Source organism: Lepidochelys kempii, chromosome 1, assembly GCF_965140265.1.
Source record: "Lepidochelys kempii isolate rLepKem1 chromosome 1, rLepKem1.hap2, whole genome shotgun sequence".
Classification (NCBI taxonomy): Eukaryota; Metazoa; Chordata; order Testudines; family Cheloniidae; genus Lepidochelys; species Lepidochelys kempii.
The window spans coordinates 281917156-281978103 of record NC_133256.1 but is presented as its reverse complement, the minus strand read 5'-3'; the positions used below and the strand labels follow the sequence as shown (position 1 = coordinate 281978103).

Here is a 60948-nt window from a genome sequence, read left to right as displayed (position 1 = left end):
GAAGGCATCTTCCACAGAGGGCAATTTGATTTTTTTTTTTTAAATTAAGCAACATTAAAGTGACAAACCAGTTTCCTTACTTTTATGTTGAAGCTGCTGAAGCAATTCATTTCCTGTTATCACACGGGCACGAATCAGCATGACTTCTTCTTAGGAAACTGACAAGAGTGGAAGATAGAACCCAGTTTGAAACCGCACCCCCAGAGTGCTATGTGGGAAGCAAACAGCACCATAGCCACCTAAGAGATTCTTCTTACAAAGTTTTGAGAGAAATCAAAAACAGCTGAGAATCATGAAAGTCAGATTATTCCTTGGTGTTCTGCTATTACTAAACCTTTTAAGTTCCTGTTATTCTTATGAGCCAAATACTTTGCCTGATATAGAAGATACACAGTTTATTAAGGAGTGCGTGAATGCTCATAACAACTTTCGGTCCAAGGTGAATCCACCAGCCAGTAACATGCTTCACATGGTAAGGAGACCTTCACCATCTATTTGTAATGGAAATTGGATTGTGCTGTTGAATTAACACATTTGCCTTGTACTTTTCTCACCAGTTCTGTGAATATTTGAGCTACTCCAGTTGTTAGTAGTTTATAGTAAAAACAAAAAAGGCAATTAATGATTACAGCTGGGTACAGACTTCTTCAGTCTTCCTCATTTGGAAGGAGAGTCCTTCATTTAAGACTGGATTGCCAATTTGTAGTCCTGCCTGAGTCAGGAGGGCAGTGCATTGCTGTGCTGCTTCAGGAGAAAGACAGAGACCAGATAGACTTTGAGTGCCCTTGTAATACTGGCACAGTTTACTTGCCCTGCTGTCCTGGCTCAGGTGTCAAAATTAAGGCTCTTTCCACTTCTTGCCCCTGCCCAGCCACTCCTCCCCCTGGTGACAGCAGCTACTGTCCTGTCAGAGCCACACACACAGTCTGATGAGTGGGTAGCTTAGAAAAGTAAAGGGGCTTCTTATGCCCCCTACTCCCTGTGCAGGTGCACAGCTGAGCTCATGACTGAGCTCTCACTGTTTAAAAGCTTCCTTAAATGAGTTCAGTTATAGAGGGCAGATTTTACAGCGTGTTTCAATAAGACACTTAGAATTTCTCCCATTCAGATTGTCATAGCTTGACAGCACATCAGAGGTGAGTGCACATTAAATGTCTTTCAAGATATGAGGGACAGACAGGAAAGAGTGGATTTTGTAGTGAAAGGGAACAAGTGACAGGATTTTAGGAAAGACTGGATGTGGGGCAGGGAGACAAGCAGAGAAGAGTCCAAGTTTGGAGGCCTGGGAGGCAGGAAGGATTAAGAGAAAAGTTTCATCTAAAGAGGTTTGAGTTTGTGCAAGTCGTTGCATTTTAAGTAATTTTCATGTCTTTTTCATTCTGCAGTCCTGGGACTCTGCTTTAGCTAAGAGTGCCAAAGCATGGGCAAAGCGATGCCACTTTGATCATAATGTCTACCTTAAAGTACATGGAAAAGTGCACCCTAACTTTACTCCAGTTGGCGAAAACATCTGGACTGGCTCTCTCTCTCTTTTCTCTGTGAATGCAGCTATCAGCACCTGGTATAATGAAGTCACAGCCTACACTTTTGAGACCCGCCATTGTACAAGAATATGTGGCCATTACACCCAGGTGATTCTTTTGTTTCTCCATCTTAATTTCAAATGAGCTGTGGTCTTTGAAGAGAAAAAGACACATACACATTTTGCCTTCTACATGTTATAAATTGTAGCCTAAATCACTTACAAAATTGTGATTTACAAAGTGTGGGTTAGGAGAACTTTGTGCTAAAAAAGAAAAAGGGACAGAGGCAGGAGGGTGCTGTGCAGCAAGAGACCCACTGACCTTGGTTTTGGTGTGGAGACACAGCACCTCCATGCAGATATTCCTGTGCCTCTCTTGGAGAGATCCGTGAGATGACTGGTTCTGGCATTGAATCTGACATAGAGCGGGAAGGAGGCATGCTCTGGTCTAGGGAGAACTCAATGAGAGGATATTTAGATTTTTCTCCCCTATCCTCACAAGCCCTGGGGGATTTCTCTGCAGGAGGGGGATGATTTGAGTCTAAGAAATATTCCAATATTACACACTCACAAACCAAATAGTAAATACAAGAACTGTTCATCTAAACGGCTCCCTAGGCTGGAACTAACGCTTCTGTAGTTGCTGTTACAAAACATGCCCCCTCATCTGGTTGTTTCTTGTTTGATATCATAACTGCAGCAGTCTCTGGGTAGTCCTGGAAAAGTTTAATATATTTTGGTTTTCCTTTTAGGTTGTTTGGGCTACAAGTTACAAAGTTGGCTGTGCAGTTCAGTTCTGTCCTAGCGTTACAGGTTTCAAAGGACTCACCAATGGAGCACATTTTGTTTGCAACTATGGACCAGCGTAAGTCAGTTGATGTTATTTTAAAAGATCCCAGAGCAGGTGATCAATTCCACTCTGGCTGATGTTTGGAGTGGTCCAGCCAGAGAGCTGCACCCAGGTTTCTTTGACCTGAGGAACAGTTGCCTTGGACCTTTGCTATGGAGGCATGAAAGGATATGCCCATCATCTCCTTCCCTGCTCGCAGTCTGCAGAATAGCCCTTCCAAAAAAACTGATTAGAGGTTATGCAGATGCAGAAGGCATAAAAACTGCACCTTCCCAGGGGGAGGGGGAGGAAATAAACCAAATTGCCAACTAAAGCTTCACTGTGTCCCTCTCCGTGAGGAAGCCTAGGGTCAAACAGTGCATTCATTTTAGTACAACTTGGCAAATTGCAAACCAGCCAGTGTTATAGCTTTTCTGACAAGGGGTAAGCATGACTATTTTCTAATAAAAACATACCACCCAATCACACCTATGCAGGGCGTGAAATGAATCTACGCAGGAGGGATATCTTTTATTTAACTAGGTCCTCAAGCAAAACAGAGGCACAGTAAGTTCTGTGGCTATTCTGTATTTCCAGTTTGATTATTTATTGGGTCTTTATTACAGGAAAGCAAGAGTTAGATACTGCCCCTCACTTTAGTACGTGTTGGCTAGCAACCCAGTAATAATGTTTTTTTGTCGTTGCTTCACTCTGACTATTCTATTGTACTTCTGGTTAAAACCACTAAAGAACCAATAAAAAAAAAAGTTACTTCCCCACAAAACCATTTTAGGTTCACCCATTACTAGTACACCAAAACAGATACAGTGCTTAAAGCTCCTTAAAAATCTGCAAAAAGAAAAGGAGGACTTTTGGCACCTTAGAGACTAACCAATTGATTTGAGCATAAGCTTTCGTGAGCTACAGCTCACTTAATCGGATGCATACTGTGGAAAGTGTAGAAGATCTTTTTATATACACACAAAGCATGAAAAAATACCTCCCCATGCCCCACTCTCCTGCTGGTAATAGTTTCTCTAAAGTGATCACTCTCCTTACAATGTGTATGATAATCAAGGTGGGCTATTTCCAGCACAAATCCAGAGTTTAACAAGAACGTCTGTGGGGGGGGGGGGGTAGGAAAAAACAAGGGGAAATAGGTTACCCTGCATAATGACTTAGCCACTCCCAGTCTCTATTCAAGCCTAAGTTAATTGTATCCAATTTGCAAATGAATTCCAATTCAACAGTTTCTCGCTGGAGTCTGGATTTGAAGTTTTTTGTTGTAATATAGCAACTTTCATGTCTGTAATCGCGTGACCAGAGAGATTAAAGTGTTCTCTGACTGGTTTATGAATGTTATAATTCTTGACAGCTGATTTGTGTCCATTTATTCTTTTACGAAATTGGTTAGTCTCTAAGGTGCCACAAGTACTCCTTTTCTTTTTGCGAATACAGACTAACACGGCTGTTACTCTGAAACCTTAAAAATCTACTAACAGCCAACAAAAGCTCCCTTCCTGGGAGACTTCTTATTTCCTCCATACTAGCTCTCTATTTCTGTAACACATGCCTAATGTAGTTCCAGTTTACCAAGTTCTGCACAACTATGTAAGTCTCATTGGTGTCAACATGCTAAAATGTGTACAAAAGGGGGCCCTTCACAAATCGCATTTTTAATGCAAAAAAGTTAGTAGCTTAAAGGTAACCTGCAAGGGATTTTTTTAAAACGGGGTTTGTGCCTCTTTTAGCGTCTTGATAATGTAAGAAAGTTACAGAGTTTTGTATGTTTAATTGAAAAGGTGTGGGAAGAGCAGCTTCTGCTTCAACTCAAATCTCAGGAATGTCACATTTGTGCTTCTTTGATTTTGCTGGAATATTTGTTGGCGATCTCAGCTGTGTATTGGAAGCTCTCTCATACCTATGAATGAGCGGGAGCATTGAGTTTTCAACACAGTTCTCCTTTCTCTCAGCTATTTTAGACATTGATATTAATTAGGTGTTGATAAAAACAGACAAGCAAAAAACCAGAGTTTTAAACGGACTAAATATTCTTACCACCTTAAAATCACTCAGTTTTTAATCTCATCCCATTCATAGGCAGGGGTCCTTAAAGGACCCAGAATTCAGAGGTGCTTTCACGTGGGTTCACATATCCCACCCCTGAAAAGGGAGCCTGCTGCTACCACCTCTGCCAATGCGGTCATCTCTGCTGGTGCACTCTGTGGCTGCCACCACTGTTCTCTCCACCACTACTCACCTCTGCCGCCGCTTGCTGCTCGTTTGCGTCTCAGAGCCACTTCTGTGATGCTGCATTCTGAGGGCCAACCCCACCCTTAGTGATTTCACTAGGTAGCAGGGAACCTCTCAGCTGCTGTTGTTGGATCATATTAAAGAAGTTCTGTATTAAAATCACAAATGAGTTTGATTCCCCATAGTTTAAATTCCAGGGTATTACTAATTAAGAGGTCTCTTGGTTTTTGGTACTGTTTCTCTCCCTCTATGTGTGAAACTTGCAAGCTGCTAATTGCGTTAGTACATTCTAAGACAGAGTCTGTTCTCAAAGCAATTCACAGAGAGAGAGACTCAAAGCAATACTCTAACAACAGAAACAGCACCCAGACACTCCCCGCCCTTTTGTTGTATTAACAATTGTAATTAAAATAGAGATAGAGGATGCATGTGGATGGATGCTTGGTGTGGATAATAACTGAATGATCAGGGAGGTACCAGCCTAAGAATCCAGTGTCCATCGGCTGAAGAAGGCGTCAAGTGGAAATAACCAGAGGACCCCCCGGAGGGCAGACTGGAATCCACCCAACAGCCTCAAGAATGGGAGAACCAAAGAACAAGATAACATCTTAGAGCCGTCAGGAATGTGCTATCTGCTGATTGATTCAGCAACAGCATGATGAAGCAATTCCCATAGACTGGCATAGGAAGAAATTCCTATAAAAATAGACTCTAAAAAGTGAGAACTTTGGGGTCTGATTCTGCAAACCAACTTCCAGGAGCATCAGATGAGCATCTGACAAGGCCCTGCTCCCTCCTCATGTCCAGGCCACCTGGCCAGTGGCTTGGCATGAGCAACTCTAAGGCTGGTAACTATGATAACAACCTTGCAGAACCTCTGTGAGAGTGTGTGTATGTATGTATGAATGTGTGACTAAATATGAGATTGAATGGAATGTTATAACTATAACTAACTGCTTACTATGATTCTTTCTGTATTCACAATAAATGTGGTATTTTGCCTTTTTCCCTTTAATAAGATCCTGCTGGTTTTTATTTTATTGGTATAACACTGCCTCAGTTGCCTTTCACCTGAACACTGTTCCCACACCAGATACAAGACTAAGCTACTAGACCAGCTCATCAATGATGTCAGCCATTGTAACCCCAATAACAAGGACTTTCAATTGAGTCTGGTCATTTTTGTCTTTAAACACTGGAGAGGGGAGAGGAGGGCCAAATAGTGTATAAGACCCTTTGGGTAGAGTGCACATCATCAGCTGAGAACACCTGTCATTGTGCCTCTCATTTTCACTGGGATTTGACATCCTTACCCATTTCTTAGCAAGTGAGGTTCAGTGTAAGGTGACCCAGTCAATCAGGCATGTGAAGTACAATGCTGATGCCCTTTACTCATACAATAAGGATAACATGTTTCATTGCCCCTGCATTCAATACAAAAGTGAATCGTAACCCAAAACCAGTCAAAATTGGGGGAAAGGAAGCAGTTCTCCACCAGGCTAGCACTGCAATCCTGCTACAGCCCACTCAAACTTTGCAGCTACTGTAAATTCAAACTAAAAAAAAAAAAGATAATTTCCATTAAAGAAATACCCTCAAGTTACTGTCTTCCACAACTGTGGTATAAATTCTTTAAATAAAACAGGTTTCAGTAATGCTGAGCCAGATTCCCAGACCCTGAATAGCACATTGCTCTCCAGGAAGTCCCATTCATTTAAATAGGATGAGTCATGTGAGTAGCTGCTCCCCAATGTGAGTGGGAGATTCATAGTCTGGACCAAAAGAAATTTCTAAAACAATTGATTTTTATTTTTAAAAGCTACATATTTCTGGGTCAAAGGTTTTTTTGTTTGTTTGTTTTGTTTTTAATAATCTTATGTGATTGTAACAGTTCAAATCACATGATGTATTTAAATTCTTCCCCCAAAGGATTAAACAAAACATTCTTCTGCTTTGCAGTGGGAATTATCCAATACAGCCTTATAAAACAGGAGCAGCATGTAGTGACTGCAATGGTGAAAAGTGTGTGGACAAGCTCTGTGGTAAGTGCAAGGGAATCTGCTAGGGGCGTTCTATGGAAAGCAAAGTCGCATAATTGGCAGGGGAAATGTGGCAGGTATTCAAGCTGTACCAGGTTAAATGAGTTATTGACATTATTCCATCAGCTGGAGTATTTTCCTAGAATTTTTATATCTGAATTCAGAATTGACATGGAACAGAAAACCAACAATGAAGAACCTCTGTGATTTCTGAAAAATAGCAATAAAGCCTAATCCGGCAAAAGGGTCTGCAACACAGACCCTTACTGCTATGTAACATCCCAGTGAAGTCAGGAACCATCTTTAACATCAGGGATATTTTCAGTAGGTGCAGAAGCGCTTAAAGGACAAACTCCAATACATAAAATGAAAATATCTATTTTTAGACTGAATATCCCCACTAACCAGGCTCAGGGGTGCTCCAACCGCACAAATACCCAAACCTTTAGACTTTTTGTTTCCTGGCTGTGAAATCCTGCTGGCATGTTTTGCAGTCCATGGCATCTGATATCACAGACTGATACATCAAGGGATTACCAGAAACATTTCACAGAGGGAGTTAAAAAGAATTTTCAAACGTTTAAGGCTAGATCCTGCAAATATATCCACCTGCGCTGTTCTGATATGGAGTATGACTGACTTCCATGGGGTACGCCCAGGCAGATTCACTTGCAGGATTCAGCCGTTAATGAAAATTGTGTTTCAGCACAAATGACTGTGCTTATTGCACTTTTTAAAGTTATGTAAATCTATCACATTTTAAAAACAATAAATCCCACCTTTTATATTTGCTGTTTCCCTCATCTCAGTGTTACCAATTTTATTTACTGCATCTTCCACCATTTTTTATTATCAGTTCACAGTCAGAGCCAAACTTTTAGATACCCCTCAGCTAGGGATACAGTTTTGTTGACATGGGTCAAATTCTTGACACGGGTCATTCTTGTAGGACATTTGGAAATCTACCTGGGGTGTGAGTGCAGTCAGTGAGTTAGTCATCTAAATGGTGTTTGCCACTTCCTGCTCTTCTCTTGTGCCTTTCACATCATGGGTTGCTTTATATGATTTGCTGAGTGATCTGGCTCAAGTCTCTGCCACTTTGGCGAAAGTGGGTGATGACCAAATTCCAACTCAAAAGCCTCTGTAAAAATCTGCAGTTGTTGATCTTAGTACTTTAACACTCTTATAAAATTAAGGGGGATCCTTAAGTATTAGCTGCTGTCCAGGCAGGGAGAAAACAAATCCTAGACCGACCATTATTCGGAATTCATCAGCACCAATGGGCTATCCAGTTTTCATTAATAAATACAGCTGAACGATAGCCATAATTACATTTCTCTCTCATCTCTCACCAGAAAATCCAGAACGTGAGAAATTGAAAAGTATGTATCACAATCATATATTGTTACCTGAATTACTTACATGTCTTCTACATGTCACATGGCTTGATAAATACATTATCTCCTTTTTGTTTTCTAGGTTACTCCAGTTGGTATCCAGACTGGGACACCCCTCCACACCCCAACCCCTCTGGTGCCCCACGCCCCAACCCCTCTGGTGCTCCACGCCCCAACCCTCCACGCTCCTCATGTGACCAATACTGTATTACTGTTTTAATAGTAAGGCTACTGTTTGTGTTACTGACTTTTGGTGCTGTCTTAGTAGTACAATGGCAGTATCCCCAGATATTTATATATGAGTAATCTCCATTTGCCTCCTATTATCAATGTACATAAGCATTAGTACCAGACAGGTTTCAGAGTAGCAGCCATGTTAGTCTGTATTCGCAAAAAGAAAAGGAGTACTTGTGGCACCTTAGAGACTAACAAATTTATTTGAGCATAAGCTTTCGTGAGCTATAGCTCACTTCATCGGATGCCAGTTTTCCTGGCTGCTCATGATTGTTTGGGACAAGGAGAAGGAGGAGGAAAGTATGTTAACTATTCAATCAAAACCAGACATTTTGTACCTCTCTGCACCCCAGGTATACCTCTTTGTTGTCCATTCTTTTCCCTACGAAGCACCTTAGAACATAAGGCCAGAAGGTGACAGCTTTAGATATTTCATTATAACTGCCTTCTCCTAACCATCACCATTGTCAAGTAATGATCTCCCATAAACACATCATGAGAATCACCCCAGATACCTTCCCTAAAGGGTTCCGCAGTTAAAGGAGGGTCATTGCCAGTGGTGAGCTGCAGCCGGTTCGCACCAGTTCCTGGGAACCGCTTGCCAAATTTTGAAGCAGTTTTAGAACCGGATGTTAAAAATTGTTAGGAAATTAAATGTTATAAAATGATCTTAAAATGTATAATCTTAATCTTATAAAATGGTGTAGAAAATAATAGGGCAGGGGTTGGTAACCTGTGGCACACCTGCCAAAGGCGGCAGGCGAGCTGATTTTTACTGGCACGCTGCTGCCAGCTGGGTTCCACTGGCCCCACTCAGCCCGCTGCCTGCCTGGGTGAACGGAACTGAGCAGGGCCTGCGGTTGGGACCCCGGCTGGCAGGAGCCCGCAGACGGAACCCCAGAGCGGCCGCGGGTGAGCCGCTGCCGGTCTAGGGTTCTGTCCGCCACCCCGCTCAGCCCGCTGACGGTCTGGGGTTCCAGCTGCTGGCACCTTGCCAGCTGGGGTCCCAGCCATTGGCCCACTCAACCCGCTGCTTGCCTGGGTGAACAGAACTGAGCGGGGCCGGCGGCCGGGACCCCGGCTGGCAGGAGCCGGCGGCCGGAACCCCAGACTGGCAGCGGGTGAGCCGCTGCTGGTCTGGGATTCTGTCCGCCACCCTGCTCAGCCTGCCACCGGACTGGAGTTCTGACCCCTGGCCCCTTGCCAGCTGGGGTCCCAGCCATTGGCCCACTCAACCCGCTGCTTGCCTGGGTGAACAGAACTGAGCGGGGCCGGCGGCCGGGACCCCAGCTGGCAGGAGCCGGCGGCCGGAACCCCAGACTGGCAGCGGGTGAGCCGCTGCTGGTCTGGGATTCTGTCCGCCACCCTGCTCAGCCTGCCACCGGACTGGAGTTCTGACCCCTGGCCCCTTGCCAGCTGGGGTCCCAGCCATTGGCCCCTCTCAGCCCGCTGCCTGGCTGGGACCCCAGCTGGCAAGGGGCCAGGGGCCAGAACTCTAGTCTGGCGGCGGGCTGAGCTGGGTGGCGAACAGAGTCTGGGGTTCCGGCCGCCGGCTGCTGCCAGCCAGGTCCCGGCCGCCGGCCCCTTGTCAGACGGGGTAATGGCCGCCGGCCCTGCTTAGCCCGCTGTCATTCTGGGGTTCCGTGGGGGGCTCAGGTAAATGTAAAATTTATAACTGGCACAGGAAACCTTAAATTAATGAAGACTTGTAATACGGTATACAAAATAAACTTCAAATGCAAAGGGACGCGGAATTCTAGCAGTTAAAGAGCCGTTTCTACAACAGATAGTTCAAGATTTATGTTGCTATGCGCGTGTGCATGTAATGTCGCAGTCTGCGACTCGGTCGCATCTAAGTTCATCCTGATGCAAGACAAATGTCTCGTTTATTATTTTATTAACAGGGTTTGCACTTGCCTTGTTCGTACACTTGCTCAACTGTTTTCTATACAATTCAACACGACCAGTGAGTCGTAGTCAGTCTGTTTGTTTCTAGTAAGTTGTGTGTGATATTTCGGTGTGTAATACTAACTGGACTGTTATTTGAAGATTAAAGTTTTCTATTCAATATTATTTATCCTTCATAAGGAATCGCCAGAAAAGCATTAGTGACTGGTTTTCCACTAAAATGACAAAATCATTTGTCAGTAGTTCTATTAGTGAAAATAATGATTTAAATACTGAAAATGCCAATGACAATAATTTTGGTGATGAAAATATCTTAAATGTTGAATCATCTGAAAATGTGTCCGCAATGGAAGAGGATTTACATGATTGTGAAAATGTAGTACCTGATTGTTGGACTTCCAAGCAGGCACAATATTTTTTAAAGAAATATAATGGCTTGATAATTGAAAGCAAAAAACTTGGCTGTTCCCACTGTGCAAGTATGTCACATTTGGGGGTCCTTGGAGGAAAATCTTGACACATTTCTTTGGAATGGCAAAAGTGTACTATTAAAGTCTCTGGAACTGATAAAAAAGTTCAGCAAGCTTCATTAAGGAAAAAAATGAAGGAACATTTCAAATCAAGCTCTCATTTGAGAGTTATAAATATTTTAAATGAATCTAAAAATAGAACCTCTCACTAGAGTGATTGATAAAGTTACTGAAAAAAATATTGCAATAACCAGCAAAATTTTCAACATAGTTTGCAGCTTAGTAAAAAGAAACCGACCAATGTCAGATATGGAGGATGAAGTAGAGCTACAAATTAAGAATGAAACCGATTTAGGGAACGGGCTACATTCTCGATTTTCGGCCATCAGAATCGTAGAGCATATTGCTGAATTAATAAGAAAACAAATTTTTAGTAAAATCATTTGAAAACAATTCAAAGATTTGCATTATTATTGATGAAGCTTCTACAATTTCAAGTAAAACTGTGCTTGTAATTCTTATAAAATGTGAAATACAAGATTCTTCACCAACAATTTTTCTCAATTTAGTGGAATTAGAATCAACAAAAGCAGAAAATATTTACAATGCTTTGAGAAATACGTTAACCAATACAGGATTTGACACAGAATATTTAAAGAAAAATTTAATTGGATTTTGTTCTGATGGCGCGAGCACCATGTTTGGACATAAATCTGGAATTGCTACAAGACTCATTCAAGATTTTCCAAACATTATAATTTGGCATTGTTTGAATCATCGGCTACAACTGGCTTTAGATGATGCTATAAATGATATCAATGAATTAAGCCATTTCAAGGTTTTTTTGGACAAGATTTATGCAATTTTTCATCAGTCAAATAAAAGTCAGTTTGAACTTAAACAAGTTTCTGAAGAACTATATATTGAAATAATCAAAATAGACCGTGTTTTTGGTCCACGATGGGCTTCTTGTAGCCTTAGAGCTGTCAAAGCTGTCTGGAGAGCTTATCTAGCTCTTTATATCTATTTTTCCAAAAATAAGAAATTTTCTGGCATGGAAAAAAGATTGAAAAACAAAGAATTTTTAAAAGACTTGGCATTAATGATTGACATTTTGGATTAACTTGATTATCAAATGCACTGCAAGCAAGACAATTGAGTTTAACAAAGGCAGATAAGCTAATCGAATGAACAATTGATTTTTTTCATACAATTAAAAGATAGTTTTGGTATACATGAAAATAAAATTAATGAAATGATAGAAAGTGATGCTTTTAAATGCATAGAGTTTGAAGATAATGTAAGGTTTAAATCACTGCCACGAGACAAAGTAATAGAGTGTATTATTGAAAAAATGAAGGCAAGATTATTAAACGAAAATCACATTAAATATAAAGAAGATAATTTAGGTCATTCTAGTAATACACCTAAAATAGTTGAATTATTCAATGTTATGGATCCCACTTCATGGAATACTGAAGAAGTCAGGTTACCTTGGAAATCAGGAGAAGAAAAAGTGCATGAATTAAACAAATTCATAAAATTTGTAGTCGATTTAAATGATTTTCGTGACTATGTAGAGAATAACATTCAATCAAAACATCTTCCTGATCCGGAAATAAGGAAAGCAAAGCAAATTATGAACACAATTGCAATTAGTTCTGCAGAAGCAGAAAGAGCTTTTTCGTTTTTCCCCCTCAACCCCTGATTAGACACAGGAGGAGTTGACCTGGTCTGTGAGAAACACCAGAAGGGAAGGTCTAAATTGGAAAGGTATCTGCCCTGTCCCTGACCCACTAGGTAGGACACAGACCATGGGGATTGACCTCTGTTTCCCCCATGCTGGCCAGTGGTGAGGTTAGCTGAGTGGATGGCAGGTTTGAGCCACTAGCAAGAGTGGCTAAACTGAGAGCTGCTGTGAATCTCTGAGGCAAACAAATCTGCCAGTAAGCACAGGACCCACTGAGGCAGGGGAGGAACTTTGTCACACGTATATATATATAAAAGTTGGTGTATTGAAGCATTGGCAGAGCAATGATGGAGTCAGCTGCCTGTGTACTTGATAGCAGCAAGGAGCCCCATTCCAACAACAGCAGGCTGTGTGTCATGTCCTACATGATCATCTGTTCTCCTATTGTATCCTCATCACTAGACATTACACGCACACTTTCTAAGGGCTGAGTGACTTTAGGGAAATAGAATACAGAGCATTTCTGCTTCACATCCAGAGCAAGTGACTGAGATTGGAAGTTTTTACCAACCAAATGACTAAGGAGGAATTAATTTGTTAGGTCTCAGTCCAATTCCAGGAGGACAAGTAGTTTGAGGACCTACAAATATAATTACAGAATACTCCGTATGACCCATATTCCCTTAACTGTAGCTCCAAGGACTCCACTCAATGTTTCCTTGGCTTCAACCTGGGATAGGTTATAGAATCATGGGAACTCCCTCCTACCTTCTGTCATAAATATAAAGGGAATGGTAAACACCTTTAAAATCCCTCCTGGCCAGAGGAAAAACCCTTTCACCTGTAAAGGGTTAAGAAGCTAGGATAACCTCGCTGGCACCTGACCAAAATGACCAATGAGGAGATAAGATACTTTCAAAGCTGGGGGGGGGCAGGGAGAAATAAAGCTTCTCTGTCTGTGTGAGGCTTTTGCCAGGAACAGAACAGGAATGGAGTCTTAGAACTTAATAAGTAATCTAGCTAGATATGCATTAGATTCTGTTTTGTTTAAATGGCTGATAAAATAAGCTGTGCTGAATGGAATGTATATTCCTGTTTTTCTGTCTTTTTGTAATGTAAGGTTTTGCCTAGAGGGATTCTCTACGTTTTGAATCGGATTACCCTGTAAGGTATTTACCATCCTGATTTTACAGAGGTGATTCTTTTACTTTTTCTTCAATTAAAATTCTTCTTTTAAGAACCTGATTGCTTTTTTAATTGTTCTTAAGATCCAAGGGTTTGGGTCTGTGTTCACCTATGCAAATTGGTGAGGATTTTTATCAAGCCTTCCCCAGGAAAGGGGGTGTAGGGTTTGGGGGGGGGGGGGAGACATTTCCAAGCGGGCTCTTTCCTGGTTATATATTGGTTAGACGCTTGGTGGTGACAGCAATAAAGTCCAAGGGCAAAAGGTAAAATAGTTTGTAGCTTGGGGAAGTTTTAACCTAAGCTGGTAAAAATAAGCTTAGGGGGTTTTCATGCAGGTCCCCACACCTGTACCCTAGAGTTCAGAGTGGGGAAGGAACCTTGACATCTGTTTCCCCTTCCTCTGCCCCCAAGCTGGTTTTCCATACATAAGGTTTTAATAAGTGTTTGTCCTACCTCTGTCAGCACTGCCATGAGGCTCTTGTCTTGCTCACTTGGCAGGTTCTACTCAGTCACTCTGGACCCAGTGCTGCTTCCAGACATGTTGATTCAGCACAAGGGGCACAAGTGGGACTGCAGCAGAGGTAGGACAGAGAGAGGCCTTAAAAGACTTATTACCAGTGGGTTGGATTTGACATTAAACTAACAACTAGCTTGGATTAAAATAACCCCCCAAAATCCCTGCAGTTCTAGTTGAGGGGGTGGGGGCAGCAAAAGAGCTGGAGAGGTATCTATTTAATACACAATAAACACTGAATTACATACCCGAATACGCTATACGTGACTTTACTCACCTAAAATGTAAGCCACCACATTGCAAGCCCAGTGTTCTTGTGTGATACCAGACTAGACTTAATGGTTTCATGTTATGACTCTGGCAATGGCCATACCCAATTATTTACAAAAAAATAACCCATATGTACCTGGCTGATTGCGCAATGCTTTGTCCCAGGAGAAAAATTCCTCCCTGACCCCCAAGGCAATCAGACTGTGCTCTGTGGTATGACATTTGGCTGCACTTCTCATGCTGAGCTATAGTACAAGTATTCTCAAGGATCATAAAATTAACGATAGTCAATATTGCCCTTTAAAAATATGGATATAGCTAAAGCATTGTTCAGTTAACTGTCTGCAGCACGGCAATGCAGAGTTTGATATTACCCTGAATAAAGGAATATTTCTTTTTTATCGGCTGTAAATTGACACTTCACCAGTCAGAGTAAACCAAGGGTCATGGTAGATTCTCCTTCACTGACTATTTTTAAATCAAGATTGGGTGTTATTCTAAAAGCTGTGCTCTGGGAATTATTTTGGGGAGTTCTATGGCTGACTGTTATACAGGAGGTCACAATGATCTCTTCTGACCTTGGACTCTGAATCCATTGAAGATACTCATGAATTGTTACTGCTACATCTCTGAAATAAGAATGACCATCACACCGCTACAAGAACAGCTTAGTTGTGTTTGTCATATATTGCTTTTGTATATAATAAAATCTGCCATTTATTATTTTTAGTCTTTGAATCTTAGTCTTTACACTAAAGTTTTTTGCATTTTAATTCTTATTTTAATTTCTGTGCCAGATATTTTGCCTCCTATAGCACTATCTCCCTTGAGAGGTGGGATCATTATCCTCAGAACAGCTTCAGGGAAAGAGAGATTTGTGTTATTGAGGAGTGTGAGAGCACATAACAATGGGGAAGTGGCCTTCATTGGATTGTAGGTTGGACAGATGCAGATGTGAAAACACCTGCATATGCCATTAGTAAATAGCAAAACTGTAAGTTTAACTTTAGGTTGTGTGATATACTATGGAAAGCCTGGACATTGGAAATTTAAAGATGACAATGCATTCTAACTTTCAAAGTTGGGGGAAAAGAGGAATAGAATGGGGTGGAGAAAGTGAGCTAAGAGGAAGAGTCTGTCCTGGAGAGCAGAGCCTAACATTTTTGGGGACGACTCAAAGTTGTGATGGATTCAACTCTCTTCTCCCGCCATTTACCCTTAATTCACCCTGTCCACACATCTGTATACAGAACAATGAAGAGATTTAAAAGTTATATTTGCACACACAAGCTAATTTTCAATGGTTAATTTGCCAGTTTCAGAAAATGATATACAAAAAGACTTTTACATTAGAAACCTAAATAAAACCCCATTCATTTTTAAAATAGTTTGTTTTAGCACCTGAAATTCTTCAAGCACTCTGTGTGTTCCACTTCTGGTGCCCATGCACCAAGTGTGCTGGAGATTGGAACGCTTTAGCCAGCCATATCCACTGGGCCATGACTACACCCTTCCTGCCCTGGAGTCCCCAATCCCAGGGCATAACGGGGGCAAAGCAACTAACCAACCCTCAGTTTCATCTTACCACCTGGCTATGAGATGGAGCCAGTTAGTAGCATCCAGTCTCTTGCTCTTGCAGTTCTCCTCATTTAGTTTTTTGTAATAGTTGATAGTGTTGTGTACATTTGGTTTTAATTAAGGTGAGCATTTTTCCTCTTAGTTTTCCTCATCCAGTACCAGGAGCTAGCTCCATGTAGTGCCAGAAGTCTCCTGGGCTTAAATATTGTTTCGAGGTGGTTAAACACCTCAGCAATGAACATTCAACATGTTTATTTTGCCTCAGACAGGGGCATGTTAAGGACAAATGCAGTTCTTGTAGAGATTTTACTGAAAGAACTAGCATCCATGGATTTAGCAAATTAAAACGGTCTCCTGGAAAATAAGTGAGGCCTGCCTCAGAACCTGGAAGAAGGCAGGATCCATCTAGTCCTCAGCACTTTTCAAATAAGAGCACTCCAGCAGCTGCTTATTCAGCCTCCAAGGCTGTTGCTGCCTTTCTGAAGAACTCCCCTACTACCTTGATGGTTGTTCCTTCATCTCATTCTGAGAGAGGGGTAAATCCCTGCACAGGTGTCGGAATGGATCTCTATGTAAGGATGATCCTAAAAAGCAAAAAGGGATAAATCTCTACTTCTGCTAAGAAGGCAGCACAAAGCCAATCTTTCACCCTTCTGGTGTCTGTAAGGACTTAGCACCTAGGCCCTTGGTGCTGGTGGCATCCAGCCCCTTGGGGATCGCTCAGGGGATTCCCAGAACTGATAGGTAGCACATCTATCTCATCACTAATGCTTTTGGCACATATCACTTGGGTACAACCAACCCAAGTACCAATGGGGTCATGGTTTGTCTCAGCACCACAACAGTTGTTGTCGAGCTTTACGGCATCAGAGAATTTGGCCATCTCTACATTTCCTGAATCTTTTATGCTGGCTTCATTGGAGTCACAGATGTTTGTATCAAAGGCATTCTCAGCACCAGTCTGGAAGCCTTCTCCAGTGCACTACCTCCAAACTCCAATAAGGACTGCTCCACCACTTCAGGAACAAGAGTGATTTTCCTCCTCAGCCCCGTGTAAAAAGAATTTGAAGAGCAGTTAGCAAAAGATGACAACTGTCAAGGTTCATTCCCCACTCTGAACTCTAGGTCAGTGGTTCTCAAAGCCGGTCCGACGCTTGTTCAGAGAAAGCCCCTGGCGCACCAGACCGGTTTGTTTACCTGCCGTGTACACAGCTTCGTGGCTCCTACTGACCGTGGTTTGCCACTTCAGGCCAATGGGGGCTGCGGGAAGCAGCGTGGGCCAAAGGACTGTTTTTGTCAGTAAATTCAGAAACTGACAGTATATACCTGAAAGAAAAGGAGGACTTGTGGCACCTTAGAGACTAACCAGTTTATTTGAGCATAAGCTTTCGTGAGCTACAGCTCACTTCATCGGATGCATAAAATGGAAAATACGGTGAGGAGATTTATATACACACAGACCATGCAAAAATGGATGTTTACCATACACATTGTAAGGAGAGTGATCACTTAAGATGTGCTATTACCAGCAGGAGAGTGGGGTCGGGGGAGAGAAAACCTTTTGAAGTGATAATCAAGGTGGGCCATTTCCAGCACATTTCCAGGAGTTAACAAGAACGTCTGAGGAACAGTGGGGGGGAGGGGGGAAAGAGAAGAGGAGGAATAAACAAAGGGAAACAGCTTTACTTTGTATAATGTCTCAACCACTCCCAGTCTCTATTCAAGCCTAAAAGAAAAGGAGTACTTGTGGCACCTTAGAGACTAACCAATTTATTTGAGCATAAGCTTTTGTGAGCTACAGCTCACTTCATTGCATGCATACTGTGGAAAGTGTAGAAGATCTTTTTATATACACACAAAGCATGAAAAAATACCTCCTCCCACCCCACTCTCCTGCTGGTAATAGCTTATCTAAAGTGATCACTCTCCTTACAATGTGTATGATAATCAAGGTGGGCCATTTCCAGCACAAATCCAGGGTTTAACACGAACGTCTGGGGCGGGGGGAGGAAAAAACAAGGGGAAATAGGCTTGAATAGAGTCTGGGAGTGGCTAAGTCATTATGCAAGGTAACCTAAGTTAATTGTATCCAATTTGCAAAATGAATTCCAATTCAACAGTTTCTCGCTGGAGTCTGGATTTGAAGTTTTTTTGTTGAAGAATAGTCACTTTTAGATCAGAAATCGAGTGACCAGAGAGATGGAAGTGTTCTCCGACTGGTTTATGAATGTTATAATTCTTGACATCTGATTTGTGTCCATTTATTCTTTTACGTAGAGACTGTCCAGTTTGACCAAATGTACATGGCAGAGGGGCATTGCTGGCATATGATGGCATATATCACACTGGTAGATGTGCAGGTGAACGAGCCTCTGATAGTGTGGCTGATGTGATTAGGCCCTAGGATGGTGTCCCCTGAATAGATATGTGGACACAGTTAGCAACGGGCTTTGTTGCAAGGATAGGTTCCTGGGTTAGTGGTTCTGTTGTGTGGTGTGTGGTTGCTGGTGAGTATTTGCTTCAGGTTGGGGGGCTGTCTGTAGGCAAGGACTGGCCTGTCTCCCAAGATTTGTGAGAGCGATGGGTCGTCCTTCAGGATAGGTTGTAGATCCTTGATGATGTGTTGGAGAGGTTTTAGTTGGGGGCTGAAGGTGACGGCTAGTGGCGTTCTGTTATTTTCTTTGTTGGGCCTGTCCTGTAGTAGGTGACTTCTGGGAACTCTTCTGGCTCTATCAATCTGTTTCTTCACTTCAGCAGGTGGGTATTTTAGTTGTAAGAATGCTTGATAGAGATCTTGTAGGTGTTTGTCTCTGTCTGAGGGGTTGGAGCAAATGCGGTTGTATCGCAGAGCTTGGCTGTAGATGATGGATCGTGTGGTGTGGTCTGGGTGAAAGCTGGAGGCATGTAGGTAGGAATAGCGGTCGGTAGGTTTCCGGTATAGGGTGGTGTTTATGTGACCATCGCTTATTAGCACTGTAGTGTCCAGGAAGTGGATCTCTTGTGTGGACTGGTCCAGGCTGAGGTTGATGGTGGGATGGAAATTGTTGAAATCATGGTGGAATTCCTCAAGGGCTTCTTTTCCATGGGTCCAGATGATGAAGGTGTCATCAATATAGTGCAAGTAGAGTAGGGGCATTAGGGGATGAGAGCTGAGGAAGCATTGTTCTAAGTCAGCCATAAAAATGTTGGCATACTGTGGGGGTATATACATGTGGGTACCCATAGCAGTGCCGCTGATTTGAAGGTATACATTGTCCCCAAATGTGAAATAGTTATGGGTGAGGACAAAGTCACAAAGTTCAGCCACCAGGTTTGCCGTGACACTATCGGGGATAGTGTTCTTGACGGCTTGTAGTCCATCTTTGTGTGGAACGTTGGTGTAGAGGGCTTCTACATCCATAGTGGCCAGGATGGTGTTTTCAGGAAGATCACCGATGGATTGTAGTTTCCTCAGGAAGTCAGTGGTGTCTCGAAGATAGCTGGGAGTGCTGGTAGCGTAGGGCCTGAGGAGGGAGTTTACATAGCCAGACAATCCTGCTGTCAGGGTGCCAATGCCTGAGATGATGGGGCACCCAGGATTTCCAGGTTTATGGATCTTGGGTAGCAGATAGAATACACCAGGTTGAGGTTCCAGGGGTGTATCTGTGCGGATTTGTTCTTGTGCTTTTTCAGGGAGTTTCTTGAGCAAATGCTGTAGTTGCTTTTGGTAACCCTCAGTGGGATCAGAGGGTAATGGCTTGTAGAAAGTGGTGTTGGAGAGCTGCCGAGCAGCCTCTTGTTCATATTCCGACCTATTCATGATGACAACAGCACCTCCTTTGTCAGCCTTTTTGATTATGATGTCAGAGTTGTTTCTGAGGCTGTGGATGGCATTGTGTTCTGCACAGCTGAGGTTATGGGGCAAGTGATGCTGCTTTTCCACAATTTCAGCCCGTGCACGTCGGCGGAAGCACTCTATGTAGAAGTCCAGTCTGCTGTTTCGACCTTCAGGAGGAGTCCACCTAGAATCCTTCTTTTTATAGTGTTGGTAGGAAGGTCTCTGTGGATTAGTATGTTGTTCAGACGTGTGCTGGAAATATTCCTTGAGTCGGAGATGTCGAACATAGGATTCTAGGTCACCACAGAACTGTATCATGTTCGTGGGGGTGGAGGGGCAGAAGGAGAGGCCCCGAGATAGGACAGATTCTTCTGCTGGGCTAAGAGTATAGTTGGATAGATTTACAGTATTGCTGGGTGGGTTAAGGGAACCATTGCTGTGGCCCCTTGTGGCATGTAGTATATATACCTGGGGATTGGCAAATGCCTGTTAATCGGCTTCATTACCACTTGAATGGCTCTTTAAGTTTCAATGTGCTAATAGGTCTGGCAGGCTTTTTCACTTTTAAGTACTAGATGCACTCCAGAGGAAGACTCACCAGGCTGCAGCAGCCAGCTGTGGTGGGAGCCTACAGGAAGGGTCAGAACAGGGATAGGACGAGGCGGAAGGGTGAACACTAAGACCCAGGGATGCTCCACATTTTCAGGTGCCCTACGCAGCAGCTGCATATGTCTAAGGACACCCTTAACTGTGATCATCTAGTCAGACCTCCTGTATAACACAAACCATAGAACTTCCCCATAATAATTCCTAGAGCAGATCTGTTAAAGTTACGCCTTAGTTTCAGTCCAAAACAAGAAATGAAACACACACAGACAACACATCTTGAACTCCAGTTACTATACAGAGAATTAACATTGCTGTAAGAAGTGCATTGCTATAGAGTTCACTAATTTGGGCGATTCTAAACTCTAGAAGTTTCTGTCTGAAACGGAGGACGGGGTGCCAGTGGGGCGGGGGAAGTTTCCCCACCTACCACCAGCTGGAGCAATGCTGCTTGTTCGTCCCCTCCCCTCCCCTCCCCTGCCAGGAGCAACATCACATGCTCCTCCCCCCTCCCCTCCCTGGCCTATTCTTTGCCCAGCCAATAAAAATGCTCACTAAAACAGAAACTTGACAGCTTCAGTGCAAAATTTATTTACCACAATTTCTTCATTCGTTTTTTTGAGGCTGCTGAAGCTGAGTAGTTTCCTGTTACCAGTACCCTATTAAGCAGTTGTAATTTGAAGATAAAACTCAGCCTTCCAGCCAAAACACCATCCGGGGAGCTAAGAGCACCTTATATAGCTAAAATATTTTGCTTTCAAAGTTGGAACGTCAGAGAGACATGAAAATCATGCTGTCCCTTCCTGTGATGGTAGTATTGGCTCTCTCAGTTTGCTGCTACTCTTATGAGCCAAGTACTTTACCTGATACAAGAGACAAACAGTTTATTGAGGAGTGTGTGACAGCTCATAACCGTTTTCGGTCCCGGGTGAATCCAGCAGCCAGCAACATGCTTCACATGGTAAGGTGACCTTCAACAATATCACACAATTTTACTCCTCACTTGCACACAGATGGTGAATGTTGCAATGCTGTTAACAGTTCTCAGGAAGATTTACTTTTGTAACTGCTTGCAAAAGCTTTTCAGCTACGCCAACCCTCCTTGAATCATAGTCAAAAAAACAAAACCCACACCCCCAAAGCCTCAAACCACTTCAGTAAGACTCCAGTTATCACAGCTGGACATATACCTGCTCAGTGCCTCTCCCTGGGTTCCGATGGATTTTTCAAACCCCACTCTTACGCTTGAGGTTTATGGTATGAAAATCCTCCTTGTTTTAAACTGTCACAGCTCAGCAGCCTGTGTGATTTATGTGAAGCCTTAAATATGCCTATTAGTTGGTTTCCACCCCCTCCCGGCTCTCTTCAGTGTTGTGTGCTGTAAATCTACGCTGGAAGAGGACACTGTCATCAAGTTACTTTGTAGATTTTAAAGCTGTTTTGTTACCTGCTATGCTGTCTCAGGATTTTATCCAACAGAGGATTATTCACAGCTGGTGGTGGTCATAGAATATTTGGGTTGGAAGGGACCTCAGGAGGTCATCTAGTCCAACCCCCTGCTCAAAGCAGGACCAATCCCCAATTTTTGCCCCTATTTTGTTCCTATAACCTAGAGGTGCTGGGGCGGCAGCAGAGGCCCAAAAGAAACTAAACCAAATCTAACCAGGAATGAAGTCCCTGGCTGTCAGTTCTAGGATCATTCAGGCTCCCCATTCACCTGATTATTACTGTTGGGAGTGCAGTGTCTACCCATCCCACGCTTGGATACAGACAGATCCAGCCTTCTGTTAAAAATATACAAAATCCCCTTAAGGGGATAACTCCCATTTGTCAACTGCAACAGTGATTCCCTTTCCCTAGTTCAAGAGACTCACAAACTACATTGATAAATGTGTTATAAGTATGTAACAGAAACCCTGCTGTTCTGTTCAGAGGGACAAATCCTTGGGAGGGTTTCTTCAAAGTCCTGTTTCAGAGTAGCAGCTGTGTTAGTCTGTATCCGCAAAAAGAACAGGAGTACTTGTGGCACCTTAGAGACTAACAAATTTATTTGCGCATAAGCTTTCGTGAGCTATAGCTCACTTCATTGGATGCATTCAGTGGAAAATACAGTGTGGAGATTTATATACACAGAGAACATGAAACAATGGGAATGAAGCAGGAGAGCGGGGGGGGGAACCTTTTGTAGTGATAATCAAGGTGGACCAGTCCCTTATAATTTTTTATTATTAATTTATATTATAGCATCACCTAGAGGCCCCAGCCAAGCTCAGGGTCACCTTCTGCTAGGCATTGTACAAACCTGTAGTAAGAAAAGACAAATATAAAAGTCAAATATAAGACAGAAGGGGATACAAAAGGATTAAATGATTTGTCTATAGTCATCCAGTAGGGTAGTGGCAGAACTGGAAATGGAATATAACTCTCCTGAGTTTCAGTCTTGTGCCCAATCTACTAGACCATGCTGTTTATTACATATCTAGTGATGTTTAGAATGCTTAAAAGAGATTAATAATAGTCCATCTCTTACTTGGTTTATAATCTCTTACTTAGTTTAGAAGGTAAATAGATATTAACTTTATCTGGTTTGAATTGCCCTGGGCAGAAAGCAATAACATAACATAACAATATAACATTCAAAAACCAATCGGAGAACACTTCAAACTCTTTGGTCACTCGATAACAGACATAAAAGTGGCAATTCTTCAACAAAAAAACTTCAAAAACAGACTCCAACGAGAGACTGCTGAATTGGAATTAATTTGCAAACTGGATACAATTAACTTAGGCTTGAATAAAGACTGGGAGTGGATGGGTCATTACACAAAGTAAAACTATTTCCCCATGTTTATCCCCCTGCTGTTCCTCAGACGTTCTTGTCAGCTGCTGGAAATGGCCCACCTTGGTTATCACTACAAAAGGTCCCCTCCCCCCACTCTCCTGCTGGTAATAGCTCACCTTACCTGATCACTCTCATTACAGTGTATATGGTACCACCCATTGTTTCATGTACTCTGTGTATATAAATCTCCCCGCTGTATTTTCCACTGCATGCATCCGATGAAGTGAGCTGTAGCTCACGAAAGCTTATGCTCAAATAAATTTGTTAGTCTCTAAGTTGCCACAAGTACTCCTTTTCTTTTTTTAAAGTCCTGGGAAAACATCCCACCCTACCTAGTTCCTTTTCTTGTTAGGTTGGGTAATATTTAGGTTGTGATGCTTCCTGTATCTTCTTGTTGGAGAAGTCTCCATTACTGAACTTCAAGACAGGGAAATCAAGATATATTGATGCTGTGGCCAAATATACTCTAGGGAAAAATCTGCCACCACATAAGATGTACTGTGTCCATGCTCAGCAAAATCCCTGCCAACATTCTAAAACTCATTTGCATATATGACAATTGGAGTGACCAGCAACTGTGAATCCACCACCAGGAAAGAGGTGGCCGCTAAGAAGCGGACCCTATATACGCACAAACCATGAGTAACTTTGCTGAGACAACTACTGGAGAAGCAATTTTTTTTTCCTGGATAAACACCACAGATTGGAAGTTGGAAAATGTTTTTTTTCTTTTTATAGTTATGAGAATAGTGTGTTTTTGTTACAGTAACTCCTCACTTAATGTTGTCCCGGTTAACGTTGTTTTGTTATTAGGGAACATGCTCGTTTAAAGTTGTACAATGCTCCCTTATAATGTTGTTTGGCAGCCACCTTCTTTGTCCACTGCTTGCATTGGAGCTAGCTGATGGGGGTTGGAACCAGGGTGGACTGGCAGCTCCCCTATCAGCTCCCTTAAGTTCCCTGTGCAGGTTATCAATTGCTGGACAGTTCAGCTGTCCCTCCCCCCACTGCCGTGTGCTGCTCCTGCCCTCTGCCTTGGAGCTGCTCCCAGGAGCCTCCTGCATGCTGTGGGGGGGGGAGGGAAGAGGGGTGCTAATGTCAGAGTGTCCCCCTCCCCCCCACTCCTGCCCCCCATCTCCACAGAGCAGGGAGGAGGGACAGGAAGGGGATGGAGGGAGCTTGCTGGCAGCAGCTGCTGTCTCAACTTGCTGATCTACTTAAAAAGCAATGTACTTAGAGTGGGGTCAGCGTACTTAAAGGGGCAATGCACGTCTCTCACACTCACGGTATATGTCTCGGTGTCTCTCTGCCATGCTGTGTCTCCTCCCTCCATTCATGCTGCCTTGTAGAGTGTGAAGCTACATTAACAATGTGTTACCCTTGAGGGCTCAGTGGAGTGCTAGTTCATCATTTAGCAGTAAGGCATTCCCTGGGAAATATCCCACCCTCTTCCACCCTCTGACTCCACCACCTCAACCAAGCTTCACAATCATAATTGTTGTGTAAAGTATTAAATTGTTTGTTTAAAATTTTTGTACTGTGTAGATGTGTGGGGGTATGCACACACACAAATCTAGTCTTTTGTCAGGCGAAAAAATTTCTTTGGAACCTAACCCCCTCTATTTACATTAATTCTTATGGGGAAAATTGGATTTGCTTAACATCGTTTCACTTAAATTAGCATTTTTCAGGAACATAACTACAACGTTAAGCGAGGAGTTACTGTACGTGCTGGTTCAAAGCTTCCAGATGAAGCTGGCCCTCTCACTAGGTTCTACCTGGGTCCTGTCTGCCTATGCCCCTCAAGGTTCTTTTACTGGTGCCTATCAGCATCCTGAGTCTTGTACGTCTTATTGAAAGAGCACTAGGGTTGTATATTAGGATTACAGCAATGAAGTGCAAAATTTCTTTGTTTTAAATTAGACACAAAATCTGAAGAATTATGCTCACAAATTATAGGAGAAAGATTATATTACAACTAGTATGAGGCCTAAAAACCTTGACAGCATTATTTTTGAAGGAGGTCAGACTAATTCAACCCCGCCCCCCAATGAGGTACCTAATGTGGAAGAAGCAATAGAGGAAGTGCCAAAATCTATTGTGAAATACAGTGTAGTGTAAAACCACACACTGCTTAGCTCTTCAACAATTAGAAGTTAAGTATGACTAAGACAAGAGAAGTACAGTATTTCACTTGGAGCCCTTGTTTACCTCAGGGCAAATCTATACTACAAAATTAAGTTGACCTAAGTTACACTGATATATAGCCACCACAGAATTGAATCAATTTTACACGTCCACACTACTCCTTTTGTTGGTGGTGTGCATCCTCACCAGGAGCGTTTGTGCTGATTTAACTGCTAGCATGGGGCATTGTGGGACAGTTTCTGAAAGGCAGCAATAGTCAGTATAAGCAAAGCATGTCTACACTGACAGTGCATAAACCTAACTACATCGACTTAAGTGCTACATCTCTCTCAGAGGTGGAGTTAATAAGTCAGTGTAGAGGGCGACTTACATCGGTGGGAGCTACATATTATTGTGGACACTTACAAAGAATTAGGTCAATGTAAGCTGCCTTATGTCAATCTAACTCTGTAGTATAGACCAGGCCTCAGATCACGCTCAGGATTCTATCTAGAGATATAAGAGAACAAACTCAAGATATTCCACCTTTTTGAGAATAGCCTTTTTAAAATGGATGTGAGAAGCATTTCCTCTTTCTCTTCATGCAAGCAACAAAAATACAAGACGAGGCTGTTGACAGTGTTTGTGGTGTCTTTAGCATCTAAAGAATATGCCAATTTCAAAATAACTATACACATCTTACTGGGAGGTTACAGAGGCATTACCAAAGAAGATAGACTGTCAAATTCTTCGTTGCAAACAAGTGAATGACAAATGTAACCCTTCCCCCCTGCTCAGTTTGTGTGAAGGCACTCTTTGGGCCTCATCCAAAGGCCATTCAAGTCAGTGGAAAGACTCCCAGTGACTGCAATGGGATTTGGACGTGTCACTTTCTTGCAAGTATTCAACTGTTCATGCACTGTTCACTTTGGGTACATTGACACTTCCTCAGGGACCATGCTTCCCAGCATAGGTAAACAGACACGCACTAGCTTTGCTCGAGCTGGTTCGCTAAAAATAGTGGGGTAGCATGGGTGGCAGCTTGGGCTAGCTGCCTGGTGCAAACCTGCCCACTGCCCCAAGGTACAGAGTCTGGCGGCTAGCTTGAGCCACCGCCCATGCTGCCCTGGCTACACTGCTATTTTTAGCATATTAGCAGGAGCAGAGCCAGCACATCCTTCTCCCCACACTGGGAAGCGTGCTCCCAGATGTAATGTAGTGATATTCTTTGCGTGTACAGTGGTGGGCCATTGGTCACCCAAGTCATATGGCATTGTTTCTGCTCCCTAATTTGATGTGTGAATTATTTTTAAATGTGAGAATAAAAATTGATGAGGAGTTATTGAAAAATAATGAATATGTTTTCCATGTGGTATTTGTACAAAAAAACAGCCATTCCTCACACACTCTTATTGGCTTTTCACATGAATCAATCTTTGTTTATGTGAACAAAGATGCATTCACACGGAAAGCAAATAAGAGTTATAAATATGGTCAAACAAATCAGTCCTTTGGGATCTGAGTGTTTACAAACACTGTTTTTGCGGGAGTCAACCAACTCTAACTAGGAGTAGTCACACAAATAGGAAAAAAAATTCACAGATTGTTTTCGGAGGTAGAGGAGAAAAATTGAATTGTAAAGAAGAACAAAAACTACAGAACAGGTCCCCTAAACTCTCTGAACCAAATTCACTACTTGCAACCATTGTCTGGGTCTCTTTCTTAAAACTCATAGGGGTTGCACAGATGTAACAAGGAGTATTACTCTTAACTTGTAATAATATTAAGGCTGGAATATTCATTCAAGCAGATCTATTGTATTTGTTCTCTTTAAAAATTAGGGAAATATCAAGTAACAGTTTGTCTAAATTACTGACAAAAGCTTGATAAACCAGTCAACATGAAAAAACAAACTTCACGAATATTTTGTTGGGCAAGTTGTTTTTATATCGATTTTGTGAGACAAACCCAAGCAAAGTCAAAGATTTAAACCATAAAAGCTGACATTATAACTCACCTGTTCTGAAAGGAAATCACCTCAACTTGAGTTAGTTACTAAATGTCAGATAAAAATATCTTCGCTTTTGTTGATTTATGCACAATTCGCTTTTACGGTCTTAGCTACAAAAAGAAAGGGAAAAAATATATATTTGCAGTGGGTTATAAAATGTATCTCTAAAATATGTTTAGAAATTACCTCAGTTTAATACTACTGTAACATAATACAGTTGTCAGCATATTTCAAGTACTGTACTTAGATAAATGTCATAAGCTACATTTCATAAAATTTAAAGTCTCATTGTGTTAGTTTTACATTTCTAATGATCATTTAGTCCTTGACAGAGCAGTTAGTATTGATAATTAATTTGAAAAGAAGAAAGTTTATTTACAGACACTTAGGCAGTCAGGAGATGCAACAGAAATTCCACAAGTTAAAATTTTTCTAAAAAACAAAATACCTCATGCAAGCATGGAATTGACTGGGTCACTGAATTTTCACAATAAAAAGGGGTCTTTTTAAAGATACAAGTGTAAGATCCTAGGGCTGAGTTTTCAGAAAGACACAACTCTACATTTGTCCCAGAAGGTTTTGTGTGCACAAAGAAAAAGAAAAAGAAAAAGCAAAAGCAAAAGCAAAAGCAAAAGCAAAACCAAAACACTTGTGGAAATAGGCATTTGAGTACACAAATTTCATAGACAGCAATTTGACTGTCTGATTTGCGTTTGTTTATGTAAATATGGATTTGGAGCCAGCATTTGCACTCACAGAACTTGTGAGTACAAATTTACAGGCAGAGTTTAAACCACGTTAGAAGTTTGGCTCATGGTATGCACATGACTTGATTAGAAAGTCAAGGAGCTCTGCCAACGGACATGCATATTAAGCTCTCATTGACTTTAATGTTAACCACAGACACAGACAGGATTTGCTCTAGGATTGTGCAAAAAATTGGAACATCTGGGATTTTCCTCAGCCCATAAAACTGGACAGATGGCAACACAAATTTGCTCTGAAATACCTATGTTGCTCTTGAAAATTAGTTCTTTAACACAGCAATGAATCCCCATTTTTGACTAAAAAGAGCTTAAATGCCTACATTTATTTTCCAAACAATTTTAGTGTTTGTCTTATAAACCCAGAACTTTTAACGTGCCTGTCTGAATGAGTGGTTAAACTTATCAAAAACTGTCCTGTGTACTCATTTATCAGCTGGTTCTATAAAACTCCCGAACCCTTTCTTGGAAATCTCCAAGGAGGCCAGGAATGAATAGATATGCAGAACATATGAAATTTTCACATCTGTGAGTAGCCTCCCTAGGAAATTCCTTTGCATTACTGTTATGCCAATGTAACTGAAAAGGGTTTGCGTCTGTCTTTACATTTGGCAGAGCTGGGACCCTGATTTGGCAAAGACAGCCAGAGCATGGGCAAAGACATGTCAGTTTAAACATAATATCTATCTCAAGATACGTGGGAAGGCCCACCCTACCTTTACTTCTGTTGGAGAAAACATCTGGACTGGGTCTCTCCACATTTTTTCTGTGACTGCAGCCCTCACTAGTTGGTACAATGAATTCAAAGACTACACCTATGGCACCAACACTTGCACCAACGTGTGTGGCCATTACACTCAGGTAAGTCATTTGCTACATTTCTCCAGCTGAACTTCAGAATTATTTTTGTCGATTGTAATTTAAAATGGGAGAGTCTTATTCCAATTCAACAAACTATTTTCTAAGTCTTGTAATCACACTGTGCGCATGCGCTTTTTATTTCACTGTTTTAGAAAGGGCCCTTGAAATAAAGAGGAATTTTTTTTTTTATCTTTTAAATTTAATCTTATTTGTGTTTCCCTGAAAGAGACTCTCTTCTAGCAAGGAATCAGATACAGACCCTCAGGCTAGTAGCAGCAGTACAGGTTATTTAAGAGTTCAGAATGGGCTCAAAATCAGAATGGGGCAAGACTGGAAACTGGCTACAGGGTCTTTCAGTTTTAGGTCAGAAATTCAAAAAGATCAGGCTCAGATTGGTAATGACTAAAAAAATCATTATTACTGTTACCCGCTGTCTAATCCAGAAGCTATTTGCAATGCACAGCTTTATTCAGCCTATATTTATGAAAAATATGCACCATTTTTATGTGCAAGTAGGAGGTTTGCTTTATATTAACTATCTACATATTCTTACATATATATAGCTCTCACTTTTATAAAGAGTCCCATTAAAAACTGCTTTCTGACTGCACAGTGGCCTATATGTTAAATGAAATTGTGGCATCAGTCCAGTTCATAGCAGATAAGGTTCATGTCTCCTGTGGGCAGTCTCACCAAAAAGAGGCAAAGGATCATGCAGCCATGAAGGCTGAGCTGTTGAGCTTTGCCTATAGACAAAAAGAGGATTTCAGTTTCTGGGAACATCATACCAGCATTTTTTGGGAGCAGTAAATTCACTAAAACTTTTTATAACAAGTTTAAAATAGGGTGGAGGAATGGTTAGCGAACAGAAAGTCACATTCCTGGGATGCTGAGAGGCAGGAATCCAGCTGACACCCTTTCATTCTCATTGGATAAAGGGTAACTTTAGGTACTTTGAGCCAAACTGTACTTTTAGATAAATGTACATAACCTAACTGGCTTCAGCATGTGGGGAAATTGAGCTGAGTGAGAGATGAGCTGAATTGGGCCTTTATTGCAAGTCATGTCTTTGACCTATTAACACTTTTCCAGATAGAAAAATAGTGCGGGTCAGTGGACTACAATGAAGTCAATGAGACTGATTCAACACACCTAACCTTCACGTTTGCTAGAAGAAGTCAACTACCTGCCCAAGTTATTTTCCTAGTCACACAAGATCAACATATGAAAATGCATCAGTGGAAAGAATTCCCGTTTGCCAGTGTTTTCAATAATTTAATGTCTTCTCCTTTATATGCATTTAAACATGACATATTTTGGGACAGGCTTGGTTACTTTTTGCAGAAGCCAGTCCCTGTACAGCATTCTACTTAGGCTATGTCTACATTGGCATTTGTCGGTATAACTTATGTTGCGCAGGGGTGTGAAAAACACACAGTCCTGAGTGACGTAAGTTACACCAACAGAAGCACCAGTGTGGACAGCGCTATGTCAGCAGGAGATGCTCTCCCGCCAACATAGCTACTACCACTTATTGGAGGTGATTTAATTACGTTGACGGGAGAGCTCTCTCCCGTCAGCATGGAGCGGCTACATGGGAAGTCTTACAGCAGTGCAGCTGCATCGGGACAGCTGTGCCACAGTCAGGTCTCTAGTGTAGACATGACTTCACGCTGTACCTCATCTTTATGTTCCTGACTTATCCATTGTAAACGGTGCCCTGGATCTTCCACCTTTTCTTAGCTGGTACAGACCTTCTGTTTCCAGCCTGCTGATCCATTTACCTCCCTAGTCCTGTCTCCCCAGAAACGAGGCCTCACCCGTGTCCAATTACTCATGTCAAGCCAGGCCTGGACAAATGAGGAGCCCCTAGGATACATTTTTCTTAGTTCAGCAATTCTGTGTGTGTGTCACAAGTACAGTAGCAGTCTCTCTGTAGTCCCATGAATGTTAAATCGGGTATTTGATTGTAGCTTATGGTCCACTGCTTTTCAGGTTGTTTGGGCGACAAGTTACAAAGTTGGCTGCGCTGTTCACTTTTGCCCTACAGTGACAGGGTTTCATGGATCGAAGGCAGCCCATTTCGTTTGCAACTATGGGCCAGCGTAAGTCCTCTCATTACAATTATTGTACAAGGCTGTGGTGTGGGGGAGGAGCGACTCGTTACTTTCCGAGAAACTCGTGTTGACAGTGCTTGAAGCAGCAATGAGATCTTCCAGAGGAAGCCATGCCCAATTCTCTTTGCTCAGGGAGAGGGCTACCCACTGGAGTCAATAAAGGGGCCAAAGGTAAAATAGGGGAGATGCTGGAAGATGGACTGCATTGAATATTTGAGCAACTGATCTTCTGATTGGTTTGCCAGTGATACACCATACACTTGATGTTACTTCTGAGCATGCATGGAAATTTTTTAAGACTTTTGGCAGGAGTTCAACCCTAATTTTGAAATTTACATTCAGGGGATTTAGCCCTTAAACACAGAGCCTTTATCTGTGTAAACCTCGCCACTCCTTTTATCTATTCAGTGGCCCTTTGGGGGGAGGGGAGTAGTTCTCCAATTTAACTAGGTCATTCTATACATAGGGTATGTCTATACTGCAATTGGAGGTGTGGTGGTAGCTTGGGTGGACATACCTGAGCTAGCTTTAATCTAACTAGGGCAAGTACTAACAGCAGTAAAGCCGCAGCAGCAAGGAGTCCAGCCTAGATTTGCCACCCAAGTACTTAGGGTTCCCGGCTCACAGGCCAAGTAATTACCCAGGGTCCTGGGCAGACTTGTACAGCCTCACACTGAAGCCCATGCTGATGTGACTTCACTGTTCTCAATTTTCAGGCTAGCTAGTTTATACGATGCATCATCCCTCCCTTCCTCCCCCACCCCCAATTGCAGTGCAGACATACCCTAGGGTATGACTAGATTGACTAGAATACAAGACTGTACTTGCAAATATGTCAAACCAGTGCTTTATAAATTGTAATGCAGTATCCTTGGACTTCTAATACATCTCTTGATACTATGTGAGCCAGCATCCTATTGGTGTCCTTTACCGCTGCTGAATAGTGGATTGAAACTCTGTATGCCGTGTTTCTTGTACACCCAAATTCTATCCTTTAGCATGTGAGCTAACCCAATCAAACTATACTTCATTTGGGCATTAGTTCCATGAGTGTGCCTTTTGATTTAGTGACATTCAACCCTGTGCAGGGGGAGAGCACAAAAGCTATGGACCACTTAAATTCCACTTAATCCTTCATTTGAGTGCTTTGTCCTCAAGAGCGTTTACTGGAGATTATATAAACAAACAAATATGGGGTGAAATCCTGGCCCCATTGAGTTCAGCTGGGCTACAATTTCACCCAGACAGTCCCTAGAAAGGAAGGAGGGTGCGGAAAGAGAGAGAGAGGGAGAGACAATCGATGCCTATAACAGGCTGCATATAAACTGAAATAAAATAGCTCCCTTACAGATTCCCAGCCAGCCTGACAGGGATTCCTCTGTATTAAAAGGTGCAGTGCTCACAGTGTTCAGTAACTCTTTCAGTAGCATAGCTAAATACCACACTTTCAAAGTTCTCAGCATCTGGAAGTTGACATTTGGCCGTGTTAGACAAAACTTCATTAAAATGGAGTTCCTAAACATGGGGTCCAGTCATTCCTACTCTCTTCCATTTCACTGCATGTTCTGTGTGCAAGGGACTTTGCTGTAGTATTTCCTCATGATAAAATAATTGCAACAAAACGTGAACCCAAGACAGTCAAATTCTTCCCAAGGAGGTCAATATCAGAACAAAGTTGTCCCTCTTTTCAGTGGGAATTATCTGACACAGCCTTATAACACGGGAGCAGCATGCAGCAAATGCAACGGTGAGAAGTGTGTGGATAACCTATGTGGTAAGTAAAAAGGAAAGTTCCTCACTGAATGATATCATATGGAAAGACCCATAAATAAGACATAATATCAATGGACCATTGTCACAAGACAATGGTTGCTTGCTTTCAAGTATGTATGAGAAACGACATCCAAAAGCCAAGTATGGTGGGGATCCACATGGAGGAGGAAAATATGAAGAACCCTTTTCCACCCCAGGTAGCAAGAGACACTCTTAGCACACCGGTGAGCATTAGGAGTGAGCCAGGCTAATACCCCCACCAGTGCAACAAAACTGCAAGGGAATGGCTAGCCAGCCTGGGATCACAGCTAGGCCCAACCTTCTGTAAGCGTATGATTTGCTCCCCACCACGTGCTTGGGGTGGGGATGCAAAGAGGCAATATGCTGGTTTTTCAAAAGGAACATGAAGCAGCCCAGCTGGAAAAGTTTTCAGAAAATGTTCAGCCCAGTGACTGTACCACTGTGGATAACTACTTAATAGTCATTGGGCCAGAGTCAGAGAACACAACATTACAATCCACCTGGCAGGTGGAAGACACAGGGTCCAGTCCCCCTGCTCCAATCTCTCTTTTGTTATTTATCCACAGTGGAACAGCTTCAAAAGAAGAAACTGAGGGAGCCCCAACATCAGAATATCCCAAAGCTCAGGGGTTAGAACCTGCTCCTGGGGAAGGGAGACCCCTGTTCAAATCCTTCCCCTCCCCTCAGAGAGGGAGAGTGGGGAATTGAACCAGCATCACTTCCTCCTCTGGCTGTTTTGGACGGAGCAAGGCAGACGCCAAACTCATTCCTGCAAGAGGTGCCTAAACTGCCTGACTCCACGCTCTGGATTCCCATTCATGCATCACTAAGCAGAGAGAGGTGCCTAAGTCCAGGCTGCAGGGAGACGGGGCTATCTCAGAGGGAGTGGGGCAAAGGACACACCCCTCTCATCAGCATCTCCCATTGGCTATCTTAGGCTGCTCCCCATCTAGTGTGTTGGCTTTTGTGGAATGCATTAAGAGGCACTAGTCTCTCCCCATTCCTTGTATAGGAGCCTAAATGAGACTCTGTGGATCAGTGTTTGTTCTGTGATTTTCTAGAGGCCTAAAAGTTAAGTGTTGCGATGTTCAGCATTGTAGCTCCTAGGTCCCTTTGTGGCTCCAAGCCTAAGTAAATAGCGATAGCATTAGTTGCAGTGATCAAATCCTACTTCCTCTATTTCAGTCATTAGGGGCTAAAAGAAGCAGGTGGTTATGAGCAAGTTCCGTCTAAGCGAGGCCCGGAAGTATACGTTATTCTCAGATTTCCTCTTTTGAGAATTTTTTCAATGTTTTATTAAAGTGAAACAGACATATTTGTATTACACCCAGGTGAGAAAAGCACAGATCCTGGAACATCTTGTTATGTACCCAAGTTCTCAATTATTTTTCATTTTTTTTAATTAAAATGGTTTCTAACTGGTAAACATGTTTATGTTCCTTTCTCTTCTCTTGCCAGAAAATCCAGAGCGTGAGAAAGTCATAAGTATGTATCAGATATTGTTTCTTGAATTTGTTACCTTAAGTACAGTTATGCTGGAAAATAATTCCTCGTTTTGTTTATAGGTAACTCTGGATGGTATCCAGACTGGGACAAGTATCCAGACCAGGATAAAGCCATGTGTGACCAGTACTGCATCACTGTTCTAATTTTAAGGCCATCGCTAATTGTACTGACTTTTGGAGCTGTCTGGTTTCTACAGAAGCATTATCCCCAAATATCTGTAAGTGACTAATATGCATTTGAAAGATTGCAGGAACACTTTGGGCTATTCTGCTCCTATTCCAAGTGCAGATTTCCCATTATTAGTGTGTGGGGAGTGGGGGAGAATCTAACACAATGATCTGTAGAATGAGGCCTATTCTATTAATGATAAATTGCATGTGATTTGAAAATAGATAAATGCAAAAAAGCCACCCACAACCCTTAATCCAAGGTAACTATCTGAATATAGGTGAAGGCTCACTGTAAGTCACTTGGTTAAGGGCCAGAGTTCAGGGCATGAATTCACCCTTCTCTTTTACGTGCCCTGATATTTGAGGACCTAACTGCACAAGCTTAAGGACATATTAACATACAGCTAATTAGTGCTGTCCTTACCCACAAGGATAGTTGAATAGAAGTCAATTGGATTACCTATGTGAGTAAATGAGGCAAGATGTGGCCTGTAACCTTTTGCATTTGACACTGTAGGTGTTTGGTTTTTGTTTAAATGTTTGAGGGGATGAAGAGAAGAGTCACAAGTTTCTTAGCTAGCAGGCACCCTCAGTCCAGCCAAAGGCCACCTGGTGCCCTTCCTCATCCTCCTGCACCTCAGTCATATGTGCATTTCTTGACAGGCACCAGTTAGTGGCAGGTGACTAGTGTTTGTTCTTACTGTGGGCTGAGCACCGGATATAGCCGTGCAGTTATTGAAATGTGCATTCCCTCTCAGAGCTTGCAAAGCGTAAACTTTTGTAACTGGAAAACTACTGATTAGATTTTCTTCACTTAGATCTTTTGATTAGATTGTGAGCTCTTTGAGACAGAGACTGTGTCTTTATTGTTGGGTGGAAAGCACCTAGCATGTTGTGAGGACTACCAGAATATAAAGAACAATAAACTCATGCTTTCTAGAGTTTAATGAAGTCTAAAAGCAAGTCAAATAGAAGAAAATACTTCAAACCTGCAATAAAAGTTATCTATTTCACTTTATACAATGTGCATCATAATTCAATAGTTACATAGCCTAAACAATGTTTACCTACAAGGGGCCCAATCTTGCAAACACTTAGGCATGTGAGTAGCTTTGCCTATGTGAACAAACCCATTAGTTTAACTATGCAAAAGAATAAAAGGACACAAATCTGACATCAGAAATTATAACATTAAAAAACCAGTAGGAGAACACTTCAACCTCTCTGACCACTCAATAACTTAAAGACTTAAAGATAACAATTTTGCAACAGAAAAGCTTCAAAAAAACAGACTCCAACGAGAAACTTCTGAACTTGAATTAATTTGCAAACTAGATACCATTAACTTGGGCTTGAATAGAGATTGGGAATGGCTGGACTATTACACAAATTGATTCTATTTCCTCATGTTAAGTATCCTCACACCTTCTTGTCAACTGTCTGAAATGGGCCATCTTGATTATCACAAAAGTTTTTTTTTCCCTCCTGCTGATAATAGCTCATCTTAATTAATTAGCCTCTTAGAGTTGGTATGGCAACGTCCACCTTTTCATGTTCTCTGTATGTATATATATCTTCTTACTATATGTTCCATTCTAGGCATCTGATGAAGTAGGCTGTGCTCAAATAAATTTGTTAGTCTCTAAGGTGCTGCAAGTACTCCTGTTCTTTTTCCGGATACAGACTAACACGGCTGCTACTCTGAAACCTGTCATTAGCTTAACTGACTACTTGTGAGAATGTTACTTATATGCATTAAGTGTTTACAGGCCTGGGCCCTAGCCATTCCTCTGAGACCCCCCCAGAATAAAAGACAACACCCTCACTTGCTCATCTCATCTCTTCCAAAACATTTGGCTGAGTAAGAAGTATTTGCAACATCCCCTGTGACAAATCTTGGGGCTCTGTCAAAGAGAGCAAGATGATTTGGGGAATCTATGTGCAACCTACAAACTGTTTGGTGTTATTCACCCTCTGTAAGCCCTTACGATTATTTTAAACTGTATTCTGACTACATACTCCTTGTGCTAAACACAAAGGGAAGGGTGCCTGACTGTCTGTCTTTGAACAAGACTCTGATGGGCCTTTAAAGACTGGAGGGCTGAGAAGTTGGGGAAGTACTCATAGAAGGACTGACAGAGAAACAGGTTTCCACACAAGAGGGGAAACCTTTTAGACTGCTGGTCAGGCCAGGAGCTGGAGGACATTGACTGGTGGGGTCAGAGAGAGAGAGAGAGAGAGAGAGACAGAGACAGACAAACACTTCATGTTCTGAAGAAGTCATGTGCAGGAGGTAGGAGGAGGAGGAGGATCCTGGACACCGTAGAAGACCCTGACCAAATCCCAAAGAACCCTCAACAGTGGTGAGGAAATTGAGGCAGGGAATGGCGTATAGGTGTTTATTTTTTTGCCTAGATCTGTATGGCTCTCGTCTGTGCTGTCTAAAGTAAAGTAAAAAGAGGAATTATTTTTAGAAATCCTACTGTAAAATCTCTGTATTGTCTTCAATATCACAAGTCCCTGAAGGGGTAAACTATAAACCAGAGTGCCCGCATGTCTGGAGCCTTGGGAAAGGTTGTGCTTAAGCTACGAGGGATCAGCACCAGCTAGGGTAGCTGAACCATGATGTGCACACCCACTTCCAGAAGGGGTATCAGACAGAGAGTCTGTGCCCAGGAAGTGTACCAGTGAAGTCAAAGAAGAATGGTGACTGAATAGGGTAGCTACATTCCCAGAACATCGGACATTCTGGCACTTCCAGAAACACCATGGGCTTGCCCCAATCAGTGTGACCTTCCTCTCCACACACCAGTATGACCCCATAAGCATGGAGCGTGTGAGGTAATGCCATATGGGGGAAGGGGGGACACCATTTTTCAAGAACACACTGCCCTGCCTATGTCAGCTTGACCTGACACGCAGCATGGAGGTCATGGGGCAGGGCAGCACAGCACATTGTTCAAAATTGTGTTCCCTGTCTGATAATGGGTAAAACTACATCTGGTTTTGTCCCAGAACCAGATGGGCACAAACCTCTCCAAAAGGACTGTCTGGTATAAAATCAGACAAGAGGCATCCCTGTGACTGACACCTGCCTAGAGTAAAGGGAGCATAAGAGCACACGAGCCCAGCATGTGGGTCCAAGGACAGCGGTGTGTTGAGTGCCCAGCAGGGGGAGTTCCACTAAGGCTTTGTAAGGAAGCGCAGCATAAGTCCATTCCAAGTCAAAGGCCCTTCACCAAGATCTAAAATTGATCTTATAGAATCATAGAATATCAGGGTTGGAAGGGACCTCAGGTCTAGTCCAACCCCCTGCTCAAAGCAGGACCAATCCCCAATTAAATCATCCCAGCCAGGAGTTTGTCAAGCCTGACCTTAAAAACTTCTAAGGAAGGAGATTCTACCACCTCCCTAGGTAACGCATTCCAGTGTTTCACCACCCTCTTAGTGAAAAAGTTTTTCCTAATATCCAACCTAAACCTCCCCCACTGCAACTTGAGACCATTACTCCTTGTCCTGTCCTCTTCTACCACTGAGAATAGTCTAGAACCATCCTCTCTGGAACCACCTCTCAGATAGTTGAAAGCAGCTATCAAATCCCCCCTCATTCTTCTCTTCTGCAGACTAAACGATCCCAGTTCCCTCAGCCTCTCCTCATAAGTCATGTGTTCCAGACCCCTAATCATTTTTGTTGCCCTTCGCTGGACTCTCTCCAATTTATCCACATCCTTCTTGTAGTGTGGGGCCCAAAACTGGACACAGTACTCCAGATGAGGCCTCACCAATGTCGAATAGAGGGGAACGATCACGTCCCTCGATCTGCTCGCTATGTCCCTACTTATACATCCCAAAATGCCATTGGCCTTCTTGGCAACAAGGGCACACTGCTGACTCATATCCAGTTTCTTGTCCACTGTCACCCCTAGGTCCTTTTCCGTAGAACTGCTGCCTAGCCATTCGGTCCCTAGTCTGTAGCTCTGCATTGGGTTCTTCCGTCCTAAGTGCAGGACCCTGCACTTATCCTTATTGAACCTCATCAGATTTCTTTTGGCCCAATCCTCCAATTTGTCTAGGTCCCTCTGTATCCTATCCCTGCCCTCCAGCATATCTACCGCTCCTCCCAGTTTAGTATCATCCGCAAATTTGCTGAGAGTGCAATCCACACCATCCTCCAGATCATTTATGAAGATATTGAACAAAACCAGACCCAGGACCGACCCCTGGGGCACTCCACTTGATACCGGCTGCCAACTAGACATGGAGCCATTGATCACTACCCGTTGAGCCCGACAATCTAGCCAACTTTCTACCCACCTTATAGTGCATTCATCCAGCCCATACTTCTTTAACTTGCTGACAAGAATACTGTGGGAGACCGTGTCAAAAGCTTTGCTAAAGTCAAGAAACAATACATCCACTGCTTTCCCTTCATCCACAGAACCAGTAATCTCATCATAGAAGGCGATTAGATTAGTCAGGCATGACCTTCCCTTGGTGAATCCATGCTGACTGTTCCTGATCACTTTCCTCTCATGTAAGTGCTTCAGGATTGATTCTTTGAGGACCTGCTCCATGATTTTTCCGGGGACTGAGGTGAGGCTGACTGACCTGTAGTTCCCAGGATCCTCCTTCTTCCCTTTTTTAAAGATTGGCACTTGACTGAGAATACTGAAATAAAAGGTTTTGTTTTGCTTTGTTTTTTAAACCCAGGATTGCAGTTAATCGGATGAGGTGTTTGAGATAAGAGAATTTACGGACACAATGTGTTTCATTTGAGAGAGAAAAATCAAAGGATATGTCTCAAAAATCACAAGTGTAGCTTCTGCAAAAATTGGACACTCTCTTCCTTTCAATCTCTATGGAAAGTTGTGGGGTTTTATTTTTGGAGTCACTCTCTGTGGTCATATGAACATCTGAGAACTGACTGAGATCTCAGCAGGGCTTTTTAGCGTCAGTCAACACATCTTTGGACTCCAGAACCCAACTAGCCAGATTCAGGCCTTTGGCTCTGATCCTACAAGTGACTTTATATGGATGGACCCCTGAACCCATAAGGAGCCTGGTGCAGGAGTCTGCTTGAGTGAAGTCACATGCAGATGTGTCCTTTTAGAACAGATTTAATTATATGCAGCCCAGCTCCTACGACTATAAAAGAGGAGCATACAGTCTGCTGCTGTTTTGTGGGAAGTGAAGTTAAACATAGTAAGATTTCTCCTCCCTGACATAGCTTACCTTGTGCTCTATTTTATTACACTTCCTTATTCTCCAGGGAAGAGTTTAAAAAGTTCAGAACAGTCACACAACATTTCAACACACACTCAAACATCCCTGTGGAAATACCCATACAAAAAGCTTCATTAAGATGGTTGTAAATCATAAACTTTAGATACCCAAACACAGGATTTATCAAATGATTGAAAGCCAAGAAATTTAAAAGTTAAGGATCAATAAACAAACTCTGACCTGACGACACCCATTCAATGGCCACAAAAAACCCAGATACTATTTCCAGTCATCCCAGTAAGTCACCATAACTCATCCACATTTTCATTATGAACTACAAATCCTCACCTTCTATATGAAAAAGTGCAAATTACATACAGGCCATCAGCCTTAAACACAAACCCTTTCCTGCTTCAGCTGCTCTGTGTTTCTAGCCCATAAACATAATAATCCATTCAGTTAGGAACCAGACAGCCCAAACCACTGTAGATTGTTGCTGGGGAAAAAAAATCACTATACCTGCCCTTTTCAACTCCTTACATAGCACACCATTAGAGCCATATACTCACATCCTCTCTTGAAATTAGACACAAAATTCACTAAGAATGATTATATGTAGCCAGTTATAAGTCAGGAATGAACACTGGGTGGGCATATGCATCAGTTTAGATTGTTTACAGAAACATAATTAGGCATTTCTTGATTTTCCAGTATATCACCTTTCTACCCCAAAACCCCTGAACAAGCCAACCATAAAAGAAAATAAAAAATTAAAAATACATAACGCTTCTGCAAGCAGAGTTCTTACTCTGAAACAGAAGCAACAGAGATTCCATGAAGTTAACTAGGGACTTAGTTATTGCTAGTGATTTTATTTGGCAGGTGCTCACATACTATAGTGATGGGTGGCAATATAAAACCCTAAGTTCAATAGGGCTTTTTCTTTATTTTTTTCCTTTTTACTTGAACCTTAATTTTGCATTTCTTGGTTTTCCTCTCACTCTCTCTCATATATATACTATTTTTTTTTAAATCTCACCTATCAAAGTTTCTCTGGGGATAGTAACATTCTGAATAAAATGTAGTCATATCTAAAGCCAAATTTCAGCACAAAGGAAAAAGGAACACCATCAGCTTAACAAAAAAACTCTGTACAACTTCGTCAAAGTCCCCCTCCACCCCCGAACCTACTGTTGTTACAACTATTCAGATTTTTTTTTTTTTAGTGAATGCATCTGTCAGCATTTTATGCCTAGTTCATTTCATTGTTCCCCTGTATAGGTAAATAAAGACCAATTCAGTATACATATATGTGAGTAGCTTTACTCCAGGCCAGACAGTAGTTCCATCAAATTCAGTGCACAAATGACCCACCTGAGTTACAATTTGAAATCAATGGGGCTACTCTCACATATAAAGTTGTTCATATACATAAGTATTTGGAGTCTTAGGGCTTTAGTTAGTTTCTACTGTTGTTTAGTGGGTCTTTCAAACACTTACAAGTTAAAAAGAAAGTATGTTTAACAACTGGGAAAGCGCAGTTGTAAAACCACAGAAGTCAGTAGGGATGCCAAGGAACAGGTGCTGTACCTCAGGCTACTTTTTGAACTCATATTTTAATTTACTAGATTTCATGTTGGCAGGGTCCCTTGAATATGTTCTTGGTAATTTATCCTTTTTACTCTTGTTTCTATTATTACAAGATAGAAAGGTCTTTTTGTATGTGATTGACTCATTTCAGTGTTGCAGCTGTCATACAGCAAACTAAGACTGAGAGGAGAACTATCCCAGTTGCTTCAAATACTTCTGACTATAAATGGAGACAAGCCCAAAGTGGCTTCTCTACATATATGTGAAATCTGTAAGGTTAGTGACAGGATTAGGAAAGAAAGATTAAATTAAAAGCATCTTATTAACAACATCTAAATAAGTGCATTGTAAGACTTGTAGGAATAAAAGTTTCATGTCACTGAACAGTTGCAGCCACATGACTCATTAGAGAAAAATCAAACAGAAATGTTACCTCAGACTCTAACCTGTGAGAGCACAAATTGCAGGTGTAGCCCAGAGATTAAAACATGCAAAGGTTCAAGCATTACACAGTGCTATTTTATAACCCCAGTCAGGCAAAACAATCAGATACCAGACTATCAATACCAGAGTATTTTGAGGTCTAACTAGCAAGCATTTGCAGACTTTATAGAAGCCGTTGAAAACAAATGGACAATCTTACCCCTTCTCAGGATCTTAAACAAAGATCAAAAAGGCTGATTTCTAAGTAAACATAATAAAAAAAATAGTTTTAAACCAGCAACATTTGAAGAGACTTTTATAAATTAGCAAGGTCCTTTCCCCACAGGAAAGAGCTGTCAATTGCTGACACTAATGGCTCAAAACACATTACTTAATAATTCATTTCAGCTGGTCCAGTCCTGCATTTAGCTAGCCTGATTCTCCACAGCTTGCAATCTATGTTACTCCTGGGGGAATTCTGCACCAAAAAATTAAAAATCCTACACACAATATTTTAAAATTCTGCATATTTTATTTGTCAAAATAACACAATAGAATCATAACAGTTTCAATTATTTTGGTAATTTATTTCAAAATACCTGTCAGCAAGTATGTCTGTAACAAAACAAACAACAAAAAAGATTCAGGAAATGTTTTTTGACAAATAGATTCCTTCTGCATAATTAATACAGAACTCTGAATAATGAATAACAATTAATTTAAAATACAATACAGAAATGTATTTCCCGCACCCCTCAGAAACAGTGGAAAGGCTTTGGGGAGTCAGGGGTAACAGAGGAGCTGAGGGAGAGGAAAATAATTGCTGGGAAGGAGCATGGGTGTGAACTTGAAGGGTTGTTGGGTATGGGTGGGAAAGGAGGGGAGCAGGGAGGGATTGTTTTTTGAGGGGTGGGGAGGAGGGGAGCAGGGAGGGATTTTTAGGGAGCTTCCCCCATGCAGACCCTGGCTGACCCCTAGTCTCTCCCATTCAGTCAGGCACATGTCCCTCCGTCCCCACACAGATACCCACTCTCCCTATCCCCATATGCTCCTGCACCCCTTCCCCCATCTGTCTCTGTGCCCCCCAGCTGCCCTCTGTCCCCATGTATCCCTACTCCCCTACCCCAACCCCATGTGTCCCTGCAATCCATCAGCCAGCTCCCTCCCCTCAGCTCCATGTATCCCTGCACCCCTGTCCCTATGTCTCTATGCCCCTACTCAGCCATCTCCCTTCCCCCCTGTAACTCTGCACCCCTCCCCCTCTACCCATGTGACCCTGCACCTCCCTCCCACCCTTTGACCCTGAGCCTCCACTCCCACTGAGCCCATCCCAGTCTGTCCTCCCCCACTAGTCCTTATGAGCCCCTATCTGACTGTCCAGCAGCCCCATGGTGTCTGACTCCCCAACCTCTGTCTCGTGACCTGGCCTGACAGGCGCTGTGAAGAAGGCAGGCTCTTTCTTTTCCCTATCATAGCTGGGTCTGGCCAGATGTAGCTGCTTTGTTCTAATGCCACACACCCTCTGGTGGGCAAAAAGCAGAAATGTAGCAATTTTTCTGCAAACAAAATTAAAAATATGTGCGGCACAGGAAATATGCATGTGCACAGTGGCACAGAATTGCCCCAGGAGTAATACTATGTGTTCCTTTGCAACTGTGCAAAGTGGGTATAAAATGGTACTATTCAGTTTTGAGTACCCACGTACTGTCTTTACTCTAGGAGAGTCAACTTCACTGTGCCAAAGTTTGGATGAACCTTATACACTCACACTCCACAGAGTAGGTGATCCAAGACTTGATTAACACACTTAAATATATATTTTAAGAGAAAAACAATACATGGTTTTTTAAAGCAATCAATTTGATATAAGCCCATCAAACATTAACAAGGATACAACAACAACAGTATGCAGTATAAGTACACACTAACAAGCAGTATGCAACTCACAGGTGATTCTTAGCATTATTAAATAAGTTGTCCATATCAGTGGTGCCCATTAAACCTACATTGACTGCCATTAAGCCTCCCTCTTCAATTTGATTTTCATGGTGGGTAGGTCCTCATGACTCACTATAAATAGGACCTATTTTTAAGGTAATTTTCATATTGAGCTTAAAGTAACCATACTCTTAATTAGGGAGTCTTTCTAGATGATTTTTTAAAAATTAGATTAACCTTGAAGGGGATTAAAATTTCTTTATATTAATGGACAGATCATGCGGTAGCTAGATCGTATAGTGCAATGTGTTTCAAACAATTGGTCATAATCTCTGGGAGTGACAGGTGTGACTGAATGCACCATGTAGTCACACACTACACAGTATTAATCTTTATACAAAGTATGCCTTGTGGGGTATCGTTTGAAAACTCATAAATTACTGGTTAATAATATCATGGTGAAACTTGTGTAGCAACATTGTATGTAACATTATCAACATAAAATGAAATGATGACTGAAATGTTGCTACCAGTCAAATCTGGGGAATGGATAAACCTGTTTCTCAAAGACAAAGGACAAGCTGAGACCTCTAGCCACGTGTCATCAAAGTTGATGGGCAATCACCTGTCAAGTGGCCATTTCTTGGCAAAGAAAGGGGCAAAAACAGATCGATGTACATTTTAGCCAACAGCAGCAGGGAATCTCTTTTGTCACAAGATCCCGTGGCTTCCAATCTCACAGCAGGAATGAACTTTATCTAGGGGTAACCCTCAGGAAAATGCATTTCAAAGATTGACTGGACTATAAAAGTGAGGGACAAAAACACCCCAAGGAATTTCTCCCTCTCTCTCTTTCTCCTAAGATGACACAAGCAGCAGCCATTTGGCTTTGGGAGAGAGTCCAACCTCAAATTTGGTCAGTCTTCTTACTGGGAACGTATTGTAAGAATTTTCTCTCGACCCAAGTCTAGTTTGTGAAGTTTTAGCACTAGAAAGCATTTTATCTTTATTTTTCTTGTAACCATTTCTGACTGTAATGCTTTGCACTTTTACTCATTTAAACGCTCTCCCTCTCTTTATACTTAAATAAACTTGTTTTATTCTTGAATCAAAACTAATCCAGTGTGGCATTCCAACTGAATTGTTTCGATAACTCCATTGAAAGTAGCAAACTGTTGGCTATTGTTCCCTTCCAGGGGCAATGGACCTAACATACCTCAATTGTCCAGGAAAGGGCTGGACAGTGCAGAATACACATTCTGGGGCAAAACTCAGGTCTGGGAGTGTGTTGGGGTCATCCTGCAAGCTATACACAGACACTCAGTGTGACCTCCATGCTGTTTGGCTGCTTGTGAGGGACCCACCGTGGGAGCTACAGCAGCAAAGCATTGAGGCACCCCAGGTTGCACAGCAGGTGGTGAAAATCCCTCACTGGTCTGGATTGCATCCCAGAAGGTCTCCATTGTACTTACCACATCCTTGTCCTTCAATGTCAGGTATTCTGACACCTCAAAACACAGGCAACTAACTAACTTAGGCTTATCATTATGACTGATTTGTTTATTCTTACTTTTAAAATAAATGCAAGGGAGTTGTGAAAATGTTCAATTTCAAATAAGGGGTCACCAAGCTGAAGAAGTTGAGCAGCATTGGTCCAGTGGAATAGTTCTTGCTTTCTATGCAAGTAATCATGGGTTCAAATCCCAGCTAATCTTTCACAGACATGGGGGAATGTACTTTATGAGGTTTATTGCCTGTGTTATGTAGGTGGCCAGACTAAATGATCACTAAATGACGTTCACTTCTGGCTTTAAAATCTATGAATCTCAAAAGCATGAATTGAATGCCAGCCAGTTGGTTACTCCTGGAGTTTTATTTCAATTTAATCTCCACTTACGGAAATAAAATAAAAAGGTCCTAAACATGTTCACAAAACAAAAGGTTAATTAAGAGGAAGGCCTACATACATTTATTAGTCAAAGAAAATGTACCGAGTATGATGATGTCCCTTAGAAATAGCAAAAACTTGAGTAAAATTGCTTAAAAATGAAAGTTAACAGATACTTTATATATTACCCTCTACAACCAGGGCTCAAAAAGTTAGGTACTTGTCTTGCAATGAACTCCAAAGGGCAAATCTCTGCATCATGCCTCAGTTGTGCATGACATAGGTATGTTATTCTTAAGACAATAAGTTAAATGGTAACCAATAATTTTCACGAGTTAATTAGAAGGGTGAGAACTAAATTTTAGTTGCACACTGCTTTGATACTGCCATATCCTTGTTCAACTTTGATTGGCTTAATAACTGTTCCAAAATTCATTTTTATGGAGAAATATATACTGTCATAAATATAAAGGGAAGGGTAACCACCTTTCTGTATACAGTGCTATAAAATCCCTCCTGGCAAGAGGCAAAATTCTTTCACCTGTAAAGGGTTAAGAGGCTAAGGTAACCTCGCTGGCACCTGACCCAAAATGACCGAGGGGACAAGATACTTTCAAATCTGGAGGGGGGGGGAAAAGGCTTTTGTGACACCTTTGCCAGGAACAGATCAAGGATGCAAGCCCTCCAACTCCTGTAAAGTTAGTAAGTAATCTAGCTAGAAAATGAGTTAGGTTTTCTGTTTTGGCTTGTAAATTCGCTGTGCTGGAGGGAGTGTGTATTCCTGTTTTTGTGTCTTTTTATAACTTAAGGTTTTGCCTAGAGGGATTCTCTATGTTTGGAATCTGACTGCCTGTGTGATTATCTTCCATTCTAATCTTACAGAGTGTTTCTTTTATCTTTGTTTTGTTCTTCTAATAAACTTCTGTTTTTAAAGAATCTGATTGGGTTTCTAGGGTACTAGGAAACCCAAGCTGATCTGTGCTCAACTTGTTTATTCTCAAGCCTCCCCAGGAAAGGGGGTATAAGGGCTTGGAGGATTGCTGGGGGAAGAGGAACTCCAAGTGGTCCTTTTCCCTGGTTCTTTGTTAAAGTGCTTGGTGGTGGCAGCATACCCTAGTCCAAGGACAAAGATTTTGTGCCTTGGGGAAGTTTTTAAACCTATACTTAGGCTAGGTCTACATTAGAAACAATTTGCCAAGACCCTACTTATACCACTGGAATCAGTTATACCAGCAAAACAATTGTATGCCATCACGTAGCTGTAACTACACTCTGACTTTTGACATTATTCCCACATTGAAGAAAAAGGAAAAAAAAAAAAAAAAGCACAGCGCTAGTCAGCATTACTACACTGGCAAGTTTCTAGTGCAGACTTTGCCTTAGTGAATGAAGTTTAAAATTTTTAATGTCAACTTTATATGCAACTTGAAAATGTAAAAAGTACCTCCACATCACCACTCCTTTTCTGACTTAGTTGTATTTGTTAAAGCTTGTTTCCTACTGCCATTTTATAAATAATTACGTATGGCAAACACTGGCTGATAGACCATCCTCCAGGCCACCTGTTTTTTTGTTAGTATGTTTCTCAAGCAGTTACTTCTCCTTCAGTATTTTATTCCCTTGGCCCAGAGTTAAGGTATCAAATGTCAGTGTCACGCACTGAAATCTCCATTCTTTCATAATGTTTAGTTTGTTTCAAAACTGCTTCCATAAACTGAAGAAATTAAACAAGTGTCTTATGATAGGTACCTGCATACTCTACATGGAAACAATGTCACACATGTTGCAGTCACATTATAATGTGTAGAGGACAAATAGTGAAGAAATACACACCACACATATAAGAAAATAAATATTAGCTCTGATAAACAGAATGACATATAATATATAAAAATACAACTGGTTGCTTTTACAAAAGTTATCAGATTTAACATCTCCATATCTGAAGCTTGTTATACAGTGGCAGTCTGTTAGAGAAACATTTCTTCAAAAACCCCTCAAAGAAACAATCCCCTTCCCCTAATATATTCCCGTCAAATTCTTATGGCCAACCCCCCTTCCCCAATATGTGTTTTATATTATGCAAAACTGAAAACCCTCACGTAAGGTTTAAAACTCCTAATCACTCTCAGACATATGATGTGAATGGTGAAAAGATACTATTGTACGTTCTCAGTTGTTTAGGATGTGACAGAGAGCATACCAAATTATTTTCTTTACAAGTTCCAAGGATTTTACACTGCTTATTTAGGTCCACAAATCCCCAACATATTCTCGTTGTCATGAATTTGTTTTTTAATCTTTTCATCAGTGTTCACTGGCAGTATGGCAATGCTGATAACCCCAAGTCTTAAATCTTCAAAGTACGAAAAAAGTTCCTTTGCAAATGTAAAAGAAATGCAAGTGTTCCAGCTGACAAATCATTTCTTTTTCTTCTTTTTCTTTTCACCTGCTGCAATTTTTAATTTAACTTCTTCCACTGGAAGTGCTCCCAGCTTCTTTTTCTTTGCTTTCTTCACCTTTTCCTTGATTGCTTCTATATCAATTTTTGTTTCAGTAGAAGCTATACAATAAAAACCAACATACAAATATGAGAAACATCCCTTTTGATTTTTTTCCCAGTATCTACTGGAAACAGTCTACAAAATGATTCCATGTTTATACACAATGAGCTATGTTTAACAGTGGACATAGAAAGAGACATGGGGGGAAGGCAGGTTGGCACGTGTGTTTTTGTATTCCCCAGCCAGTGGCCTTTGCGAGCAGTGATTTTAATAAAAAGGGTTTTAATATCACATATAAACCAGGACCTTGGGATTTCCTGCCCCCACCTCCCTCTTGGGCAGAAATTATGAGATAGGATCAAGTGTTCTCTCACATAAGCTACTTCCTACCAGAGCAGAGGTGGGCAAACTCCGGCCCGCGGGACCGTCCTGCCCAGCCCTTGAGCTTCTGGCTGGGGATGCTAGCTCCCAGCCCCTCCCATGCTGTCCCCCCTCCGTAGGCGTGCTGCCGCGTGGGCGGCACGGCTGCCAGTCCTGCCACTCTGAGAGGCATGGTAAGGGGGTGGGGGGACTGGATAAGGGACAGGGAGTACTGGGGAGCAGTCAGGAGACAGGGAGCTGTTGCATGGGGCAGAGGTTCGGGGGGGTGGAGGGGGACGGTCGGGGAGGGGGTTGGATAGGTGTGGGAGTCCAAGGGGGCCTGTCAGGGAGCAGGGGTGTGGATAGGGGTCAGGACAGTCAGGGGACAGGGAGCAGTGGGCGTTGGCTAGGCAGTGGGGTCCCAGGGGGGGCGGATAGGGGGTCCCGGGAAAGGGCAGTCAGGGGACAGGGAGCAGGGGAGGTTGGACAGGTGGGATATGGGGCGGGGGCCAGGCTGTTTTGGGAGTCACAACCTTCCCTACCTGGCCCTTCATACAGTTTTGCAACCCCGATGTGGCCCTCGGGCCAAAAAGTTTGCCCACCCTTGTACTAGAGCATAGGCTTGAGCTGACATTTTTAGATCTCAGTTCTTCTCTTTAGCTTCAAAAATGTTTTTGTAATCTATTTTGGAAGGCTGAGAGATTTACATTAAAGTATATACAATAAGTAAAAGTAGAGCTGGTCGAGAATTTTTTGACAAAATCTTTTTTCATGAGAACAATGCCCATTTGTCAAAACCAAACTGTACAAAAGGGTTGGTTTTGATGAAATTCTTGTTTCTACATTTTTTGTTGGAAAAAGTTTCAAGGTTGCCAGAAGTGTCCCATTTCAACATTTTCCAAGTAAAAAATTCTGATTTTCAGTCAAAAACAACTTTTTGTTTAGCAATCAAAGTCATCATAGTAAAATATTAAAAATAAAGAGGGTTGAAATGTAAAAGTTTCAAAAATATTGAAACAAACATTTCGATTGATCTCAACAAATATCCCCCCCACCCCTCCCCGATTGTCGATTCGCAAAAAATGGTAGTGTGTGAGACCTTTAGTTCCAGGTCAGGATGGGATACTTTTTCAGCATCTCAGTTTCTCCCTCTAAGTAGTGTCTTTATGTCTCAAACATCAACCAAGTATGATTAGCAAGTTCATCTTTTCTTTAAATTTAAATAAACTGTTAAAGTGGAAAAATCAACAGACCTTCACAGCTTCTATTCTAGCCCACAGCCTGAAGTAGCAAACACATCTTCTGCATACCTGATGATCCAGTAGGCCCTCTCTGGCTTTTCTCCCAATGTCACTCTCTAGAGTCAACACTCTGTTACACTAAACATTCAAAGGCAGCACTGCTGTGGGCTGCTACACCTATTCCGTTGCCCCATGCAGCTCTACTGATGGACTTAAATAGCAAGGGGGCCTTGCACTGAACCTCCTCACCCACAAGGTGAATTTCATACTTAATGCTCCATACACTTTGGTTGGCTAAATAGCCACCAACCAAAGGAACAGTAGCTTTAAAAAACAAAAACGAACAGTGGAAAAGATTCTAAGGACAGGAAACAAACATTACCTTTTTTAGGTTTTACAACAAGCTTTTCCTTGGGAGGGATAAAAGCTTTATTTCTTTCCTCTTGTCTCCTATTAATGGCTTCTGCTTGTTTTGCCTAAAATTACGAACAAAAGGTCAAACACTTGACTTACCAGTCACATTAGACAAAATGAGAATCATATTGAAAACAAAAAAAACCAACCCATTTTCATTTTGCTTAAGACTGAAACAAATCAGAACTGCCTTACCTTTATCTCTTCCACCCTCTTTCGTTTCTTCTGGCTTTCTTTCAAGAAGTATTCACCACTTGCCAATTCTTTATCAACCTGTAAAAAACACATTTATGATTCCTAAGAGTCTTTAGCTATGTGTTAGAGACAGATACTGAGGAAAGCATCTGGCATCAACTGATTAACGCTCCCAATTACTTACGAGCAAGATTTCAGGACCTTTTATCTTTCCTACAGAATTATACGAGGCTTAGACTGACCTGGCTTTCTGGTTGCGGAGGTGGGAAAGGCGTGTACTCCTTCTTAACATTTTTCTTCTTTGGCTCCTTGCGTTTGTTCAAGTTCTTGTGTTTGAACTGAGGCAAAAATCGTTCCCAACTTTGTGTTCTTAGTTCAGGATCCTTTGACAGCTCCCGTTTAATCATGAGAGTCTTCAATCATTTCAAAATATTAAAAAGAAATATTAGTTAAAACATATAATTGACATACTTCCTAAGTCCAGTTATTTAAATGTATAGTGAATCACCTACACTCACAGGGAAACTGGGTGGTTTAAGCAGGAGCAGTCAAACACGTGAGGTAATTATGTCTCAAGGAGTTTGTTCTACAGGGGCTCAGAGACATTAACAGTACCAGGGAAGCTGCCTTGATATTATATTAATGAGTATCAAGCTGCTAATCATGGAGACATGTAGATGAATATGCACTTTTCCTTTGGTGCCTTGTCAGGTACTGTTATGATTACACTGATTGTGCACCCTAATACACAGAAGTATATTCAAAGCAATATACTGTAAAAGTTTCTTTAAAAAAATTGCATTATAGGAGAAACCCTCAAAATAAAGTATCACAGGAATACTTAATTGATATAGCCTTTTATAAATTAAGGTGGCTTGTGACAAGGAACATACCTTAATACAGAAAAATAGGCAAAGATGCAACCCCATACAAAATGCACAGTAATGTACTAGCCTTAATGTAATACACCAGGCCACACCCACCTTTATGTTATATATGGGATGAATATTCTTCATAGTGTCCAGGACCACTTTTCTAACCTAGGTTTAAAAAAAAGCAAGGGGAAGGGAAAACATAATCACTATTCTAAATTATCGTAAATGAAAGTCCTAAATATATGTTTTCTTCAAACTCCTTTGCACAAGTGGACCTTTAGAGAAATATTTTTTCTAAACCTTTTTGAATTAGTTATCGTAAAACTAATTACTTATTAGTTCCCCATAACAAAAGTAAAAAAGTTTCAGATAGCAATATGATTTTTAAATTTTTAAGTGGTATCTTCAATTTAAAGAGGCACAATCAAGTCAAATTTACCACCAAATTTAGATTTTTATAAAACAAATGGATCACAATACCCATAACCAACAGAAAGGTTTCCACGAAATTGTGTTATAATTCCAGTGGAAACAACTGCTTATAACATTCTCCTGCAAAGTTTGCAGCTCAAAACAGCACTCAATCTGACAGTGAAACCAATTTCACTGACGCTAAAAAATACTGTTACTCATATACCTTTATATTGATTATTATCGGTTGTATTACTGTAGCCGTTAGCAGCCCCTGCCATGGACCAGGAGCGCACGGTGCTAGGTGCTGAACAAACACAGAACAAAAGGATGGCCCCAAGTTGCTCACACACTAAGTAAGAGACAATATATGGATGCAGACAGACAAAAAGACAGGGAAGTACAAGTAAACAATGAGACAGTGTTGGTCAGCTTGATAAGCAAATGTCTTAGAGCAATATTTCCATCCTCACGAAACTCATGTATTTCTGCATTGTTTCTGCTCCTACTGCGTATGACGTAGGTTGACCCACTTACCTTTCCTGCAGTTAGACCACTAAAAGCAGTAAGGGGTCAAGTTTAGAGCTGATCCATGTGTGACAGTCATGCAAATTATTCAATAAGTTAATGTGCAGGCCAACAAATAATTTGAATATAACTATCAACCTCACCAGATGGTTGAACACACTGTGCCCCAAATAATGGCAGGGATAGCACATGGAAGGTGAGTGAGTAGTGGGATGGAAAAGTAGTAGTCAGATGGAGGCTATCTAGGGATGCTTGGGTTGGTCGGTAAGTGGGTGGGTGCTGGAGGGTTTAAAGAACACAGAGGTTGTTGGGATGGAGAGTTGTCTCGGAAGTATCTACATGCTAGCTAGATGCTGGGGGTGGGTAGGAGCTGGATTGTAGCTGGAAGGTTAGTGGGGGTGGGGAGGGGCAGGGCAGGGCAGGGCAGGGCTGGTGTTAGGGATCTATTAAAAAAGCAAGTGAGTTCTCTCTCACCTCTTTTAGCCCATTAAAAGGTCCCAGAGCTGAAACAGTGTTCCCCTGAACCATGATATAACAGTTTGTTAACAGTTCCAGAGCCTACACAAAAAAGGGAATAAATAAGTATAAACTGGTGCTTAGATAAACGACTTCACATAATTAAGATCTTGATTATTACACTTGTAAGATGTACCTTCAGAGTGGATCCTTTTGGCCCAATGAGTCTTTGTCTTCTTTTTATAAATCTCTCTCTGTTTCTCACTAGAGACCCTACTTTAATGATGTCACATGCAGTGTCATCCTGAAGGATGCGTACTGCCTAAAAAGGAAAATCAAAGCTGTGTTAAAAATAAAAGAGAAGAGCGAACACACAGGTAATCAGCACTACCACCAGCACTGTGTCATTGTGATAAAACTAATCAAAGCACAAACTCATTACTTGTTACTAAATGAAAGTCAATGGAACAATGTAGTCTGTCACTCTGGTTTAAGCACAGTTTCAGTATTCCCAGATGTATTTTTTCTTTTGAAAGTTGTATTTTATTCTCCCCAACTGACTTTACTTGAAAATCATAAACTTCTTTCAAAATAAGCATGTAAAATTAACATAATTTAATACAGATAAATGCAATATTAAAATTGACCTACTAAATAGTTGATATAAATTAGTGGCTTTAGCTACAAACCTGTTCAAATGGAACACTTCTTGCTAAAAGCTTTATTAAGTCTCTTGCCCTGATGATCACATATGGATCAAAAGTCTTCTTAGTCGTTGTGACAGTTATACTACCTTCAATTAAGTCCAACGTCGCATTCACATGCTGCAATATTTATAAAGAAATTAAAAATAATGGTCAATCACACGTAGCCAATTGTTAGAATAAAACATTACTATTTTTACGCTGTGTGCAGGTTTGATTTCTAAACTGACTTCCAACTTAATAAATTAAAATAAGAATGCAGGATTCCATTCTAAATTTTTAAAATATGAGTTAGCCTATTAAAAATATATATACTTAAATTATTGTGAAAATAGTGCATTTTCCTGTATGATTTTGCTTTAAATAATTAACATTATGTGTAATAAATCTTTGAAATGGTATAAACTAAGTTTACTTGATGTATATGTAGAAATTATTCATACATGTTCATTCAAGGCTTTCTGCACCAGTGGCCAACATTCTTTCAAGTAAGCTTCTCTGTATTTCGGGAACAGAGTTGCAAAGCTGCTTTCTTCCAGAAGCCCTCTAGGATTATCTTCTCTTGTAAAGGCTGGTTCTTTCCATCCATCAGGAACAGTGAGAAGTTCTGACTCATTTACTGTTACAAATAAAAATTCACTTGCATTAGAGTGCTTTTCTCTCCAACAATGACTTTTTTCCCATTTAATGATTACAAAAGGAACTAGATTAACAGTCCTAAATCTTGGGGTGGGTGGGTCTGATTTTAGAGGAGTGCTTAGTATAAGATGTACAAGAATATTGAAAGGCAGATCTTAAATTCCTCTATTTATTCAAGGAGCAGATAAGGAAGGTCAGCGCCAATGCAGACCCATGGATAAGAGAGGCTTCAATCTTTGGTAGTCTCAGCATGGAGGCCGACATGGGCACTAATAAACCCTGATGGGGATTCTATTGCTGTGGACACCTGCTCTTTAGAAAATGGACTGAACCTAATAATTCATTTCATATAAGACACCAAACAACTTTCAGGTTTCAAGTAGTACTGCTTGCTGAATTGGAGCCCGAGCAGAGAAATGTCACATACCATTACCAATCACTTGAGCCATCCAACTCCCATAACAATTAATTCTAATAAAAATATTATGAAAGATTCAAACTGTTTCATTTTGTTTGCACAGATGATATATTTGTTATGCTTAGCAGACATTATAATAAAAACAAATGATTACCAGGCAGACAAGTTTAATGACAGTGTGTAGTTATTAGACATTTTTCTGTGCAGGCAACAAGAAAATAAGATTTGGTGACAGACATTTGTGGTCTAATTTTTATTTAGTGATTAGGATGAGCTCTGAGGAGTGGGAATCCACAATAAAATTATTTAGTTGGGAGTAGAGCTATTTAGTGTTATTCAAACTGAGTAACTTAACATCTCTTTATTACCTGGAGTGGTTTAGAGAGGCAGGTGGAAAGGACAATCTGCCTTTAAGCACCTCACTTTAATGTTACAAAATAATTCATACCAACATTATCAGAAGTTCCTCATAATTGGAGCAATTTTGGTGCAATAAAACTCTAGCAGTCACACCTGTTATCTTTGTTGGCAATGAGACTACTTGCACTGGTAAATATTATGTATGTGACTAAAGGTAGGTCTACACTACTACTTAAGTCGAACTAATTTGCGTCGCTCAGGAGGCTGTAAAAGAAACCCCCGTGAGTGACGCAAGTTACAGAGACCTAAGTGCTGTCCACACCTGTGCTACATCAACAGGAGACACTCTCCCACTGACATAGCTTCTGCCTCTCGCAGGGGTGGAGTAATTGTGCTGACAGGAGACTGCTCTCCGGCCGGCATAGAACATCTTCACCAGACGTGCTGCAACTATGCTGATGTAGTGCTTCTAGTGTAGACCTGCCCTAAGTTTGCAAAACTAGGCACTTATTTTTTGAAGTGTTTTAAAACAAACTGTATTCCCAAATGCTTGGCAAAGATGACCACCACCACACCACAGTGGGAGCGGGAAATAATTGGTATAAATGAGGGAGAAAAGATTAGTTTTAAAATGAAAACAGAAAGCACACAGTAATGTAAAATAATTAAAGACAGCCCTTCACCCCTAACATTTAGTTTACAGAGGACTGGATAATTCTTGGCCCATTTATGTCTGAAATTCTTGGCCTTATTTGCTTACAAGTAACAAGGAATTATTTGAAAGACAGAAAATCCATTAGTCTCCATGTGCCAACCCTGCTTCCTTTCTCTGTAACCAACTATTGGTGTCATACGATCTGAAGGTATATCTACACTTACAGTGGCGTGTAGAATACAGACACAGCACACCCAGCTAGCATGGGTCTACAGCTTCAGCAAGTAGAATGCCCTATATGCCTGAACTCAGTGTATCTAACCCTCTACACGGCTCTCTATGTGCCCCAACAGTGCATCCCATGTCTACACTGCTATTCTTATCTGTGTAGTGTCCTGTCACCTCCTTGCTGCCAGAGCCTTTACCCACCACAGTGAAAGGCTCTGGCAGGGGAGAGGCAACCCTGCTTCCCCCAGCAGAGCCTTTCACTGCAGTGTGTGGCTAGGGTTCCCAACTTTCTAATTTTTGAAAATCAGACCACCCCCCCTTGTCCTGCCTCTCCCCTAAGGCCCTGCCCCTTCACCAAGGCCACTCCCTTTCCCCTGAGGCCCTGCCTTCTGCTCACTCCTCTCCCCTCCCCACATTGCTCACTGCTCTCCACCTCCCTTCCTCTTCCACCAGCTGAACCCCCTCTGCTCTGGGGCTAGGATGGGACCAGCAGCCTGACGTGGAGCCTGCTGCCTGCCTGCCCATGACATGCACATGGGAGGCAGCCCTGGCTGAGCAAGGGCTGACATGGGTTCATGGCCTGGCACCCTCCCCCCCGCCCACAGTAACTAGACTTTTGGTGTTCAGTTAGTACATCTGGAAACCCTATATGGAGCTACATAGGTAGAGATAGGTTTCAGAGTAACAGCTATGTTAGTCTGTATTCGCAAAAAGAAAAGGAGTACTTGTGGCACCTTAGAGACTAACCAATTTATTTGAGCATAAGCTTTCATGAACTACAGCTTATGCTCAAATAAATTGGTTAGTCTCTAAAGTGCCATAGGTAGAGATAAATGTAAACATAGTCTGTGTAAATGTAGACATGGTCTGTGATACAGCCCTGGGGCCTGACCCCAGACAAAGCTCAGTCACTATAAATGTTATCTGGGGATGTCTGCGTGAGAAGCAACTGGGGTGAGGGGATTCAGCTGCACATTTTGATTTTATTCTGTTTATTATTTTTTGAGAGAACAGAAACAGGAAGCCACCCACGCCCACCCTACACTGAGTATCCCTACTAGCCACCAACCCTGAACCAGTTATAGCCCTGTATCATTACCACACCAACTACTGGTAAAGTAGTGTGCACACTCATTCTATGTCATGTCCCATTCCTGGCACGACTACAGAAGTGTAGTACCACTGTGACTCTGGCTTACACTTGCCCCAAATGGATGTATAGTAGACACTTGTTTGTACAAACACCTTGTAAGAGCAACCACTGCTTACAAGCAACATTTCCCCTGGGAACACTTTCCCCACTGTGAATTGTCCAGTTGGTAACAGCAAATATAACTGCCACATAAGAGCTACATTGGTGACGTTGTGATGTCACATCCAGGGGCGGAGATGCGGAGGCATGTAGGGGTGTTGCCCCACAAAACTGCATCTTTCCAGTCCCCGACTCACCCTGGCCCTTCAGCACAGCTCCAGGGCACACAGCCCTGTCCACTTGCCCTGCCTGACAGAGCCTGCATGGAGAGCATGTGTAGGGGGGAAGGTCTGAAAGAGAGGAATTGGGGGGGGGGGGGGGGATCAGAGGAGCACAGAGATGCAGCTGGAATGTTTCCCCCTCCCTTCCTCAGCATCTGGCTTGAGAGCAGCAGAGGGCTGCTATATTGCAGTGGGGAGTATCGGAGAGTATCAGGGGGACCCCCCCCCGTACACTGAACTGTCCCCTCCATTTTGATTGCCAGTGGTGGGGTGTGGGCATACTGTTTTGCACTAGAGGGTTGCCATGTTGCAGTGGGGCATATCAGGTCACCCCCTTCCCAAAGCACTACCCTGTGGGGCCTCTCTGCTGTCCATGCTAGGGGACACCCCTTTCCCTCTTCCCCCTATTGCAGGCTACACACAGTGCTGTCCCCATGCCAGGGTGGAGCATGAAGCCACCAGAAGACGCATCCGCAGCTTGTCCCCAGCAGCCGGGCTCACGCAGCCGTTTTGCTGACTAGGAGCTCCCCTGCCCCATTCCGCCCAAGACTTGGGGTTCCCACACCCGCCAGGGTGAAACACCCTTAACCCTTCATACGGCTTTGGTCAGACAACAGTCCCCTTGACAGCAACCGCTGCTGGGGAGCAACATAGCAAGCCAGCACTGAAATGTAAGCGCCTACTGTATTGCTCCCGCCCCTTGAATCTTTGCCTGCGTGCCATGGGCAGGCCCAACACGTGGCATCTCACCGCCGATGCTCACGAGAGGTCCCAGAGCAGCACAGGCCAGGGGTGCACGTTGCACTTCACAGGCGCCTCCCCCCGCCCGCGCCAGGTGCGGGGGGCCAGGGCTCGCCCGGCAGGGGACGGGGGCGAGCAGGGCTGGCTCAGACGGCGGGTCCGGGCTGCACCTTATGGGGTGGGGCTGCAGGTTTTCAGGTCTCCATGCGCAGCTCACCCCCGCTGCCTTCCAGCAGGCTGCAGCTCGCCCTTCCCCCCACCCGGCACACTGGGATGGGCGCGAGCGCAGCCCTGCCCGCAGGGGCGAGCACGCGCACTGGCCCCCAGAACGAGGCGGCGGCGGCAGTAACGCGCTCCCCATTCAAGGGCGCGCGCACGGAGGGGGTCCCAAGCCGGCGCGCGGAGCCCAGGCCGAGTCGTCTAACCGGCCCGCCGCGAGGCTCCCCTTTACCGGCTTTCTTGTTGCTCCGGTCCTTGGACGCCGGAGCCACCTGGCCGCTCTCGGCTTTCTTGGAGGCCGCCATGTTGCCGCCACCGCCCTGACCTCTCACCCAGCGCACGAACGGACGCTCCGCGCGGCCCTGGCTCCTCCCCGCAGACGCGTGGTCGCGACGATCCTGCGGCCGGGCCCGTCGCGCTGCATGCTGGGGCCTGTAGTCGCCCCCGCGCTGCGCGCAGGCGTGGCAACTGCCGCCTCGGGAGTCGGGCGGGGTCCGGCTGAGGCCTCGCGCGCTGCAGCCGCGGGAGCGTGGCGCCCTTGCTGGGCTACTGTGGGCGCCGTGCCTAAAGCGCCGGATCCACCCGCCCAGCCCAGCCTTTCACAGAATAGCAGGGTTGGAAGGGACCTCAGGAGGTCATCTAGTCCAACCCCCTGCTCAAAGCAGGACCGAGCCCCAGTTTTTGCCCTGGATCCCTAAATGGCCCCTCAAGGATTGAACTCACAAGCCTGGGTTTGGCAGGCCACTGAGCTATCCCTCCCCTTTGTTGCTTTGCACATGGGGGTTCTCGCCAGGGTAGTCAGGTGTTTGTTGGGTCCCCAGCACTGTAATATCCAAGCCCTGCCAAGGAACCACAGTCTGTCTGTCTGTCTCTCTTTCTCTGGACCCAGAATGCCCAAGAAAGGTTGCTGAGCTGAGCGCGAGAGAAGAAATTACAAGGGTTGCCAGCTTTGGTGACACCTATCCCTGGGATTGCATCACATGACATAATCTTTAATCAAAGATTAGTTTTTAATTCTCAGGGACTCCTGGACAGTCCTGGAGGGCTGGTAACCCTACGAAGTTAAGGAATTGTAATCCTGAAGTTGTTGACGTCCATGTTTATCTTTTCTGGGAACCTCTGAAGGCCTTATAGGAAAAGTAAAGCAAATGAACACACCCTTGCAATAGTTATTGTTCCAGGGGATAAATACCTTTTACACTGTGAATACTCTACTCGGCTACAAACCATGAAAATAAATCACTAATGAAAATAAAAGAGCAGGAGTGCTTAAAAAAAGGGGTGTTTCCCCCCACCCTGAAACTTAAAAATCAAAATTAGTTTTTGATGAGAAAAATTGATAAAATTTTACTTTTAAAAAAGGAGAGGAAAATAATGAAGAAACATAAACCAAAGGGATTTTAGGATTTTAACATAATTGAAAGTTTTCTGGCAAAAATATGGGGTTTTTTGGTAAAGGTATTTTCTATTAAAAAAAGAAAAGAAAATGCAGCTATCTCTATAAAAAATAATTAACTAAATGACACCTCTTCATGTACTCTGCTTTCCTGAAAGACTGGAAAAGTGTGGGGACTGGTGGACTGCCAAATGCGATTAAACTTTTCTAGTACTCCACTTAGGGTATATTTATATGGACAGCGCTGCAATGGCACAGCTGTACTGGTATAGCTGTGCTGTTGCAGCGTATCTACTGAAGAAGCTCTCTGCCAACAGGAGAGAGGCCTCCCATGGGCATAAAAAAACCCACCTCCCGCTGACATAGCTCTGTGCACATGAATGCTTATGTTAATGTAACTTACGCTCGGGGATGGAATATTCACACTGCTGAGTGACGTACGTTTTGTTGACATAGACTGTAGTGTAGACAGAACCTTAGTCTTTGACACAGTTATAATTAAATTTCACATGCTGGTAACATGCTTACTGTACACAGTGCACTATATGCTGTACTAAACCATTTGAAATAGCACCCAACAGGGTAGGATGTAATCTTCAGATTTAGATTTAAGTCCTTAAAAGTAACATACATGGAAATTTCCATCAGTATACTCTCATCATAATATAGCCCCAGGTTTTGATGCCTGTATATGTGTAGCTAAACAAATGGAAAAAGACAGCAGTGCCACCAAGTGGATTGCTGCTGACTAACAGCATGACTGACTGCGGCAGCATTGCAGGATGTGGGTATTGCAGCCAAATGATCAGAGTCATCATGGTTGATGCACTTCAGCAGGGTAGTATGATCAAGCCAGCATAGCTGTTGCCTGTGCTGTATCTCTCCTGAAGACAGAGGTCTATAGTCTGAAGTGTTGTCAAAACGGCAACTTTAACAAGAAGTTCTTGTGGCACCTTAGAGACTAACAAATTTATTTGGGCATAAGCTTTCATGGGCTAAAACCCACTTCATCAGATGCATGGAGTGAAAAATACAGTAAGCAGTATAAATAATACAGCACATGAAAAGATGGGAGTTGCCTTACCATGTGGGGGTTCAGTGCTAACGAGGCCAATTCAATTAACTTCCACCTTAATTAATTCATTCCTTGGTATCCTGCTGTTAATTGATTTGTCTCTTTAGACTGACCTCACACTTGGTAAGACAACTTCCATCTTTTCATGTATTTATACTTGCTTCTGTATTTTCCGCTCCATACATTTGATGAAGTGGGTTCTAGCCCACGAAAGCTTATGCCCAAATAAATTTGTTAGTCTCTAAGGTGCCACAAGGACGCCTTGTTGTTTTTGCTGATCTTTGAAAGTGACTTTATAATTTGGATACACAGTAGCAGACATTTTCCCATGAAGTTGTCATTCTCCAGAAACAAAGGTGAAAATAAAGTTAATGCAAACATGCACTGATATATTGCTGTGTTTCAAAGTGATAGAGAACAATGTTGACCTCATTATTAAAACTACAATACATGTAGTCAGGTGCTTGATAATTCAGGATGCATGACAGAC

The 60948-nt window shown here is 42.4% G+C and overlaps 3 protein-coding genes and 1 pseudogene across 3 annotated transcripts; 3 read left to right on the top strand and 1 right to left on the bottom strand.

Annotated features, from left to right (window-relative positions):
• The first annotated feature begins 203 nt into the window (after positions 1–203).
• LOC140906734 (glioma pathogenesis-related protein 1-like) lies at positions 204–8989 on the top strand. Its single transcript, XM_073331262.1, has 6 exons — positions 204–472; positions 1386–1631; positions 2275–2387; positions 6564–6646; positions 7999–8025; positions 8123–8989. Exons 1-6 carry the CDS (start codon positions 293–295, stop codon positions 8344–8346), a joined length of 873 nt encoding a protein of 290 aa, XP_073187363.1. The 5' UTR covers positions 204–292; the 3' UTR covers positions 8347–8989.
• A 1413-nt stretch (positions 8990–10402) lies between these two features.
• Positions 10403–12360, top strand: LOC140909457 (E3 SUMO-protein ligase KIAA1586-like; annotated as a pseudogene).
• Positions 12361–20886: 8526 nt separating this feature from the next.
• On the top strand, positions 20887–36121 carry LOC140905095 (glioma pathogenesis-related protein 1-like). The gene is made up of 6 exons (XM_073327734.1): positions 20887–21273; positions 28672–28917; positions 30913–31022; positions 32726–32808; positions 34287–34313; positions 34394–36121. Exons 1-6 carry the CDS (start codon positions 21094–21096, stop codon positions 34561–34563), a joined length of 816 nt encoding a protein of 271 aa, XP_073183835.1. The 5' UTR covers positions 20887–21093; the 3' UTR covers positions 34564–36121.
• Positions 36122–47409: 11288 nt separating this feature from the next.
• On the bottom strand, positions 47410–58342 carry KRR1 (KRR1 small subunit processome component homolog). Its single transcript, XM_073327733.1, has 10 exons — positions 58220–58342; positions 53698–53873; positions 53240–53374; positions 52747–52872; positions 52569–52652; positions 51264–51320; positions 50523–50693; positions 50281–50358; positions 50054–50147; positions 47410–48129 (listed from the first exon to the last, which is right to left on the bottom strand). The coding sequence occupies exons 1-10, from the start codon at positions 58290–58292 to the stop codon at positions 47987–47989; spliced, it is 1137 nt and encodes a 378-aa protein (XP_073183834.1). The 5' UTR covers positions 58293–58342; the 3' UTR covers positions 47410–47986.
• Between the last annotated feature and the right edge of the window lie 2606 nt (positions 58343–60948).

What these genes read in the sequence shown, in the direction of transcription:
- LOC140906734 (XM_073331262.1), top strand. Translation starts at nt 293, where the DNA reads ATGAAAGTCAGATTATTCCTTGGTGTTCTGCTATTACTAAACCTTTTA. An exon ending in CCAGTAACATGCTTCACATG is followed by an intron (nt 473 to 1,385) that starts GTAAGGAGACCT and finishes TTCATTCTGCAG; the next exon opens with TCCTGGGACTCTGCTTTAGC. An exon ending in GTGTGTGGACAAGCTCTGTG is followed by an intron (nt 6,647 to 7,998) that starts GTAAGTGCAAGG and finishes ATCTCTCACCAG; the next exon opens with AAAATCCAGAACGTGAGAAA.
- LOC140905095 (XM_073327734.1), top strand. Translation starts at nt 21,094, where the DNA reads ATGAAAATCATGCTGTCCCTTCCTGTGATGGTAGTATTGGCTCTCTCA. An exon ending in TGTGTGGCCATTACACTCAG is followed by an intron (nt 28,918 to 30,912) that starts GTAAGTCATTTG and finishes ACTGCTTTTCAG; the next exon opens with GTTGTTTGGGCGACAAGTTA. An exon ending in GTGTGTGGATAACCTATGTG is followed by an intron (nt 32,809 to 34,286) that starts GTAAGTAAAAAG and finishes TTCTCTTGCCAG; the next exon opens with AAAATCCAGAGCGTGAGAAA.
- KRR1 (XM_073327733.1), bottom strand. Translation starts at nt 58,292, where the DNA reads ATGGCGGCCTCCAAGAAAGCCGAGAGCGGCCAGGTGGCTCCGGCGTCC. An exon ending in CTTTTAATGGGCTAAAAGAG is followed by an intron (nt 51,321 to 52,568) that starts GTGAGAGAGAAC and finishes TTTTAAACCTAG; the next exon opens with GTTAGAAAAGTGGTCCTGGA. An exon ending in ATCCCATATATAACATAAAG is followed by an intron (nt 50,694 to 51,263) that starts GTGGGTGTGGCC and finishes AAATGATTGAAG; the next exon opens with ACTCTCATGATTAAACGGGA.